This window comes from Saccostrea echinata, unplaced genomic scaffold, assembly GCF_033153115.1.
Source record: "Saccostrea echinata isolate AGI-Se365-2 ecotype Australia unplaced genomic scaffold, CSIRO_AGI_Sech_v1 ptg000007l, whole genome shotgun sequence".
In the NCBI taxonomy this organism is placed as follows: domain Eukaryota; kingdom Metazoa; phylum Mollusca; class Bivalvia; order Ostreida; family Ostreidae; genus Saccostrea; species Saccostrea echinata.
The window spans coordinates 1,045,635-1,117,723 of NW_026889756.1; the positions used below are offsets into that span (position 1 = coordinate 1,045,635).

General features: G+C 32.6%; 2 protein-coding genes and 2 pseudogenes across 2 annotated transcripts; 3 read left to right on the forward strand and 1 right to left on the reverse strand.

Moving 5' to 3' along the window:
* Window positions 1–19,438: 19,438 nt before the first annotated feature.
* On the reverse strand, window positions 19,439–27,337 carry LOC133180820 (short-chain collagen C4-like; annotated as a pseudogene).
* Window positions 27,338–34,741: 7,404 nt separating this feature from the next.
* LOC133180821 (U-actitoxin-Avd3k-like) lies at window positions 34,742–35,950 on the forward strand. Its single transcript, XM_061315279.1, has 2 exons — window positions 34,742–34,854; window positions 35,709–35,950. Exons 1-2 carry the CDS (start codon window positions 34,773–34,775, stop codon window positions 35,930–35,932), a joined length of 306 nt encoding a protein of 101 aa, XP_061171263.1. The 5' UTR covers window positions 34,742–34,772; the 3' UTR covers window positions 35,933–35,950.
* A 1,689-nt stretch (window positions 35,951–37,639) lies between these two features.
* On the forward strand, window positions 37,640–45,903 carry LOC133180822 (oncoprotein-induced transcript 3 protein-like). Its single transcript, XM_061315281.1, has 8 exons — window positions 37,640–37,814; window positions 38,592–38,652; window positions 38,945–38,974; window positions 40,316–40,507; window positions 40,709–40,873; window positions 41,068–41,265; window positions 43,559–43,655; window positions 44,044–45,903. Exons 1-8 carry the CDS (start codon window positions 37,809–37,811, stop codon window positions 44,174–44,176), a joined length of 882 nt encoding a protein of 293 aa, XP_061171265.1. The 5' UTR covers window positions 37,640–37,808; the 3' UTR covers window positions 44,177–45,903.
* Window positions 45,904–64,631: 18,728 nt separating this feature from the next.
* LOC133180591 (uncharacterized) lies at window positions 64,632–65,696 on the forward strand (annotated as a pseudogene).
* The last annotated feature ends 6,393 nt before the right edge of the window (window positions 65,697–72,089 follow it).

A 72,089-nucleotide genomic window follows, 5' to 3' on the forward strand; every position in this document is an offset into this window, starting at 1 on the left:
GTGAAATTATCGTTAAAATAATCTTCAAGAATTTATCGATAACTGCTATTGTCAGCGTACTTTAAGAGCGTCATTTTTTGTGCAAAAAGTGATAGTAGCAATTTAGTATGTAGCAAATTTTATGTAATCTTATTAATAATTGAAGCCTTATTTTGTTCAAAAGACTAACATAATTATGTAATATAAAGGTCGTAACTTGATTTACATCATTAAGAACCAAAAACAGTTTGGAAGCAAAATCTTTCGCATGGAAAGATAATATTAACTGCCGTTTAATATGTGTCTTTTCTTTGAAACCATTATAAACAAATACAATAATAGATATATAAATAAATGAAATTAGCTCCTTATCATATCAAGTGAAAAATGTTCAATCTGAGGTACATGTATATGATTTTATGATATTATTTTGGTTTGTGAACTTTGCCCAAATGCAATTCATCAAAAATGACTTTTGTCTATAAAATATATTTAGTGTAATGGATTAAAGTTAATTTTTTTTTTACAACGACTGCAAATGTTTAGGTATGTCAAATATTCAGGATTTTCTCTGGAATGAATTTTTGATAACATCTAACATTTTGTGATTTGAATTTGGCCAGTTTCCTTTCATTCCTTTTAAAGAATTGCATTTATCAAGGTATATGTTATAAATACAGATTTTTTTTTATTTGGTTATAAAGTGAACTAAAAAGATGACGCTATGTTAATGAGTAGAAAAACGACATTTAGATTTGTGCACTCTGTATTTTAATGAAAACAACAGAAATATCATTTTAATACAATTTAAAGTGAATTTTACACTTAGATTGAAGGGAAAAAATATAGGGCAACATAACCTGGGTTAATAAGTGAACCATTTGACCTAGAAAATATTAGTGTTATTTTTTATTGCGCATAGAACATTAAGGACAAATTATAGATATCATTCTTAATAATCAAAATTAATTGACCTTGAATTAATCAATGCAGACATTTATATAAATATTGGATAATATAAGATATTAAATCAATTGCAAAAATAGAGTATTGTTGTTTAGTTTTGAGAAGAAACTACAATTCTAATTAATGTTACAGAGACATATATACAAATCAAATCAAGACTCTACTTTTTTTTTTCAAGAAATAAAAAATGCATTTCTTTTCATTATAAAAAATGGCGAACATCATTTTTGCTTAAGTGAGACAATATGTTAAACAATTACTTATCCTGTGATATTGTCATTTATTACAAGTAATCAAATAATGAATAAGGTTTTTTGTCAAAACAAACATCGAACACATTGTGGAGTTTTTTTCTAAATATATATAAAATCATAGAGATTTATTTAGAACACACGATGCAGGTAAGTGGTGTATTATCGATATAAGGGTGGCACCGAAGTGACCCACATTTTGAAACTACAGGATAAATGAGCTTTCCATCCTTATTTTCGATTCCTCCTGGTAATAACTGTATGCTTTCATCAACGCAGATATACTCTGTTGCAGCGTTGTGGTTATGAAATCCTGCTCCGAGGTATCCCTTATACTGCATTGTCCATCCTTTATAACACGATGTTCTGGCAGGAATCATGATAGAAAAAGATCCTTTTTCCACTTGACATACACTGCATGGGACGTCTTGCTGATGAGCATTCCCTCCAAAAAGATTACTTTCATATTCAGTTCCATAAACAAAAGCCAAATCTTTGGTTGCTTTTCGATCTCCCCATTGTGGATCCTCTGGAAGACAGAGGAAATTCGATGCTGCACCTTTATGTGTATAATGTGAGCCTCCAGCATAACCTGTAATCACGTTTATCGATAGAAATTTAATTGATGATGAACACTAAGCCTGAGTTTTTGTAGCAGAAAAAAGCTAGACAGAAAGTGTAGCAATTTTTTTTTTCAAAACCTTTATAAACAAGAGTTGATCTGGTGAATACAGATCCTGTGAATGAAAAGATAAATAAAATTAGATAAAGGCATCCTTATGTATAAAATGTAAATACGAGGATCTTTTTTTCTTTTTTTATAATCTTTTAAGCATTCTTTTATCGTTTCATCATTATTTTGGTTAAATGGGTGGGATACTAACGAAAATGTTGAAGGCTTGGATGCTTCTATAACAAGACAACACTAAAATAGGAATACAAAGGAGGAGTTGAAATAATTTTTTTTAATTTAAAGTAATTTTTATAGTATTCATCACATCCCTAACAGTAAACTATGGAAAATCAATACCCAAAGTTATCACTATATATGTAGTAAATCAAAGTTTTCAAAGTTATCACTATACATGTAGTAAATCAAAGTTTTCAAAGTTATCACTATAGTAAATCAAAGTTTTCAAAAGTATCACTATAGTGTCATAGTGATCGCTATAGATAATCAATTTGCCAAAGTTATCATTATAGTAACTCTGAGTGTCATAGTTATCACAATATACATGTAGTTAATCAAAATGTCAAAGATATTACTGTAGAAAATCAAAGTTTTTAAAGTGATAACTATAGTAAATTAAAGCGTGAACTTCGTAATGGCGTACGGCGCCATAGAACACTGTTGAAGAAGTGTCATTTCTAATACATGATATTCACTAGAACAGATAGAAGATATGCAGGATTTGTTTAAAAAATGATTTATCAACATACTGAAGAAGTTGAATTTAAAATTCTCATATTTATAAATATTTACGAAGTCAAACTTCAGTTATACGTTGTATCTGGTTTTATCTAAGTCCCGAGTTGCCAACGGCTTCTTCGTCGGTGTCTTCTCCTATTATCGGCATATATTCTTTGTTATTCCCCTCTGCTAGATGATTGACCGTCCATAATCAAACGAATATCGTCGATGTCAAAATTTCCGCCGAACGTATTGTGTAGTTTATTTATTTAACGTCAAAATCTATTTGATATATTTTTCTTACGATAAGGTTTACGAGTTCTAATTGACCATTGACACCTATGACGTTTCAGTACCATCTGTCCCCTATCTAATTAGTGGAGTATTTTACCTCGAGAACTCTATATTACGGGCGTTTCATCGCCTAATTATAACTGTTTTCAAAATTATTTAATAATTAAACGATAATTATATGTTTCAAGAATATAATAGTGTTTCATTTTTATGAAATTTAGATACGTGATAAAATTCTTTTAGTGAAAAGGTATTCATTAGATAAATAAAAGTTTGCCTCTCGATAAAATTGATGTTTTTTTTTTTATATCATAAATATTGATTTAGTTAATGGAAGACTCACCTACATTATGGTTTTTTGATATAGTTAATGGGAGGCCCATTGACATAATTATGGTTCATTGATAAAGTTAATGGAAGGCCCACTGATAGTATGGTTAGTTGATATAGTTAATGAAAAACCAAATGATATTATGGTTTGTTGATATAGGTAATGGAAGGCCCACTGACATATGGTTTGTTGATACAGTTAATGAAATGCCCACTGAAATCATAGTTTGCTGATATAGTTAATTGAAGGCCAACAGATATATGGTTTGTTGATATAGTTAATAGAAGGCCCACTGATATCATAGTTTATTGATATATATAGTTAATGGAAGACCCACTGCCATATGGTTTGTTGATATGGTTAATTGAGGTTAATTGAGGGTGCACTGACATTATGGTTTGTTGATATAGCTAATGGAAGACCCACTGACATATGGTTTGTTGATATAGTTAATGGAAGGCCCACTGACATATGGTTTGTTGATATAGTTAAGGGGAAGAAGGACCTTGAGCTGAAAAAAAAACTTGTCATTCAATTTTTTTATATTGTGTATATTTCTAAATAAGTATGTCCCACATATCTTAAAGCAGAAATATCATTAGGTTTCTGACCTTATTTTCGAGATATTGATTGACAAACACTATGTCCTACAGTATCTAAGTGGAGTTTTAATTCTCCATGTTTCCGGGCTCATTACTCTGTCCACGATGGGATTCTTTAAGCATTTATAAAAAAATATGTAAGTGGACATGTATCTTTTAAAATATTTCAGAGTATGAATAGGGTTTAAAATTCGAAAAAGCAAGTTTCTTCTATCACTCTGCATCTGGATAGGGAAAATTACGAACTTTTTAAGACAACTTAAACAACAAAAAAACGTAATTTACAAAAAATTCTATCATTCAGTATTTTTAAATTTACCTTGAAATGCAAGTCCTTCGTATTATTGATTAACCGTAAAAATTTCGAATGGTGAAGCTGACCTCAATATTGCTCAGGACATCGTGAAAGAAGGCATAAGCATGACAAAACCGTGTCATGTTTACATTTCTAGAGTACGGGAAAAACCAACTATGACGTCACACGTAAGCTAAATAAGCGAAATAAGATATACCTACATAAGATTTCCGTCATCAGCAATGCAAAAATAATTTTTGTGTTCTCCGTTTCTCAAAATATTTCATCAATACTGATTATGACCTGTCCTTACATAATAATACCACCCCTGTATTCACCGAGTATGATCTTGCTGTACTAACAGATCGTGTATGACGTCACCGACTTGTTGGACGCGCAGTTTAGGGAAAGAGAGGAGAGGATCAAACAATTTCATAATTTGTTTATGTTTACAAGAAGGTTAAAACTTTTTATTTTTTTTTATATATAAAATGGTAATCAAAGTAAACAAATTGTCAAATATTAATACAAGAACTGATTGTTTACACGTTTTGCACTTATATAAACGGAGACTATGACGTAGTTAAACAGAGTCATGTGACCATGTGTCCTTCATCCCCTTAATGGAAGGCCCATTGACATTTATTTTGTTGATACAGTGAATGGAAGGGCCACTGACATTAGTGTTTATTGACATATTCAACAGAAGGCCCACTGACATTTTGGTTTGTTGATAAAGTTATTGGAAGGTCAACTGACTTAATGGTTTGTTGATATAGTTAATGAAAGGTCCACGGACATTAAAGTTTGTTGATACAGTAAGTGGAAGGCCCACTGACATTATGGATTATTGATACTGATTTTAGAAGGCCCACTGACATCGCAGCACTATTAAGGCATACAACGAAGAAATCAACGGAATATAAACGTGCATAAATACATACCTTTTTAAACTTAATTTATTTTTTAAAGGTACTATATTATCACATAATTTTAATATTTATTGAAACAACATTGTATACCCCGCTCTGTACAGAATTTGTTTTGGTCGCGTTATTTGACAGTCACATGATAAATGCATGTAATGTGTACTGTATGTAGGTCATTAACAAATTTCAATATAGCAAGGGCATACTCTAGTTTGAATTAAAAAATTCAGTAATAAATTGTATCTCTATAACGTAGTTTATGAAAAGTGCTGCTGCTTTATATAGAATTCGCATTTTATTAGTTTAAATTTTAAGTTATTTGGCTCTATTTGAAATATGTGTGACTTTACCAAGCATTTTATTTATTTATTTATTAAGTAATGCTCTCGCTTTCAGGAAAGCAGCAGTATTTTTCAAGTTAAGGAATGTTTCCCTTATGCATATTCAAAAAATGGTCAAGATCTATTAAGTGTATGCCCTTCCGAAAAGCGATTTACTGAGGCACATCGGCGTGAAAAATGCAAACCCTGTACACAAAAACACGGTAGAATTAATTCAATGCATTCTTTCGATAGTTTTTATAAAATGGCACTAAACAAAGGTTTTATTAATGGTCTACCTAAGATTTGCAAATAATATTCTGTTTAATAATAAAATTTGATTTTCACAGAACAAAAAATGATTCGCCTCACACTGCACATTGAAGGCCCACTGACATTATGGTTTCTTGATATAGTTAATCGAAGACCCACCGACATTATTGTCTATTAGTATGATTCATTATATAGCTAGTTAGTCAAAGTATCCAAATACAATTAAGCAGTGAAACTTGAAGTATAAAATCATAACGTTATTCTCAACATATAAATCACATATGCGTGATAACTGCTGTAAATCAATTTTTGAAGTTATCACTTAAGTAAGTCAATTTTTTCAAAGTTATCACTTAAGTAAATCAATTTTCAAAGTTATCACTATAGTATCATAGTGATCACTATAGTAAATCAAAGTTTCAAAGTTATCACTGTAGTTTCTACAGTGTCAAAGTCATTTCTATAATAAAGTATAATTCATTATAGGTTTAGGCTTGATTAAGGTTCGTTAACTTCATATTTCATAGTTTACTACTACAGTTTTTTTCGCATTAGGATGCTACACGTGAACTCGTCATGTTTAGTTGAGTTCATAATTTCAAAGGAACAAATGAAATATGCCTTCCACCTCTCAGAATTTTCCATGACACACGGATAACAATAAAATATGGAGATAACGATAAGTATTCAAGCTCAAAGTCCATTAAAACAATACATATCGGGAGCAGAGCAAACACGGACCTCCAAAAACATCAGAGATGGGACCATGAAGGAGTTAGCATTCCCTGCCTACCGGTCACACCCGCCGTGTGCTTCTTGTTATGAAAATTTATTGGGAAATGAAGTGGGTTGGTAAGTGATCAAATCTTCTGAGAAGGCATTCAGCCTTCACAGGATTTGATCACGTGACCGACCCACTTCATTTCCCAGTGAAGTTTTTAAACTTATTATTTTTTTAAACATAATTTTGAAAGGAGAGAGAAAATAAATGAAATAGGTGGAGATTACAGTAATCGATCTCGAAAAAAACTACGAAGAAAAAAAACTATGAACAGAGCATTAAAGACGGACCCTAGAAATTCCAGATATTGGATCAGGTGCTTAGGAGGAATAAGCATTCGCTATGACGACCGGCCACATTCGCTTTGAGCCATATGTTTTGAATCCTATCGATCATAAACGAATAAATTTCTGGAAGGTGATCTCCTGATACTTGAAGACTTCAACAGTTTAGAAAAGACGAAAAACACAGAACGGTGAATAATTTGTAAATAAAAACAAGCTCTTCAGTGTTGAAAATACATGTTTAATATCAAAATATGAATTATACATGTATGTATCATTTGCTTGAACGATGCAAATCTTTGACGAGTGGATATCAATAACCCATACTCTATCTGCATGTGCGAAGCTTAGTGCACACATAATAAACTGTACGTGCGTGTTTACTCTTTCTTACTGCAGTTGGTGAATCAGTGAACTCACATTGTCTGAAATATACCTGTACAATACCATAAACCTTCACAACCCCTTTCCTTTCCCTTAATAAAACCCCCACCTTAAAGGGAAATAAAAAAGAAACGGAAAAAAATGAAAGACTGGCCATTCTCCTTTAAAAAAAACTTTTTTTGAAAAGGAAAGGAGATATCAATTCCTATAGCAGATACACACAAAAGCCATGTCACTACATACAAAGGCACACTTGACTAAAAATAGAACTTCCTCTTAACTTAGATGATGGAGAAAACATACACATACCTGTATTTTGTAAGTTGTCAATCTGTAGTTTTCTTTCTTTTTTTTCATTTTCAATAACCTTGTTTATTTTCGGAATTTCCTCATGAATGAATTTGGTCGTTATCCCTTCTCGGTCTTGAATACGTTTCTTTTCTATATTGTCAATCTGCAATTGCCTTTCCTTTTTTTCTTTCTCAAGGATTTTTTCTAAGTCTTGAATGATGCTGTGTGTTTTCTTTTCCTGTTCACGAATCGTATAATTTACAATCAAATTGCATTCCTTTAAACGTCTTTTTACTTCCGTTAATTCCATCTGATTTGTTGTTAGATTCGATTCTAAATCTCTAGTTTTCTGCTTAAGGAATGATAGCTCTTCGCTTGATTCCGTTACCTCGCGGTAGAGATTATAAAGTTTTACTTCAAAAATGTAAGCAGCACCACCAAGAAAGGCTACAATCAGTCCTGTAAGACATTGTTTAATTGTTCCCTTCTTTGTCATATCCATCCAGCATACAAAAAGTACTTTTACAGCCCTGAATATTCTAATCTTGAAGTGTTTGTATACTGTTAAAATCAAGCACGTCGACGGCAAGGTCGGTAATTTAGCATTAAATAGAAATTTAAATGCAACGAGTTATTGTCTCATGAAAGGTAATACCTCTGTCAACAATTTTATAAGGTATGCAATGATTATTATGCATGCAATACGTATACGCAATATTTTTTTACAGCATCACTCACGCGTTCAGTTAATAGGGATTGCCTTGACTGATGAAATATGATAACATTCAGGAATTTAAAAAAAATGAAAAGGTATTGTAATACACCTCTGTATATGTAAAGCTTCATATGGGGCAGTGGTATAAAAAATATTAATATCTTCTTGTAGTAAGATATTTTAAACTGGTCAATATAGCCTAGTGGTATAGCATTTAATTAGTGATTGGGAGGCCCGGGTTCGAAGGCGCCGCGTCAAACCTAAGTCTTAAACAAAGGTATTGACTGTATCTTCGCCATGCGCCCGACATTAAAAGTGAAAGTCACGGGTAGGTTACTGACAATGGTTAATTAAAGTAATGGATGTGACAAATTATATAGACGATCTGCGACTGATTTTCCTCCTGTTCCAATTGATCATTCATATAAAGGAAAACATTAATACACTTTTTGGTCTGTGCTATGAAATATTAAGTTACAATGTACAATGATTATTGAGATCCCATATAAGTCATGTTCTCTAGGTAGCATGGGTCAGTAGGCGGTAACCATCGATTGCTAATTTCCTTCCGTCTATGTTATGGACCCACGTGCAATACACAAGTATCAGTAATAGAAATTGTTGTTGTCATGTTCCTGCTCGGGAATATGCATTTCTAGTGCTCGTCACTTGATGTTGATAGAAGTTTCACATAGTTAAAGGCCTTGTTACATTTTGTCCCTCTGTATATATTGTCGACAAAGTGCACATTCCCTCACTGCACATATTTTCGTCCATTTGTACATAATTATGCGCCAAGACGATCCATTTTTCCCCGCAGAATGGGTGACAAACTGAATACCATACTTATCGGTTAATAATGTTGTCGACGACAATATGTGCTGCAAAAATTTGTAAATTTTATTCTCCTAAGTAGTTCCAAATAATGTTATCGTTGAGAGAGAGAGACAGAGAGAGAGAGAGAGAGAGAGAGAGAGAGATCGTGGTATTTTATTGAGTATTTATTAGACAATTATCTCTCTTCACAACACGTTGTATTATAGATACTAGTATTTTGCATTTCATTCAAGTGTTTCTTTCACATAAGATTCTCATCTATCCTCCGTTCCTTTTTATCATTTTCGTTCATTGATCGTCTTCCTGACTGCAGATTTGTTGAAAATAAACAAGAACATGGCAACGGGTGACTAGGTGTTACGAAGGAGATTTAACAAACTACCATACATCTAATTGGAGTAGGCTGTGCTAATAAGTGCACTTCTTCATACCTTCTATTTATAGCCCATTACCAAGACATATAAATATGGGTTTTCAACTTCTTTCTACAGCTCCAAATATGGACAAGACACACCCCTACCAGGAAATAAGTACACTGACCCAGTAAATTAAGTCCTTTATGTTTACTTGTAATTTCAGCAGGGATTTATACATAAAAAGTATACAGATCCCTTACTTCAAAGACTCTAGATGTGGAATTTTTTTTATGTATATTACATAAATTAAGATCTATTTTAACTATACGTTTTTTGTTTTTTTTTTTTTTTTTTGTTTTCTTTAAAAATCTTTGCCAATAAGCGAGGACATTGCTTAAAGTCGATTGGAATGAAGAGCAAAAAGAATCACAGGTGAAACTCTGCCATTCGGTTAACTGAAAGGTGACTCAAAGATTACTGAAAGCTGATCATGACTGAATGGCAGAGCTCTGCCATTCAGTCACTTTTCTAGACCTTTCTGTGAACACTCAGATGACTGAATGACAGAGGTTCATCTGTGAATCAGGTTACTGAAATGAGTCCTATTACCTTTTTTATATTTTAAAACGACAAGCATTTTTATGCAAGCATGTAATTGCATGACAACTAGAGATATACATAGTAATTCCTACTTTCAAAGTTCAGACTATAGTGCAGTGCGCTTCATGATATATGACTTCACTGCAATTTTTTGAAATTGGCATATCAGTGAAATTCACAAAACTAAGGGAAAATCCATAATTAACCTAAATGTGGAGGGACATGTATATGCAGTCGACGATTACAATGTTATCTATATGTAGACAATAAGTACAGGACTACAATAATTTTCTTTTGAGCTTTTGTTATGAATCATTCATTTTGATTGATATTAATAGAAAATCAATTTGAAGTATTCCTTTTGATTGGTACTAAAGAAAATAGATTTGAAATTACAGCACGATCCAGATAAAAGGGGAAACAAATAAAACGTGCTTGGAGCCCGCCCTTGTTTTTCTTCACAATAATAATTACGATAGCTTTTTCTTTGATTCCACATTTTATGATTGATCTTTCTTTTAGGCTATAAAAAGGACACCCATGTTTTGTCATCCATCACGCAGATTCTAGAAATTTTCTATTTTGTTACAATAGTTGTTTTTTAATAGACCGTTAGCATATTTAATGCGTGTTTTCTCTTAGGCAATTTGAAGAAAATGAGGCACCTATCTGACAGAATTATATTCATTTCCTTTGTCAGAATTCTATAAAATGTTCTGATGATGAAATAATTACTGTTTTAGCAATGTCTTTAGATGTAAATCTGACATTTTCACATATCATGTTGCACATAGCATCGATGAGTTTTGGTGTCCCTACAAATTTCAATCGACCAGTTTGACTTTTATATTTTAACTCTCCTTTTTTACTTTTGAATTTCTGAATCAACCTGAAAACTATACAGCGTTAAAGATTGTTCTTTCCATATATAGAAATCATATCTTTAATATGAGCTTTTCGGCGATTTATGAAAAGGAGCACAGATTTCATAGACACTCTCAGTTTTATCTTCTAAGCAGAGATCAATTTAAACAGTTTTCAGTCCTGTGTAGTGACCATGCTTATTTTAAAAGTGAATTTCTTTGCAAGGACAATGGGGAAAACCATGGTTTTCAAATGTGAAAAAATAAAATTGAACAAATCTACATTTACTATGACATACTGTTTGTTGCATTATTTATTAAACGACCCTCATATAGCTAATGTTAACAATTTCAGGATGCATCTTTGAAAGTAATGCTTGACGCCTGGCTAGCAAATGATTTTAATTACATAATATCCGAGAGATTAGGGTCACCCTCGCACCCATCCGAAAGATTAGGGTTAGCATCGCACCCATCCGAAAGATTAGGGTTAGCATCGCACCAAACCGAGAGGAAAAGGTTAGCCTCGCAACAAGTTGAGGAATTATTGCTAGTGGTACAATATACCGGTATTTTTTGCCATTTTTAGTGAACTATATTACTTTGGCGTTTAAATACTCAAAATTCATTAATTTATTCTAAACCGTTTACCTTGGCGTGGCGCGGCATCGCAATTTGGCGCAGAAGTACTATGACGTCATAAACAATAATTATTTTTCTGCGCCATCGGACTTCGGCGTGTGAGTCATCGGGGTTTGGCGCAGACCATCGGACTTCGGCATGACCATCTGGCTTTGGAGTCCCATCGCACTTTGGAGTCCTACATATTTATGGATCATAATAAGAACAACAACCTAGAAATACTTACAGTAAACCGTCAATGCCTTGGTAACATTCATAAAAGATGTGCTAAAAAAAATAAAAGCAAAGAATTATAATGTTTACCTTTACAAGATACCCATTTTGTGGGAAAAGATGAAAACTTTATAAGAACACATGTACAGTGGGGATATAAAGCTTTTTTTTTAGTTCATTCCAATCTAATTCAAGGGGAGTTGCCATCCTTTTTAATAACCGTGAATTAAAAATGAATATGAATATAAGGATACTGATGGTAATTTTCTAATTTTAGATGTTTTTATTGAGGATATCTCTCTTTACTAATAAATATCTATGGTCCAAACTCTAACACACCTAATTTCTACTTAAGTTTAGTTCATGAAATAGAGATTTACTCTTCTCAAAAAATTGTTATAGGTGGTGATTTTAATTTAGTTTTGATAAGGATTTAGATTCAATGAATTACAAAAATTTAAACAATCCAAAATCAAGACTTAAAGTAAAGAAGCTTATGGATGCTTTAAACCTTAAAAAAAATGCACTCAAACAAGCTAGACTTGACTTTTTTCTGATATTAGAGTTGCTAACTATGATGCCTTGTGTAAAGTTTGAAAGTAGTTATTGTTCTGATCATTCACCAGTTCTACTTCATTGTAAATTAAATGAATTCAAAAAAGGAAAGGGTTTTTGGAAATTCAATAATTCCCTGCTACATGAAAAAGAATATGTTGAACAAATAACATCAATTCTCTGTAAGGACCAAAAATGCTTGGCCACGCACTATCATGGAATTTTATTTTATCACTATAATATTAGAGAGTGCCCTATATAAAGACTATTGGTGGGTAAATTTTAGACAGTACCTCCTTGGTTTCCATAGCAACGACTTTGAAATATTTTGTTATGGCAAAACTGACATGATTGTCATCACCATGTAAAATAATTCTATGCTTCCTTAATGTAGGAAAGTTATGAACATAACATGGGTTTCATTTTATAACTAAGTAATCAAAGTTTCTGTGCATCTAAATTTTATTCAATTTAACCCAAGGTTTTAAATATGATACAGATCAATTTACATGAATTTGTCATAAAAATGATTACAAAAGTGCCTATTTCTTGATATGAATATAAATTTTTGCAGGCAATTGAAACTTAGAAAATAGATCTTTTTAGTAAGATCGAGTTTATATCTAAAAGATGCAAAAAGATGTGAGGTGGGGAAATCAGTTAAAAGCCATATTCCAATCCCCTCAAATTGCAACTTTTCCTAAAAATTAACCTAGAGTTATTTCCCTTTGCTGACTCTTTTGCACTGAAGACAAAAAATCAAACTGGTGTTATTTCCCTTTGTTGACTCTCCTGTATTGAAGTCTAAAGAAGTTTATAACAAGATGTGGCAAAAACAGATGCAAGAAAAATAAACATGAAACAATAACAGGAAAATGATGTGTTTTTCAACTTTTTAAAATGGAATTCAGGTGTGAATGACAAAGTAAGTCATCAATCAATTAATGAAAATGAAGGAGACACTGCTTTCTCAGCATTCAACTTGATAATGATGTACGGATCTTTATTAATAATAGTCTTTTTTTAAAGTCAAATTCACTTTGCAAAATATTGAAACAAAATTTATGAAGTCTGACTTGCATTCCCATCATGTGGGATTCCATGTACTCTAAAACCCATGAGAAAAATGCAAGATGCAATTGGAGGAAAACAACAAGCAGAAGATACGGCAGTCAGTGGGAATGGTTAGACAACCCTAGGCACAGGTATAAATTTTAATGTTTTCAAATTTTCATTTTGTATAAAAACTACATGTAAGAAGCTTTTTCAAATAAATTGACATAGGCCTAATGTTTAAATTAAATATTCTTTTTTATTTAATAGACTTAATTAGTTGTTAATTGGTCTATATTCAAAGGTCACCATGTTATCAGGACATTCCAGATATATATACATGTATCTAATTGATATATTTGCATTATAGGAATTTGTGCTTGCTTCAGAAAACAACTTACTTTGGCAAATCATAACTACGAAGTTTATCAAAAGGAGGAGAATGTTATAGAAGATGTAAGTTTGTATGTAATGAAAAATATACACATGGCAATATAATTTTTTTTTTTTTTTTGGTAAAATATTGTACAGTTGGCCTAAAAAGTAGTAGGGGTGGTGGGTAAAAATTAGAGATGGTCGACTTAACGGAAACACATAAAAAAATTAGCCTAGAAAAAAGTCATATAATTCAGGTTCACTGTAAAAGAACAAACAACAATTCCCTACCAGGCAGCATTGATATAGCAGTACTTGATGTACATGTAATACTATGTTTGTTAGTACTTGATGAACCTGTAAATATACTGTAGATAATCCATTTATTTGAGATACCCCACCTGCCCACGACATAAATTTGTATTGAACCCTTTTATCAATTGATATTGATTTGTGTATGATCAAGAACTAACGAAAATGGGTTGACTAAAACGGGGGGGGGGGGGGGGGTAGAATTCTTATCATTTATACCGGTCCCTTAGCTAATAGATTTCTATTAAAATGTTTATAAATCCCCAGCGATTTTATATGATATTGGATAATGATCCCCTTTTATATTAATATTAAAAAGAAATTCTAGATACCTACTCCCACCAGGAAAAATGCTCCCGTATACTCGGTGAAATTCGTAAGTTTCTCAATTAAAATATCTAAAGCCATGCATGCTTTTGTTCACACTTTATTTATAGAGTCCTTATACAAGCAAAATTAAGATGTATTATAAAAATTTTTAGTGTGTGTACGTTTGTGTGAGGGGGTGGGGGTGTAGAGGTGGTTGCGGACATCCTCCCCAACATCCCCTTGAAATTTTCCATTGAGCACAGGTGCAAGAGACATTTATAAATATTTACCGTTGGTTCAGCCGAGATATTTGGATATAAAATCGCTTTTTATAATTTTTAACTACTCTTTATAGATTATAAGTTTGACTAAAATTTTAGCTATATTGTCACTTGCCAAAAAATCGAAGCATATGGAATGAGTAAGATATATATATATGTTACTGTTGACTTATTTTAAGTACATGTATGATATATCCCCCGAATATACTAATAGTCGCTCCATTATTTCCCTGTAAAATCCACCTGTGACGTCACTCTTTTGTTTGAGCGCTCCATTATTTTTCAGGATTTTTTTTTATATAAAATGTTTTTCTATGAAACATTCACAAAGTAATACCGTACAATTGAAAAATCCAAAATATAACATAAAACTAACCTTTTATAAAAATTCATACTCTCTGATACTAAAAGTTCTCTTTTAGTATCAGAGAGTATGATTTTTTTTTTTTATAAAAGATTAGTTTTAGATTATATTTTGAATTTTTAAATTGTAATACTTTGTGAATGTGTCATAGAAAAATATTTTATATAAAAAAGTCGGGGAGAACCCTTGGGATACGGAACGCAGGGGAGGGGGGAGGGGGTCCTGTCACCAAGCACCTGTGATATGAAGCCTGCTTTTTTAAGTACACATGCAGGGATTTTGAGGCAATTTATTTCAAGGTGTAAATATTAACTACTGGCTTAGAATTATATACATTTAAAAAAAAATAGATATGTTTATATACTTGTATTTGTTATCGCATGAAAAATGTAGATATTAAAAAATTGATTTTTAATTAAAGAATACATGTATGTTTTTTATTCCAGGGGAAAAGATGAAGATGATTATTTCAAGTATCACTTTTCAAACCCTTGCATTTAAAATTCTTCTTGACTGGTCAGACACAACACCACATAATGGTCAACCTCTGATGTAAAGAGAAATCATGGAAACATCAAGCCTAGCTGTTTCTACTGTCTACAAAATTGTTATATAACAGTTATTTTCTACATTTTGTTTATCTCTAAATACACATTTTGGATAATGTTTAGATGTAGATTCTTGCTTGATTAATAATTTGAAAAAAATGTTTTTCAAAGTAGCGATAAAATTATACATATATACATGAATATGTGTATGTTTACTGATTGTAAGACTTTAATATATTGATGGTTTTATTTTTAATGGGGTGTTAATTTATGTAATTTATGGTCAGTGTAAATAATTCTAAATTTCTTTAACAAAATAAAATTAATATATAAAGATATGCATCTGGGAACAAGCAAAATTTAGATGGAGGAAATTAACATTAGCTTATCAAATTTCAAACCTGCTAAATTAATATCTACCTACATGTACATGTACCTAGATATGAAAAAGTAATAATTTATTATTTTTTGGTTGAAAAAGTATCATTAGAGTTTTTATCCATTATCTTTTTCCATATTTTATCTAGTATTTGAAAATGTTGTTTACTGAAATAAGTTCCAATGAAAAGTTGAATTGCTAATTTTCTTTACAGTTTGAGTTATCTGCCCTTTGTAAAGGATCCTAGAGAAACAATAATAATTCAATTAATTTTGTTTATCTTATTTATTATCTTTAATAATATTTATTAATCATTCGGTTTGTCTTTTTTATTAGTGAGAAAAATGTTTGGAAAAGAAATTTTATAAAACAACCAGTGTCTAGTAACATTTTGAACAAAATATTATTTGGCAAAATGCCAATTTTCGAAGTTAAAAATACCTAAAACGAAATAAGTCCCCACTCTACTTTTCATAAAAGTTAACTAATATTATTATGGTGTTTTTAAAATTTCAGGTGATTTTTTTTTAATCGCCTGCATTTCTTGAGAGACTTCTTGAAATATAGGGAAAAAATGACCATTTTCAAAATGTAAGAATTTGGTTATCTTTGAGCCATCAATAGAAGAAATTGCAGTGACTTGTAGAATTTTTTTTTAATTGTGTTATATAATGCTTCCTCTGTTCTATTCATATAATATATGAATTATCCCAAAATAATAAAGATGATTAAACCACATGAAATCAAGTATATAGCATTTTTATGCTTGAATTGAGAGTAATTGGGGCAAAAATCTATATTAGCCCGTTACCATGGCAACCAAGGTAGTAACCTTAATTTTGAATGTTGATTATGTCATAATGTATGGGCATTAATCACCTGAAAAAGTTTCATGAAAATCGCTCATGGTGTGTGCCACAGCCCTACAGTAAAATTTTGGTCCTTACAGAGAATTGATGATAAAATGTAAGATTGAGGAGGTCAAAATCCCATATTTCTGCCCAGTATACAATATGGATAAAAATCAGTTACCTTGAGAAGGATGCTATTCAATTTACCATTAGTGATCAACTCTTTCTTGATATCTTATAAATGGAAATAAGAGATAAGTCAATTTCATTTTCAACGTATATAAAAAAAATATTGAAAGAGAGCAACAATTGGAAAAAGAAATATTAGAATTAGAACAGAATTTAACAGATCAGTCAATTAATGAACTCGAAGAAAAACAAAGGGAAGTAGAAGAAATAAAGAATATAAGATTCAAAGGTCAATGCATATGGTCAAAGGTCACATGGATTGAGGAAGGAGAAAAACCCACTCAATATTTTGTAATTTTAGAATCAAGAAGCTATCTGAGTAAACAAATACCTAAGATAGAAATAGGACAATTGATCAATTGTTTCTTCCCAAATTGACATTTTAAACGAAACAAAAGCTTTTTACGAAAACTCATACAAGAAAAAGGAAATGTAGAGCCAAAAAAGGAACACTTCAAGTATACCGGTCCCTATAAATATGGCGCTAAAATACGTGCCGCCGAAGGCGGTGTACAATATAATACGATTGCGTGAGCGATCGACAAAATCGATAAAAAGGGCACAAATCGCAAAATTGAGTCAAAAATCGTGTTCCTTGTGAAAAATTGGGTTTAAAAAACTGGTTTTAAACACAGTTTTTTAAATGAGAATTAAAAGGTTTCGTAAAATAACGTACTTGTTTAGTAGATAAAACTCCATTTTGCGTTGTTTAGGAATGTGGTCACATGATCAGTTTTTGACGTAATCTCATAAATATTCATGACGTGCGTCACTTGTGTTTTGACGTAATGAAGACTGATGAAGAAGTAGCTGATAGGACTCAAAGTGAAATGCTACTAAAATTGCGAGATTTTTGTGAGAAATGCAGGGATTTAACAACTGATAACTAATTACTAGTAATTGGTTGATTGAATTGTCCATCACCATTGATTTGAAAGAAAAAAATATTCTGTGGACATAAGAGGTTAGGAAATCGAGCTTAAGTAAACGGTAAGTCGCTTTACCAATTACTTGCCAAAACTTAGCGCACAATATTGGGCATGTTTCAACATTAGACCGAGCCTAATTCATCCAAGTTTCGCAAAACTTTCCTGTTCTTCCGGTTCTTTGTAAGCAAAAATTGCATGAATAAGCCCAAAGTGATATAGATGCGGGCAAATTTTGAAGTTTTTTATTTCTTAAAATAAAAGAAAAAAGCCCAAGACAGGATAGATTTACGTGTGAATGTTTCAAATTTTCTGGAAAGATATTGGCTCCTTTATTACAAGAGCAATAAATAATTCAAATGATTTACTTCGATTCTCAGATTCAAATGAATTGGGAATCATTACATGTATTCCAAAAGCAGAAAAGGAAAAACAATTTCTAAAAAAAAAATGGGTGATCCATTAGTCTTTTGAATGTGGTTAATAAAATAGCATCAGGATGCATTGCTGAACGAATGAAAACTAAATTGGGCAAATTGATAAACAGAGACCAAACTGGATTTATTAAAGGTAGATTTATCGGGGAGAATATTAGACTGAGATATGATAATTATAATGCATTATACAGAATATAATCAAATACTTGGCTTATTGATGTTAATTGACTTTGAAAAAGCATTCGATACAATTTCATGGAATTTTATTTATCAAACTCTTGACTCTTTTAAATTTTGGACCTTCTTTTAAAAATTGGATTAGAACCTTCTATAATGGTATTAAATAATCTATTACACAAAATGGATTTTCTTCAGACTATCTTTTCCGCCGAAGAGGCTGTAGACAAGGCGATCCAATCTCACCATATCTGTTTTTGCTATGTGCTGAAATTCTTGGAATCTTAATTCGAAATCATCAAGATATTCAAGGTATAACAATTGAGGGTGAAGGGTACAAACTTTCGCAATATGCTGATGATACCTCTTTTATCTCGGATGGAATTCACTGAGAATTAGATTATTTTGCTAATATGTTTTGCTTTTCACGTATATTATGCAACATTCATTCCTCATTTAAAAAATGAAAAGAAAATTGGGGGTAGCTTTTCTTGCAGTGAAAAGGGGGCATAGCAAAACACAATCTAAAATATAATCAAAATTAAAATATGATCTAAAATCTAATAAGTTATTTCATATGTCGCAGTGGGTTTACATAACATCAATAAATGAATTTTATACTATATAAGTTCTCAAAATTAAATACTTCTTACATTATGAAAGAATGTTCTCTCCATCCTTAATTTTGTTTAACACACAACGTTGTTTTACGTGGAAAAGAGGGGGAGGGGGTAAAAAAGGCGACAAAATTTAGAAATTTAGTACATGTGATATCATATATTACATTGGAAAGTAAAATTTGGAGGGATGTATTTAAATGATTCATATATTTTTTTTAAATCAATCTATTGCATACATGCATATTTAAGTCATCAACAAAACTGGTGAATAAACATTTTCAAGGAGATAGATTCCATGTGTTTTCATTTGGTTGCAGTTGTTGTTAAACTCAAAAATTAAAACAAGATAAGATAAGACTGATAAATCTCTACTTAGAAATTGACAATATCTCAAAATAAATTAAATTAAATGTGGATTGAATGAAAATAAATGTAACAAAGTTGCTTATTAATCATAACATTTATTTATTAAAACACAAGAATTAATAGAAATGCCAGAATTAGTGAGTTTTCAACATGGACAGTCCATACCTATCAGTATGCAAAAAAAGCGACATATTTTAGCGCTATTTGACGTCATTTTAATTGTGTCGTTATTGTATTCAATTGTGACAGCAATCAAGGATACTGTGCCGCGTTTGAAATAACGCTGCGTGAAAACGTATGCGCAGATCAAGTAGATTGGGCCTCTTTAACTCCTCGGAATCTCATTAAGATAAGTGTATTGAGGAAGAGGGAATTCGAACGGGCATTGAGAAATAATACGTCGTAAAACTAAACGGTGTCAGCACCGGATGATCATATAATGTCTTTTTTATTCAATGATAATTTGGCAAATTAACAACGCATCAAACTAAAATTTTCAACACTTTTTTTAACTTTTGTTGTTTTATGTTCTTTATAAATTTTGTAATCATCAATCACTAAGTATTAATTATATCGCATCAGTCCAAGAAGAGAACCGCTCGTACGTAGTAGTAATAAGCCGCAAATCCTACCCTCATTTTCTATCTTCGAGTCCTCTGCGTCTATTACAGAAAGGTTTGATTGATTGATTGATTGATTGATTATGTGTTGTTTTCACTCATATAGAGACATCATCAAATACCGGTAAAGGGCTTCAAATTTAGACCTTTACTCGGCACTCAGGGCCATTGAGAAGTTGGGGTTCTTTATCATGCCAACACCTACAATGACAAGGAACCTCGGATTTTAAGGTCTCATTAGAAGGACCCACAAGTTTCACTTCAAAGTGCTGAGCGCTTGGCGAAGGAACAGTTGCTACCTTATTTTTTTATCGACTTAGGTCAGTCACGGCCGTGATTCGAACACACGACCTTCTGATCACGGAGTGGGCGCTCTACCTGACTACTAGCGTCTGTGACGGCTTCATGAGTTTGATATGAATCACTTTCTTTTAACTATAAGCGTTATGTTCTTTTTTGTTTTTGAATTATCCACCTCTTATATCTGCAGAGAAGTTTCATCTCCAAAAAGTTTCTTTCCGTTGCAGTAATTAAAGATTTAGGGCAATCACAATTAAAAACATATAAAGAAAACAGGAAACATTACAAATGTAAACAAAAATATATAAATCATGGCGGTATCCACAAGATAAACACTATGGCATTGTAATAAGTAAGTTGTAAGTTGTCAAGTTATTTTGAACACACAACACACGTAAGTGGTTTGTTCTCTATGTAGGGACTGCACCTTAATGCACCGCATCGTGCGACTACTGGGTAAATTAGCTTTCCATTCTTATCTTCAAACCCACCTGGGACTGACTGTATATTTTCATCTACACATATATATTCTGTAGCAGCAGCGTGGTCATGGAATCCAGCTCCTAAGTATCCCTTATACTGCAAAGTCCATCCGTCATAACAAGACATTCTCCCAGGAATCATGATAGAGTTGGTGCCAGTTTTAGCCTGGCAAACACTGCAAGGAACGTCTTGTTGATGTGCATTTTCTCCGAAGAGGTTGCTCTCGTATTCAGTTCCAAAAGCAAAAGCCAGATGCACAGTTGCTGCTCAATTTCCCCACTGTGGATCCTCTGGGAGGCAGATATAGTTTGAAGCTGCACCTTTATGTGAATAATGAGAGCCAGCAGCGTAACCTGTTGACAAAAAAATCAAATATTAAAAGTGTAATTAATTAGATTGTAAAGTTATACATTACACTACCATTACGTCTAAAATCTGGGCATCAAATTAACATCACTCTATTTTCTTAAAGTAATGCATTACATCCTCATTACTTTAGTAAATTACATGTAGTTTTGTAAAGTAATGAATTACAATCACCATTACTTTTTGGTTTGATGTATGCAGATATTTTATTCAGAGACGATTTCAAAATTTCAATGTCCTACAAAAAGCTTAAGGTGTTATGTCCCTCTGATAAGAGAGATAACTTCCGAAGCACATAAATTCAAAAATATCCGAACATTCGTTTTATCAGGTGTTATTTTTTTAAGCCATTAACTTGATTCACCATAATATTCCCACTTGACAATCACACCCTTAAGCAGAAAGTTTTAACATTGCCCTGCATTTTTTGTACCTATAATATATTTGATAATTATTGATAGTATTCTTAAAAAATGCATCCAGTTTATGTTCCTGTTACAAATTGAAATATTTCTATTTTCTTTATACGAACTGAAAGAGTTAATTATATAGTATAATTACGGTGAATAATGTAAAGTACTTTTATTATTTTTTTCTATTTTTTATTTGATGTTTTTTTTTTTACAAATAGAATAAAATAAAGAAAGATAACTCTTGCTGATGACTACATGTTTTTACAAGCATAGACTAACAACCTGATATTCTGACTTAAAAAATAGTTTTCTGATATAATTTTAATATGTTTGGCACTAAATTTTATTTTTATATTTACCTCATATTTTTGATTTTCTATTGTGATAATAAATTAGTGCTATTTCTAATTTTTTTGGTCAAAATTTTTTCATAACATGGTTAGACATATAAATTAGTTTTGGAAAGAGATAGCCCCGCTTCATACCCCAAACTTTTCTATTTTAATTCGATACTTCTGTCGTTGATAAAAAAACAGTTTTGGGATTTATTTTATTGTAATTTAGAACTTTAGGGACTTAAGGCCTTATTTAACATTTTTCATCAAAACAAATTACCTATTCAATTATCTCAATTAGCAATAACAAAAAAATATCTTGTACAATACGCATTTTTTTTGCTATTAGCAGTGTCAACCTACAGAGACTTTTGGGTTCCTTACCTCCGACCCCTGCCCATTTTTTTGTTTCTTTCCCAGCAAAAATCTTTTGATTTTGTCCATTTTGAAACATATTCAATACACTGACAAGTATAAGGAGTTCGGAAGTCTAACTGTACTTAAAAATAGCTCTTATGTCATCTATTCCTTTTCGTTATAAGAAGTTGCCATGGTCAGCTCCAGCTTGACCAGCTCAGTTAATGGGTCATAAACACTACCAGGAGATAGAGACGAGCACTTTTTTTTTAGCACTTCTCAAAAACAATACATTGTTAGGGTATTATATAATCCTAGAGGGATTTTGTGTTTTCTTTACACGGTATACATCAGGGGCGGATTCAGGGGGGTTTGGGGGGGGGGGTTCGGGAAAACCCCCCGCCCAATCGAAAAAAAATTTTTGCAAGTGTCATTTTAACAATATCTTTCATAAATGAGACTCTATCCACATGATCCAAGCCCATTGTTTTACACGAAGAAATCCCTTTCCGCTTGACCGCACACAATACACAGGTACATGTAATCAACAGTACAGAGTTCATGATAGTCCGTGCAGCTGTGATGACACAAGGTCATACACTAACAACCAAATTACGGTATTGTTTTGGCATTGCTAAAGTAATATTCTTTCAAGAATTTTCTTTCTTCGATAATTGAATATTACTTTATTGAACTACGTGAATAAACTGTGATAATTATTATTATTTAGATAAAAAAAAATTAATTAATACAATCAGGGACGTATATACTATAGTATAAACGTCCCTGATACAATATTTTCATGATTACTGGGAAAGTAGACCCCTCGAGTAATAATGGTTTACCAGTTGTTTACGTTGTGACCTGTACCAAAAAGCACATTGAAAGTGTACCGTTGTAGATGGAAGTTACAATCCAATTTTAAAAAGCAAAAATGCAATTGTTTTTTTTTTTTTTAAATTACAGTTCAATGATGTTTGATAAAACCCAACTATTGGTTACAACTTTGTTATAATGAATTGTGATAAAACTGATATGTATAAAGTAGAGATCCTATCCAAACGAGAATGGGCCACTTTTTTATTGATTGTTTTTCAAGACCTTTTTTTCAAACACGGGGCTATTAAGTGGATTAAAAAAATAGAATTAAAAAGTGCATTTATGTTAGAAATTATAATCCCCCCCCCCTTCAATGAATAAACAATAATTCCAACATTTTCCCAAAATAATTTATATTTATTCCTCAATATGAAATATCATTATTTGTTTATATTGCAAATTATATGAACAGTATAATCAAGTAGTTGAAAAGAGTAATTATTATGGTTTCTACACAGAATCCAAATTTTCTAAGTGTTGGGAAAATGCACATCATGCAGTTGTATTTTGGTAGTCAGAGCTTCACATGCGACACATTAGACATGCATTTTAAAATGAAGAATTGGATATTATATATCAAATGGTAATTTTATTTTATCAGATTTTACTTTTATTTTTTTTTTTTTAAAGTCTCATTTTTTCATGTTTACATGGAAGTTAAAAATAAATCCCCAAAATTTCAATTTTCTGTTCAAATTCTTGAAAATTTGGGTAGGTCAATCTTGAAAAACAAGTGGCAAAAAACTAAGTAATTCAATCTAAAATGCTGGAAAATGCACCATTTAGAGTCATTTTTCAAGAAAATTTCTCGGGGGAGGCCCCCCGAACCCCCACCTATGGGAGGGGGACACCCCCTCCCATGCCCTCCCCCTTCGGCCCTACGGGCCTCAAAACCCCCCCACATGAACTTCTGGATCCGCCACTGTACATGTACCTTTACTTAGTGTACCTTTCATATGAATTAGATTTTAAAATATTTAACATTAACTCTTCCGAGTATTAAAGCCATTCGGTGATATAAGAAAAACAACACAAGGTTTATATTCACAACAACTATTGAAAAAAAAATACTGTTTTTCAAAATTTCAGTAAGTTGAAAAAAATAAAATCTTACCCAATGATTTTGTTTCATATACAAAATAGAAGTTATAGCAAGAATATTCATGCAAATATTTTTAATATGGTATATTCATGATAATTTATTTGTTGTTAAGTGCAAGAAGGTCAGCATTCATCTTTTAGACTACAAGGATTAATTTATCTATCCGACAATGTTAAGGCTTCCCGAAGATTTAAAATAATTTTGAAAATAATTTTGCATTGCGAGGTCAGTTTTGATTCAAATCTGTAAGTTATGTACTTAATCACAGCCAATTTATGTAGAGGGTTTCCTTAGCACTTTTGTTACTTTATCACATGACTTCGTTGGTCAAGTGGCGATCATTTATTTATTTAAACCGCTACAACACAGCCGATAAACTCTATCATTATTTAGTTTCTGTTAAATAAATAAACTCATCGTATCTTTGTGAATTCGAATGACTTGAGATAGGCTGTATTATTCTGTCAGTAGGAGTAAAAATTCAATTCATTTAGTCAGGTTATTCTATATCGTAATCTGCATTAAAGCGAAACCATCACATATTTTCCGCAAGAAAGATACATTTTGAAAACAAAATACTCTTAAAGATTTTTTTAACTATCTAAATACATCCTCATAAATCACCAGACTCGTTGATAAATACTACATAAATTTTACTTCTATCAATGGGTATAAAAGACTATATTTCAAAAGTATACGTTTGGTAAACATTTTGTACACGCTGAATTCAATTAAGGGTGCCATTCATTCTGAGAATATTTCATAAGCAATACTAGTCCCCTACCAGCAAGTATAATCTGGTTCCCCCTTAAATATTAAAAGGGTTAAGGTGGACTCACATATTCATTATCTGCAAGCTTTTTATAAAAAGTGCGGAACACTAAGTTGGGCAGATAGACAGACTGACAGAGGGAAAGACAGCTGGAGAGACAGAGATGGACAGATGTGGACGAGAGGTAGAGTCTCCTGCGGTTTCATCAGTAGGAGACAATTAACTGAAGTATTTTAAAATATTCGGATATATAAGATTTATTAATACAATTAAGATACGTGAGTTTTGCAATAACACACTAGTATTTAACATGCAGTTTGAAGTAAAGTGTAAATATTATTCCACTCTACATGTCATAACAGCTCAAAATTGACTTGACGTTATATTCCATTATGACTTACGTCAAATATCGGTAGTTCAGAGAAGTGAAGGCAAAGACTGGACTTTGATATTCTTTGGGAATCCTTATCTTACCAGGATAACCAAAACTATTTATACTAAACCTGAGTATTTAATTGCATAAACTTATCTTTCCTTTTTTAATACTTTTTTTTGAATTACATATAGCAGTAGCTTAGTTCAACATTTCAAACTATTTTTCAAGTGTAAAAAGGCTTATTTTATCAAACATGAAGTAGACTGCAATGTTTTCTTCTTCTTTTTTTTTTTTTTTTAAATTTCAAAGTGTATGATGACAAGCAATGCACACTCTAAACAGATATATGTAAGAAAATTCGCCGTGAATTGTCACTATGTTAAATTAAATCTCAACTTCAAATAGTTCTCACAAAATAAAGCGTGAGAGATGGAGAGACGAAAGAATGAACAGAAAGGCAGATGCGCGACAAAATGATCATTAAGACTCGCCCTGCACTGCAGGCGATGCAAAAATAATATTCTTTCCTTTTGATATCTATCCCCTCATGAGTATGATCTTCGTATGAACAATTTCTAAAACGAGGTAGGCAACTGACAAATAAGTTGATGATTCAAAGATATCAACAATCTTGGTTTACGTCAACATTTTGAAAATTCCGTGGACACTACATTTTTTTTTTTAATTTAGTCTGTCGTTAGATCGAATATTGACTAATGTGTTTAATACAATTTGTAAGGCCAATATTTTCATACTGAATTGACTACGTATTTATCTATTTACTCAATCATGCCAAAGGGCACACGACGGGACATTCTTACCCCTCCATGGCAACTGATCTCAGCAGTTTTCAAAGGTCCATGTTTGCTCTGCTTACAGCCTATTTTGTATCTTGAACTTTTGAGCATGACTACGGTTCGATATCTTCACAATTTCATTATCTCATGGAGAATTAACACAATGTACCTTTATAAACTAGCAACGACGTCTCAGGACAATCTGTTCTTCCCCATCTTGTGTACACTGGTCCTGAAAATGTGAATAAATGTACAGAAAAAAAATAAAACAGATAGAAAGGATGCTAAATGCTGAACATGTACTTTAAATTCTGCTGTAAAAGTAACGTAAAAAACCACAGGGAATATATTTCATAGAGACTATAGTAGGATTTAATTATGTTCAAATAGAAGAATTTTTTTTTCTTTTTAAATGGATATTTGTTTTTTTCTTTTGTTTATTTTTCTACTAAAACACTTATTGAATAAGTTTGATATGCTTAAATATATCAATTAAACACAGTAAATATTTCTTGTAAGCAAAACAAAGAAATCTCGATCCCACTTTCTCTATTTTTTATACGAAGAATCGAATGGAAGCATATACCATGGGACAAGAGGCTTACCTGAGTCCCTCTGAAAAACACATAAATCTAATCCCAGATATTGTGGCCCACCCTAGCCTCAAAGGGTCATAGCATAATCTTACTTGAATAAACACATTCTAATGTAAAACGTTGATTCTCTATTGTGACACCTGCCTATTTCGGGGATAGTGGTTTTAGTAAACTAAAATGTACCTGGGGATGCCTGCATCTTATCACATTTGAAAAAAAAAGATTAATTGAAATTACAATACCCCGGTACAAAAAATATGATCATTTCATGAAACCTCTCTCGAAGGATCAAGTTTACTTTTGACTTTTGTTCACACTATATAACATTGTGTATTTAGAGAAATACCTTTTACCTGCTAATGGCTTCCTATCGAGACTTTCTACTTTCGTTTCCAGCTCTTTATTTCTCTGCTTTATGAGCGTTAACTCTTCATCGCGTTTCTTAACTTCCTTATAAAGTTCATTCATTTTAACTTCGAAAATGTACGCTGCTCCAAAGACAAAAGCAATAACTAGCCCGGCAACACATTGTTTGATTGCCACACTAATTTTCAAATCCATTGTGAGGATGTGTACTCAATGTGTTTACTCTAGTGGATACATATAGTGTACAGGGACAATTAACTAGTGCTTGACTCTTATGGAACGCCATTACTGCCTTGTAGCATATCTGTACAGATACACTATGACAGCTAGAATTGATTCAGTTTTCAAATGAAAGTTAAGTAAATTATCTTTATATGAGCATTTTATGTTTGTTTGTTTGTTTCTTGTTTAACGTCCCTCTCGAGAATTTTTCACTCATATTGTGACGCCACCACTTGCCCACAAAGAGCTGCAATTTTTGACCTATATACGGCACTCAGGGACATTGAGCAGGGAGGGATCTTTTTCATGCCATCACTTACGGCTACATGAAACCTTGGTTTATACTGTCTCATCCGAAGGATCGGTCTTCACGTCCCACAGTGGGATTCGAACCCGCAACGTGAGGGTCAACTCCTTACTCCGCGTATCTAGAGCAGAGGCTCTAACCACTGCGCCACGCGGGCGACAAATGAACAATTTAAAGAATGTTTCATGTGTTTATAAGCTAGTTTTCATACTTAACACTAATTCTTAATGGAATAATAACAATAATAATAAAAACTCCGTGCTCGGTAAACATAATGAAGCAGATTTCTCAAAAGAAATATATTAGTTTCTGCAATCGCTCGTATTTGTTGCATGTCAGAGATGTGCAAAATTTAAGAACAACATAAAAATGTCAGTACTTTTCTCAGTTTATCAGTATTGGACTTTTGCGAGAAGCACTGACTTATACACTCGACGGTTTTTTTTTTCTCATTCAAGAATGATAGGAGGCAGAATAACACAACATACCTTATTCGTGAGGGATATTATCTCCTTTCAATCTCATTATCTGAAGGGATCAAATAAGGAAGAAAAAAATCATTCCGAAAGGAAAACATGGCAGGAGTTGGTCAAGGTGGGAAGGGAGTGGGTCTAGACAATGAGTATATGCTTTGAAATACCACATAATTATAGTTTAATTAATTGTTAAACTAATTATTTATATCGCAAAAGAGCCTCCGTATATTGTCCTAGTGTAAAAGTAAGTCGCCGATTGTAAAAGTCAGCGCTTCTCGCAAAAGTCCATTAGTAGTTCAACGGTAATCATTTTTTCAAAACACTTTAAAGTGATAACATTAATTTTGCAATCATGTTTTCCCCTGCCTTTCAGTATTGGATTATTGATACCAAGACAATGTTTCTTTGCTAGCTTTCTTATCAATCAGGATACCATTTTAGGTAAAAGGTAATTTTTTTTTCCATATTTCTCATAACTTTCTGTGATGAAACCTGATATGACATTTTCGCAACCGCATTCCTTGTAAAACATGTTTTAAAGTACCATCCTAAATGAAAATTATGGATAATAAGAGATAGTATTTGTCAAACTATTATTACTCGGTCCCCGGGCTATTGGCTTCAAAATATATGTTTATCCTTACCTTATAAATAACGAAATGTGACAATGCTTGAACATTGTGATTTCAGGTTGTCCGATCCTCATGTTCTGAAAATCAGTTAGGTTATTGAAAATGCTTCCAAAATTGTCTCTAAATTCACAAAGTAATATGTATTTACCCATTGTATTTCTTCAGAATTTGTCATTGTAGTTTTATGTACGGAGAATTTTTAAATCTAAAATATGTTTTCAGGAAATGCGTCTAAAAGCACCAGCTATGCATTTTTTTAATTGAAAATTGATTAACAAAATTAATATATTTAAGGGAAAAAAGGTACCCAGGTATTTGGAGAAAATTGCATGTTTGTTAAATCTTATATAGTATTTTTGTTCTTCAGTTTACTTCAGTCGTTATAAAATACATGTACACAGTGTGAAAAGCTTGTGCTATCATTGCAAGTCATCACAGATTATTTCTAATTTCATAATATGCTAATAACCATTGGTATTTAAGGCTTGTTTAAAGAAAATTGATTTCTCTGAAATGAATTTATTTTTGTGTTTTATAGGGTACAAAGTTCATTTCTTCACAAGAACGTTTCTATGACTTCAAAGAACTGTGACTCATACAGAGATGTATGGAATGAATATTGTTTCACGAAAAAATTCAAATTCAAGCTTCTTGTTGATACTGTTTTGATTAAATAATAGTTTTTTGAGTTATCGTTCCTGGCTGAGGAGCGGATAGCAGTGAATGTTTTTGCATTAAATTTTAATGTTCATTCAATAAATATCACATTGTAAGTAGAAGTATTTATTTTGAATCGCTGTTTAACTTGTAAAACTCGCATTATAAGATAAGATATTCTTTATTTCCCCCAAATTAATGGAGAGTTTGTATGATCAAATCATTAACTAATGTAACAACACAATACAGTTGAGAAAACATATTTATATATGTACAATTTTCTAATAGACCATTACAGGTTTCGACAATCTATGGCAAAAGGCTTTTGTTTTTTATATACTGTTGAGGCAACGATTATCATACGCTTTCATTTTGTAAACGATATTTTTTTTTAAAATCTGTGCCTTAAACACAACCCATTAATGATCAAAACTGTAAATCAGGACCTTGATCTTCAAACAAAACATACTCATTTACATCAAGTGTATCTAAAATGTCCTAAAACATAGTTTCTCTGTCGTCTAATAATGTAAAGCACTTAAACTCAAGTGCATATTATAGTTATATGTTAACTTATTACAAAATTTACAAAATTTAGAAACAGTTTTCATCGATGAAAACTGAATCAAAAAATTGATTAACAATCTTTTTGAGGGATCCTCTCTAGCTATCTGCCTCAATATATTTGGGTTTATGCATTTTACTGAAAAAAGACATATCAGGATCTCCAGACAAAGCAACACGTCATTGTTTTTCCTCTGCTGACCATATTATTTTGATGATCATTTTTGAAAATTCCTTTTGCTGTATATAATGCCACAATTGTTTTCAAACACATCCAAGAGATGGTATTTGCTAGCAGTTTGTAACATGTGTTTGGTTGCAAAAATTTTTTCATATACATGAACATCAGAAATAAACTTATAAATCTGATAATGTACAGAGGTTTGTTCTGACCTATGGAGTCTACCTAAGAAAAGTAGGCGACATTTATCAATGTAACCCTGTATAGTCACCAATATTTAAGATGTATATGTTACTCATTAACATTTTATTTCTTACTTTTTTTTGTTTTTTTTTAATATTTCATAAATTATTGGATTTGTTGAGTGTCACGGATTGGAGCTGATGTACACGTGTTAGGACGGGAAATAAAGCAATAATGCCGCGGGAGAAATCTGGTATCTTGTATCTCCTCTGGAAAACAAAAGACGAACAAAATTCCAGCGCCCCCACCCCCCCCACCCCCCACCCCCCACCCCCCCCCACCCCCCAAAAAAAGTGAGGAAACCCATACTATGTAGGATGTTGTCCTTCCAAAGGAGCCTGAAGATGCCATGGAGAGTATCCTAAAAAAATACTATAGTAAATAATAGCTAACCATAGTAAATCAAAGTTTCAGATTATCACTATAGTAAATCAAAGTGTCAAAGTTATCACTATAGGTTAACTATAGTTTTCATAGTTTCAACGTTATCACTATAGTTAAATATAGTAAACTAAAGTTAACTATAGTTACAATAGTATTTTTGTAAGGGTAACTAAACTGCAACCAGTATCAGTACCTGTTTGTGCGATGATGAACACATCAGGTACCGACTAAGAGGAAGCGCCTCAAATATTGCTAAGTAAGCCCATTCAAACATCTAGCATTATTTTTGGAAAATACTTATGCAATGTTTGGGAATAAAATTTCAGTCCAAATCTCTACGTTTCCGACTTTTAAGTTAGTTGGAGAAAATTCGATATTATTTTGGAAGAGAAAATATATTTTTGTAGCAACTCCAGCAATAATCCTTTATAAATGTCGGAACTTAATCAAATACAGGAAATGAAGACCAAAAATAACCATATGCAAAAAAAAAAAAAAAAAAAAAATAAATAAATAAATAAATAAATAAAAAAAAATAACTAAATGATCTTGTATTTGTTTAAATTGTTAATAAATGATTAAATATCAATGTAATAACCCAAGACATACTTAGAAACACAAATACAATACAAAATTACAACCAACTTTTAAGTGCACCGACTTGTCGGCGGGTATAAAAGGGAGACTATATTGGCAAATGGACAGACGCCTTTATAATCAATATCAGCATTTATTTATTTGTCCATACTCCGTCTGTACAAGGGCTTTCTTAAACATTTGCAATGTGTCAGATTGGGGGCATCTAGAGAAGAGGGTCTTGGTTGAAGAAACTATAGACAATTCCTAATAGTTTTGAAAGGCAAGCAATTTAGGATTCATTTGAGTCTGCTATGCACGCAAACGCAACACTCAGAGATGTAAAAAAAATAAATATGTACTTGAAATCGCTCCTACAAAATGAAGCCCTTCATCATCATTAAGCAACAAAAACTACAACAAAGCTGTTACAACATTGCAAGGAAAGTATGGTCAAACCCATAAAATTATTCAAACATACATGCAAGCTTTTGTTAGAATGATTAATTGATTGAATGCTGTTTTAAGTCCCGTTCAAGAATTTTTCACTTATATAGAGACGTCACCATATAACGGTCAAGGGCTTCAAATTTAGACCTTACTCGACACTCAAGGCAACTGAGCAGTAGGGCTTCTTTATCGTGCCAACGCCTACCGTGACGCAGGGCCTCGGTTTTAAAGACCTGCAACTTTCACTTCAAAGTGCCGAGAGCTTGGCGAACGAACATTTACTACCTTTTTTTTTTTATCAACTTAGGTCAGTCGCTGTCGTGATTCGTACACACGACCTTCATTTCACGGAGCGAGCGCTGCAAGCTTTGTTTGATATTCCAGCTCAAACAACACTTTACTTAGTCTCCGTGGCTACTATGATAAGACGTAAACTTATGTACAGGTCTGAAATAAGTTGGCCAGGCAGAACACAATATGGTTCATTAATCATCCCTGTCATCTTGAACAAGTACGACAAAACCTAGCGAGAGAGAACACATCAACCAACTGGGCACAAAATTACTCAATGCGCTATTAAATGAATTTAACATAAAAGAAGTTGGAAGATAACCAGAGATGGTGGATGGCTTTTTTAATACAGCTATATTCTTGACAAATGCTAGGCCATCTGCTAATTCGAAACCAAAGAAGAATTCAATTTCTCACAAGAATTAAAAGGTTTTCTCAAGAAACTGGACACTCAGTTGTAATCTGCACAAAAAGTAAAAAAGCGCTGCAGCAAGAATGGCCTATACAAAACGAAACAAATTATGTTTCAATTGTCTTGGGAACCATAAATTAATGGAATGGAAATCTACAAGAAATTGTAAGGAGTGCCACAAGCGTCATCACACTAGCTAATGCGATAAGAATGACATATCCAACAGGCATGAAAATATAAACAACTCCTAGGAGTCTCAAAATAATTAAGGACCCTGAGGTAAGCAATTTGCATTCTTTTTTAACACAGAGAGCACTAAATATTATGCTGAAAACTACAATCGGAAAAGTAAGTTCAGGAAAACAGAGTGCAGAGGCCAATATTTTGTTAGACGAGGGCGCACAGATTTCATTTATCACAGAAACTCTTGCCAACAGATTGAATTTAAGCACAGATGGAAACCAAATCATAGATCTTTCTGGATTTGGAGAACAAAATCGACAAAGGAGACAGAAAACTGAAAAACTGAAATTAGCAATGATTTACCTTAAAACAGAAGATGGAGAAAGCTTAGTTTTAAATGTTCGAATCATTCCAAAAATAGCAGCACCAATGCAGATACATATCAAATCAGTCGTTAATCTGATATATTTACGTGGACTTGCCACATCGAATCGTACACAATCTCAGACAATAAAGAATCATTTGAAGTAGGTTTGCCTACTTAGCGGAGTAGACTATTATTGAAACATTGTTGGGGATAGGATCATTAGAGGAAATGGACCCACAGCAAAAGAATCTCGACTCGGATACCTACACTCTATTCTAACATATCAGGTGCAGATTCAGGCAGGGAGGGGGGGGGGGGGAGGGGGCTCCCGGCGCCCGCGCCCAATATATCCAAAGAAAATATTTCAAATATAGTTTCACTATCATACGTCGATGTATCAAAGGTAAAATTACACTCATTTTGAGTCAAAATAAAGTGGTCTGTTTGCTGAATTTCAAAAGCTTACGGGGTCGCTTTCGGATGACCAAATGGGATAGTGTCTTGGACCCATTAGGGACGCTTGTGGTCCCCAGACGGCTTCCCACCTAATAGTGTCTACCCTAACTCAAAACCCTGGATCCGCACCTGAATGTTATAGTTTTATGCCAGTTAACAAGAAAAACTGAAATACCAAGAAAAATATAGATATACTTATGTGACCAGTCGACAGGGGATGCTTACTGAATACTACTCTATTGTATACATATTGCTACGCCATTATTTTCACTAATTAGTCTACGGATTTTTCCCCCCTTTGTCCGATCATGACAAGGGTGTGACAGGTCGACCGGTATTTCTTACTCCTCCATGGCACCTAATCCCACCTGTGATGTTTTCAGAGGTCTATATTTTCACTGCTCCCAATATTATTTTAATGGACTTTTTAGCTTGACTACTGTTCGTTATCTTCACATTTCATGTATGTAGAACAAAAAACACAGATAATCAAAACACACTGAAAGATTACTCACACTAATTACTTCACATTCATAAATATTATTTAATCTGAGATTGAAACAACCTTAAGATATTCATACAATAAACGTCGTATTATTGGAGATAATATTTTGAACTTTTTGTTACTCTTTTTCTGCGTAGGCATGTGAACAAAATTTGAATAATTATGTTTAAAGATATCTGTATGTCACTTGCAGAAATTTCGCTATATGAAAAACTTATGAAATATATTTTCTCTTCATCGGTGTGAAATAGGACATCTTTATTTGCTTCTTCAGAAAAAGTAAAAGATTGGAAATTAAAATATTAAATACACGGGAAAATGAAATTTTGCAAGTAATTTAATGTTTACAAACTCTGAGCTTAAATGACCTGTCAATGTGATTTTGAGATATGCCAACTCGAATAACTGTCCACACAGAAAATGATTTAAAGAATATAAAATGTGGCATTGATTTAATGATGTTACCATAACATTATTATTATTTGCAAAATATGTATTTTAAAGAAATGCATTGAAACAAATATGATTATATTAACTGTGTAACATTTATAGAGTTCTTTATCGAGGATGAACATCTGCTGGGAGTAATGATCTAAAATTTGCAATGATGTTAAAACATCGCCGAAGGTTAGGAATGATTAACGTCCATAAAGAGGACTATTTAAAAACAGGTGGTGTCTCTGGTATTGTATGGACAGGAAAGCAAACTGCAGTTTTTAAGACTGAATTCTGAAAACAGCCCAATATGCAGTGGTTTCTATGTTGTCTGCTGACTCTAAATATATCATTGGTGACATGTTATCTGGGTATAACTTATAATTTAAAAGGTATGTCATTATGTCATGTTTTTAAGATATTTTTAATAATTATTGTTTTTTTTTTTCTTTTTGGTTATTATTTTGGGTTTTTGGGATTTTGGGATTTTTTGATTGTTTTTGTACCTGTTTGTTTTTCTTTTCTTTTTTTTTCTGTTCGTTAACTTTGTTATTTTATTTTTAATTTTGTTTTGCATTGTTTTTGGCTTTTTTTGGTTGAATATATTTCGTTATAGAAATTTCATTTTATATTGTTTGAACGTTTCCCAAAAGATTGCGTTTGGCAGTCATGGACGTCGCACTGAGAATTTATACGCGTAGCTTATTCTGTTCTTTAAAAATAAATGCTATAGCTAGTCTGTTTACGCTGATTTAAAAGCTTTATAAATGCAGTGTTTTCAACATTTTTCTTGAAGTCTCGAGAGGTAGATCTTTGATAAATGAAAAGATTTTGAAATGCAACTTTAGTTTTCATAATTTCACAACAAAACTGTAAAATTTCTTGGCTAATACTGAAAAAAAGCTGTTTTTTTTAAGGCTGACTTTATTATTTAAAATATATTAATAGATATTTGTTGATAAATAAAACTAAGATGATTGGTAAACATTCTAAAGTTATATTTTTTAAATTTTTTGGAAATTTTAGGTTTTACTTGAGGGCAAGAGCTTTGATTGAAAAGCGAAATATATATTAAAAATGAATAACCAAAATGTGAAATATTTTTAGAACATAGTCCCTTCCTTGCGCCAAAAAAGTCGGTGGCCACACTGTCTGAGGAAAGATTACTTAATAATTTCTTATTTTATACATTAGATATCTGGGAGTTTACAGTATTTTATTTGAGCAATGCTGTTTTTTTTCACAGATTGCATGGATATTCCCCCTGTCAGGTTTTGTGGTAAAGTCGCCAGGATTAGACCTCCCATTGTCCTTTACTTCTACCACAGCAGTAATGGTCAATGTGAACCGTTTCTATGGTCCGACTGTCCAAACGCCCACTCCAAGAACTTATTCCAAAGCAAGAGCGAGTGTGAGACTGTCTGCAAAGATCCATTGACCGTCATAGATATCAATCAGGAAATGCAATAAATCGTTCTTTTTCCTTCTTCAAGAGAAATAAAAATCTATATTATCAAAAAAAAAAAAAAATCTTAGTTTGTATGTGTTTGATATGCTTCAGCTAAAGTGGGCTTTTGGTCCGTCACTAAAACAACCGAAGTAAGAGCAGAAATGCCCAAAAGAAACTTTGCATATTAAACATGATTTTTGAGAGTATAGATTCTAAACTCTCTGTGATTAGACGATCAAATTTGACTGCTTCCAACGCATCTGGTAAATCAATTGTGCGCATATTGAATTAAATTAAGTTAAATCTTTGCTTCTATTAACTGAAAACATCCTGTGAATTTTATTTTGGTATGTTTTGCAATTTTTAAAAATTAAAATACCCTCTCTTTATGACACACTTATTTTAAGGTGCAAATATTTTAATGTTACATGATATATCAACATTAAGGTTGTTTCTGTGAACATGGAGTTTTCGCTCACTTTTCGATTAAAATTACAGCTGAAGGACACCGCACTCGTTGTATTATGAATTGTTCTGTCGGATCAGTAATATTTTACACTTTTGAACGTTGAGATAGTGTACATAGATGTTAATACAATACTCTTTGCTCTTCTTCTTAAAGGTAATTCTTATCCTCCTTTGATCCTGTATTGCACCTAGTGATTTTTTTCTATTTAATCTTTCTTTAATTTTGCCTTTCACTTAACCTTTAATCGTCCATAAAAAAATAAATGTCTTCGGAAATTATAAAAATCAATAATTTAATTTTTTGTAGGACAGAAAATAAGAGATACATGTGTTTGTTTCGTTTCTAGAGTAACTGTCCTTTCTAACATATTTCGTGTATTAAATCTGCAACAAAGTCATCATGTTTTTATCTAAAAGATATAAAATATACCAGAGAGGCAGAAAGGACACCAGGTAAACAATGTGGTAAATTAAAACAGTAAAGGCTTTGCGTTCTCTCTCTCTCTCTCTCTATGTATATATATATGGGGGATTTGGGGGTGTATTGATTTGTTGAAACGACTTTTATAAATACCATCAATCAAGTTTAATTGTACCCTTTTTCAAATTATTTTCTTCAAATGAAAATCTACTTCTTTGATGCTTGAAGATCAAATGAAAAATTTACTGTGACATCATAGTTCTATGGAATAAAGGTAAAATTCAGTCAATTTTGTGTCAAAATAAAGCTCTGAGAGTTGATTCTCAGGAAATTCTCAGGAATTTACAGGTTTTTTTCTCTCTCTCTGCCCCTCTCCGGATACTGATCTTGACGTTGTGGCGATCTCTAGCAGTTCCAAAACCCCTTGTCATATGGCGCCCCAACCAAACGCTAAGTCCTGGATCCACCCTTATTACTATGTTGTAAGTATTATCTGCATATTGATTTTTTTTTTTATAAAACCGTCTGTTTTATGGTACACTACAGATTCATAACTGGAATTCCCCGTAACGGGAATTTCCCGTATAACTGAAGTCCTTTATTCTATGCTGGATTTTAAATGCATTGATCTGAATTGATATTTTACTTCCTTATTTCAAAATGATTGAAACTGCACATGTACCATGGATACAATTGTTGTCTGCATATTGATTCTAAAAAAAAACGCCATAAAAAACATCGATTTATTGAATAGCTTTTACGATCATTGATTCATTACGGCAGTTTTGCGTAGAATGAACGTTCTTTATTCATAACTGGGTTTTAAATGCACAGACTTGAAACCTTATATATTTATATTTTTTTTTTCAAATTCAGGTCCCTTGTGAAGTGCAACATGATCTGTTGTTTATTTATAACGTATAGCGTTATACATACAATCTGATCCGGAAGAATAAGAAGTTAAAGAAGGGGAACCTATATATTTATGATGTAAGGGATAATACAAAATGGAGGTAAGCGAAGGCTCAATATTCTGCAGCTTCTTTCATTGTGTATCTCTTTGTTTCGCTTTGTCAACTTCCTGGTTTATATAGCTGTGTAAGTGTGTGTTTATATGTGTATGTACATCACCTCGTAAATGCAGAAACTGAGTTTTAATGATTATTCTTTGCATCTTTACAATATGTACATCATGATTCGAACAAAGGGATTTGTTTATCAGGCATACAAATTGATTATTACATGGACAAAATTAATAAAATGGCGTCAACCTGTTTATACGGATATGATTTAAATTCTTTAATTTTGCCATGCCACATACAGCTTTATTAGATGAATAGAAAAAGGAAATTTAAATTTTTATTTCTTCTTTATTACTAAAAAGAAATAAAATAATGCAAAAATCATATAGTTCTATATGACCTACTTGGATTGAATCAATGTTTCAGCTCTTTGGGTTTTCCTGCGTAGAATTTACATTTTAATTGCCTTTTGCATTGACGAGACTGTGTTTTAAACAGCAATCGATATTATGATATAGTACTATTTTCCGTAAAACTATACATAATTGGCAAACATTCAACGAGGTATTGTATAAAACTGCAAACATATATGCGTAAATTAACTTTCAAAAATAAAACCATTTATAAATGTTGATATATTTTGTGTCCTTTACTATTATTATCTTTAAAAACCGTTTATTTCATTTATTTATTCCTCTTTGAATTTACAGATACTCGTTGAAACCTGATAAGTTAGCAGTAACATTTTTATTTTCTTTCCTGATACAGATCAAGTTTTCCGTCCTTTCGATATTTTCCGTCTTCATTTTAAATTCAGAGATTCTTGTAGGTAAGAATATTTAATATTGTTATTTCCTCAGCAAAGAAAAAAAATACACAATAAAATTCAGTGCTTTTGATCTTATTATCTTGTTTTGGTTTCATTTACTTCATTAAATTTTAATTTATTCATAGATAAAGCAATTGCTTTTCTGAAATAAGAAAAAAAAAACATAATAAGCCTTTGTTATTGTAGAAGTAACAGAATGGTCCAACAATTTTCTTAATTCCTGTATCTTATTCATTTTCTTATTGTCTATGTTATAGATTATTTTTTCTCCTTTAATTATCTTTTTGTATAGAATCAACATATTACTGCAGTGGTGTCACTGGTGAGTGTACATGTATTTATTTCCCCCTATATTTACCTGTCTTATTTTAATACATTTTTTAAAAAAAAGGAATCTGGCAAGTAGTAGTTATATGTCATATGAACATAATGCTGCGGAAAATAATCTTTAATATGTTTACGACATACAATTTTTTAAAAGAAAGATAAAGAAAATAAGCGAAGAATCTTTGTGTGTTGGGGTTGGGGGGGGGGTTGGGGGGGGGGTAATTTGAACATTACAACACTTGGTAATGTAAGTAAACGATGGAATTATTTTTTATACCCCTCGATTGAAAAGCTGGGGGGATATAGTGATGAGGGTGTCCGTCCGTCCGTCCGTCTGTTACACCTTGGGGTACCCATCTCTTATCCACAACTCCTCTTTTACCACTGAATGAAATTTAATGAGACTTTCAAAGAATCTTTGTTACAAAGTGCCATTGTGCACCTCTTAATTTACTTTTTGATCGGACACATATTTAGGGTTTCCCATAGCAAAACATGGGCACTGCCATTCTTTCTATAATATTGAAGGCTTCCAATCTCTTATCCGCAACTCCTTCAATACGACTGAATAAAAATTAATGATACTTTCACAGATTCTTTATTACATTTTGCCATGGTGACCTTCTATTTTACTTTTTGATCTGACACTTTTTTCTTGTCTCCCAGAGCAAAACATAGCCATTTTATGGGAGGCGGGTTATCATTTTGTGAGCTCAGTGCTCACAGGACCTCTAGTTAAAGCATGGAATGCGATGTGCATCATCGTGATTATCAATTATTTGTATTATTCATAAATCTAATAGAAAGAGTTTAAGTAGCTAAAAACATGTAGATCTACTAACAATCAACAAAATACTCACGAAGTCTCGGTGCGTTTAAGAGCTTGAATACACGGTTTCAGTTTTAAAGAGGATTATCAATGGCTGTACATTTGTTTAGGTCTCATAATCTTATTTTCATTACAGAATGGAATGTCTTTTTAAGAATTACTCGATAATAAAAAAATTACAAGCATGATTCAGAAAGTAAAATGTGTAGGTGAGGAATGAGAAGTGATTCAAGAAGAAGAGTGAAACCAACAGCAAAAAAAAAAAAAAAAAAAAAAAAAAAAAAAAAAAAAAAACTTTTAAATTATTAAAAAAAAAAGATATAAAACAAAATATAAAAAGCGTTTAATTCTTTTCAATCTTTTATTTTATTGCATTTGAAAAACAATTTAATTTGAGGTACGATTTCAAAATCGTCTAATCAATCAATATTGATTATTTTAAGTAATAAAGAATAAAAAAAGCTTGTAGGTCAAAAATTGCAAAGATGCTTAATTTTCTTTTTAAAGATCCATGTACTGTAGCTGGAGTTCTTTTTGAGCCGTATGCTCGAACACAAAATTGTCCATATGACGGGACACAACCACATGCACCGTGTGACAGATACAAGACACCAGGGTGGTACAAATCAGACGAACCTATACTGGACCAGTGTCCCACCCTCAGCAGCTGTGGTGCGATTTATCCAGTCTGGTTTAATGGTATACTACTATATTTTACTTCAAAGTACCTTTTTTACTTATTAGATATATCATTGCTTTTTGTTTACTATAATATTTTGTTCCTTAGCTTGTTTATCTGAATCAATGCAAATCAAACTTAACAAGTCTTTTTTTCTGTCTCATAAAGCCTGTAAAAGTGAATACGTATTTGTCAAAGCAGAAATTGACTTTAACTTTCAGGAACCTTACCACAAGTAGCTGATGGTGTTGTTTCCGGGAAACTATGTAAGACCGGCTTCTCTAGTTGCTGTGTTAAAGAATATGATGTTCAGATAAAGAACTGCGGCACCTATTATGTGTACTGTTTACCGGCACTGGACGCCTGTCCTGAAAGATTCTGCTTCGGTAGAGCAAATATTTATTTTTTATTACAAAATGTCACGTGTTGAATTTTCAGAAATATTACCTACACAATAATAATTATATATTAAGTTCATTTTTAATTCTTCCGTTCATTTACACTTGGAATTCGATGATTTAGAAAGTTGTACCATTCCCAGTGTAGGCAATGCATTCAATTCCTTGATTCTATTATTCAGGAACGAATGGAACATGTGAATATCCGACGACAACTTCAACAACAACATCAACAACAACACAGACGACGACATCAACTTCAACGACAACAGAGACGACGACATCAACATCAACGACATTGCCATCAACAACAATTCTTACATCACAGACAACAGATAAAAACATTGATAAGGAAAATGTTCCAAGCAAAGAATGTAAAGGTATTCTATGAGAACAAAAATGAATGTATAATGACATTTCACTGAAATTTGGGATATTAATTTCGGTCTGTCTGTCCGTCCGTCTAGCTGTATTTCTGTCTGTCTGCAACACTTGTTTTTGCGCGATATCTCAAGAAGCCTTTGAGCTTTCGCAGTGAAATTTTACCTAACTATTCCCAATGGCTTAAAGAAGAAGCCTATTGATTTTGGGGTCAAAAGATCAGAGGTCAAAGTCATAAATTCATAAATTATGTCTGATTTAACACTTTCATGTCTGCATGATACAAGTATCTCGAGAAATCTTAAAGCTTTTGCAATGAAATCTGACAAAACAACATCCTGGTGCCTAAGGAAGACCATATTGATATTGATAATATTGATGTAAAAAATGGTCAAAGGTCAATGTTGTAAATTCATACATTCTGTCTGTGTGTAGCACCTTTGTTTCCGGGCGATATCTCAAGAAACTTCTGAGCTTTTGCAATGAAATTTTATACCATGATAACTCCCTATGGATCCGCACGTCCCCCTCAAAGTGTCCCGCCCTCCCCCATTTTTAATTTGTTCATTTTTTTTTTTCTCAAAAGAAATTTGTTGGCATCGATCACGCTCAAAGTTTTAGAGTTACTCCAAGTTTGTATTAAAGTCGCATGACAAGTCATACATTGTATTTAGCACATGTGGAGTGTTTGTTTGTTTGTTTGTTTGTATGTTGTATAACGTCCCTCTCGAGAATTTTTCACTCATATGGAGACGCCACCACTTGCCGGTGGAGAGCTGCAAATTTTGTCCTATACTCGGCACTTACGGCCATTGAGCAGTAAGGGATCTTTTTCGTGCCAGTACCTACTGCGACAGGGGACCTCGGTTTATACGGTCTCATCCGAAGGACCGGTCTCCACGTCCCACAGTGGGATTCGAACACGCGACGTAAGGATCAACTCCTTACTCCGCGACTCTAGCTAGAGCAGACGCTCTAACCACTGCGCCACGCGGGCGACCATGTGGAGAGTTATTATCGACTGCAGCAGCGGCCGACCTATTTGTGGTTGTGTTAGAAAGTGCACATGGGGAAATGAGACGTTATTTATTTATTAGTTCAGTAAAATAATACTTAAATGATAACACGTATAAAATCATGAGTATTTAATATTTTAAAAACTTTACACTAGGTCTTAATTGCTGTTCTAATGTTTCAATTTCATTATCATTTCTCATCAGATGATTATTAATTTATGATTATATAAAAAGAGTTTACAATAGGTACTCCCCAACCTGGGAGTGTGTAAGATAAGAAAGCAAATTGTTATGATTTTCCGGCTAATAATTAAGTGGTAAAAGTGCATGATGAATAAAAATTAAAAATATTAAGTTATTCAACTAGTAAAAGTTGTTTTGAATATGCTACAGCTGCGAATGACACAAGGATATTTTTTTCTACATTTTGCACCGCACCTTTCAGAGTTGTGAAAGTACTTTTTGAAATGCTAAACTTTGTTTGAGGCCGATTTGATGTTTTGCATCAATTTTACTTGTTATATACATGTATAATGCTGGTTTTCGGCGGACTTAATATTCTAATTACATCTATTAGAACTGTTTAGTAAAGACTAAATTATACACCAAGAGTTTAGTAAATTTTTGACAATATCGTTTTAAATGGTATTCAAGAAATTCTTAAGTCACTGTCATTTATAATATGCTTTCTTGCATTGTAATTTACATACTATGAATCTGAATGCTTAGTAACAAGAGGTCCAGTTCAAGAGCTTTGAGGGTCATAGAGTATCCTGACTGTCTTAATCTAAAGCAAATCTGTCAGACCCAGGAACTGCAACTTAAAAGGGGCTTGGACACAGTTGCAGTTCGTTTACAAATTTTTATGTATCTAAAAAATAACTAGATTTTATTAAATTGAACAAATATGAAAATTTTTCATAGCATTATTACAACAAACACACGTGTTTATTAACATGATCACAAGCTCTGATATTGTTTACGTTTAGGTTCTACTGCGTATGTTTGCACTTGAAATTCATCCTGCACCATTACAAAATTTATATTGTATGCATATATATATATATATATATATATATATATATATATATATATAGAGAGAGAGAGAGAGAGAGAGAGAGAGAGAGAGAGAGAGAGAGAGAGGTGTACTTGATTAAGCGGGACTGCGTTTCACCAAAGATGCAAAATAGAATACACAGCCGAATGTAATGCATTACAGTACTAATGTTATTGATCAGGAGTATTCATTTCTGTTTAATGTAGTTTTTTTTTGCAGATTTGAAGAGAAGAAACACGGTTTTGACAGCTATAGTAGTTGTTCTCTGCCTTGTTCTTTTTTCTTTAGTTGGCCACTCTACATATAAATTCATTCGGTGAGTAAGGAAGAGATGGGAAAACAAGTTTTGTTCAAAATTCTAGATTTACAAGCTTAATGTATATATTGTTTGAGATTTAAAATAACTACTTTGATAATATAAATATACTGTTGCTTAATTTGAATTCATTGCATATGCTTTGTTGCTTTAGCTAGCCGTTGTTGTGAATTCTTTTTTATATATATATATTAAAACTTGCTCACTTATTATGACTGACATGGCCCCTGGGGACTATGAAACAAAAACTTAATTTTTCTATAGACAACAATTTAAAAAAAAAAATAAAAATCTTTACCAAATTTTTATATTTGCATATTGATATGACTCTCATCGGGCAAATAGTCCTGAAAAATAAGATCCTTGCATCTTATTTTATTTTTATTAGGAAAAAAATGAGAGAAAGAGGAATTAGTCAGAGCAGAGTTGAACTTGTGCCAGAGGAGTGGAAACATGAAGCAAACCAGGACTCAGTAGAAGGAAGCAATGGAGTGCCTCCTCACCTGCATTTCCGAGTCTGATAGAAACACAAAAAAATCATTATTTTACTCATTGTGACATGTTTTATTTATTAGATTGTAAATCACAGGAATCCTGCTTTTTATACATGCATGGTTGTACATTGATACGTGTAGCACAGAAAAGTGTAACGTTTCATATGTTTACAACATGAACCATTGAATAAGTGCAACCTTTCTACTTTTTGCTTTTAATAACACGTAGAGAAGGAGACATAGATATTAACAATAATTCCAACCACAAGATATACATGAGAAGAAGAAAGCACTTGCAGAGCCCTTCAACTCGACATTTAGATATATCGACGACGTAATAACAATTAACAATAGTTACTTCCATTCATATGTTGACTCGATATATCCCAGTGAACTTGAAATAAAAGATACCACAGAGTCTGACACATCTGTTTCATATTTGGATATTTTACTAGAAAGAAGACGTTAATGGTAACCTAACAACAAAATTTTATGATAAACGTGATGTCTTTAACTTTTCTATCGTCAACTTCCCTTACTTATGTAGTAATATAATTATTACCTGCATATGGCGTTTATGTCTCCCAGTTGATTCGATACGCCAGAGCATGCTCTACGTGCGAAGTATTTTTAAAACGAGGCAAGTTATTGACAAACAAGTTGAAGACACAAGAATATCAGCAGTCTCGTTTAAAGTCATCATTTTGCAAGTTCTATGGTCGATACAATGACCTTGTCAGCAAATAAAATCTTTCATTATGTCAAATGCTGACTAACTTTTTTTCATACTAATTGTTAGGCCAATATTTGCACACTGAATTGTCGACAGATGTTTCCGTTATTTCCCGATGATGACAAGGAGTACACGGCGCTTGTGACCGATCGGCAGGGATGCTCACTCCTCCATGGCACCTGATCCCACCTCTGATGTCTTAGAGGTCCGTGTTTGTTCTGCTCGTATTTTGTAATGTTTAATGGACTTTTGAGCTGGAATACTGTTTGTTATCTCGACAAATTTCGTTTCATGCACGGATATATGGGTGAATTTGTGGAGCTTTTAAAATAAAATGTACATAGTAAAGTAATTAAACAAGAGACCCAAAGGCCTTAACGGTCACCTGAGTATAATACAACACTGCACAGGAACCATAGAAGTATGGAAAAAGCCGGTTTCATTCACCTTAATACATGCACACATAATACAATATATTAATCCTCTTTCTGAACATCTAAATTAGATCGGCATCTGTCTTCATAACACACATAACAGAAAATGATAAATGTTGCAATTATTCAGCTTTTACAATGAAATATATCCGTTTGATAGTATGTAGGTTTGTATTTCAGAAAAGTGTTTTAATGATTATGTAATAATTTGAATAAAGTAGTTAATTCTAAGTTGGAGAACACATCCACACTTTCAATTCTTAGTTTGAGTTTGATTATGACTTCAGTGTTATACATGCACGAAAGGTTGCATTTTTTTCAAACAGGAGAGTAATGAATGTAAATTGTTAAACATAGTTTTTAATGAACAGAAACTAAAACAATATTTCTGAATTGGACAAGTATTATGTTTTATGTGCAATTATTCTAAGTTGGAAGGAAGATTAGTTGTGTATTCCCAGAGTTTTAGGTACTCCACCATAGATTTCTGGCTCTCTTACATGGCATCTTTATGAATGTATTTATCTTTCCTCCTCTCTTTTTTCTATAATCAATCGTTCATAATTATATATGTATAATATTTCAAATTTCAGCATTTTATTATATTAAGTATTTCATTTTTATGAATAAATTCATTTTATAATTGTTTTAGAAAAAGCCTCAATAATATTTCCAGCCTCCCTTATAGGTAAGGGTAAAACATGTATAACAGTTACTTAAGATTTTTTGTTTTTGTATTCTTTTTACAAATGTAGTCATCTATTTCCGTAAAGGTGTAAATTGTATCAGTCGTCGGAGAGAATGTGACACTTTCCCCAGCATAACCATGCAGATAATTTGAGAAAACACTCATCCAGATGTCTTTTATCATATAACATTGGTATATATTAACGAGTATTAAGAAGGAATTTAGATATTTCAAAATGTTTTCATTTGTGAGATTTATAGCAGTGTTTTTGACTTGCAAATCTAATACTTTAAAATTCCAAAAGGTTTTTTTCTCATCTAACACGGGCTGAAAAACAAAATAGACAGACACATTTTAAGGCGGTGCCACCCATTTTGAATGAAAAAAAGTGATACTATGCATGCAATTTCCCTTTTAGGGATCTTGCGTAATAAATTATCCCTGTCTGTATTTGACATGTAACTGTTATCCTAGTGTTCCAAAAAAAAAAAAATTCACTGGTTTCTGATATTAAAGAGACACCGTGACGCACAAACGAGAAAATTGTCAAACATAGATTTTTTGCATAATTTTGCTCAATTCCTGAAAGTTTTGGGTTTCAGAAATGTACAGGTTTCGGAAACTAAAAAGATCTTCTTTTATAGAGAGAAAAAAAATGTATGACCCAAGATGAAAATATTGCTTCATTTCTTCATCCTTATTTTACGCGTGCGCAGAAAAGTTGTAGTAGTTACCGTGATCTCAAGTTCTGTTTTAGCTAATTTGCATTCCATACGTTTGCTATTTGTAGAAACTATTTGATGTAAAATCTTAAACTGGAAGCATTGAAGCTTCGTGTCCTCTTTATTATGTAAAGCTATATCGTTATGTTGCTGTATATAACTGTTGTTTATATTCAAAACATCAAGGATCCTGACGCAATTATAGGACACTTATAGTCATGTTTTAAATAACAAAACTAAAATTGAGAGTTCTTTATTACCTATCGGATGTTTTGTACATTAAACGAAGAAAGGGATCAGCAATTAACTATTAGTATTTATTATTAATTTAGTTCCAGCTAACTGATACCTATTAGTATTTATTATTAATTTAGTTCCAGCTAACTGATGCCTATTAGTATTTATTATTAATTTAGTTCCAGCTAACTGATACCTATTAGTATTTATTATTAATTTAGTTCCAGCTAACTGATACCTATTAGTATTTATTATTAATTTAGTTCCAGCTAACTGATACCTATTAGTATTTATTATTAATTTAGTTCCAGCTAACTGATACCTATTAGTATTTATTATTAATTTAGTTCCAGCTAACTGATACTTATTCATGATCTTCAGTTGATATATGCATTATTGCATATGAGGTTTTTTTTTTTCTGCAATCAAAACCTTCAAGGCTGACATGTTCTGTAGTAGTGACCAACTTAATCAAAGTGCTGAAAGTACTGCTACAAGTTGATGGTATTGATTAATATAATGTTTAAATGAGTTGAGGTCTCTAATCCATATTTGGATTATGTGATATTATGTGCAATGATGAAAACTATCACTTTAAAATCTTTTCTTTTTGATTTCTTTGAGAAATAAAATTATATCATTTTATTTCAGCCTTTTCTATCATGTATTTTGTAACACGTATATATTTTTTTCTTTAAATATCTACTTAAATGTATAAAAATTCATCACAAATAGAACCTTTAAACATAGAAGAAAAAAAAAAAATACTAGAAAATGACAATGTAGCTTGCATTTAAAGTTATTTGATTAATTACAAAATATTAAATAATTCCATCATTGAAATGGTCACAGAGCACAGAATATGTTCATTAAAACTACCGGTAACAGTTTTTGGACACTCGATATCTTTTGACAGAAATATTATATATCAAGTGACTAGGAATTTCAAATAGGGAAAAATGGCACAACTATTGTTAAATCATATTACATAACTAAAACAACTTCTAAATAGACAAAAAAAAAAACCAAATGTGTTTGTGAAACACTGATGCCCCCGTATGGCAGCTTATGGCGAAGGTTAAAGTTTTTCAAATGCAAGTCAAAATCCAGGCCAAAAGATAAAAAAATGTTAAATTTGAAAGCCCTAGCTGCAACTGTTCAAAAGTTATGGCGAAGATTAAAGTTTTTTAAAAGTAAGTAAAACATCAAGGTCAAAGTCAAAGTTGTTGGTATCCAAAGGAAAGTCTTGTCACAAGGATTACATATGTAAAGTATGAAAGCCCAAGCACCAACCATTCAAAAGTTATGGCCAAGGTTAAAGTTTTTCAAAAGTAGGTCAAACTCCTAGGTCAAGGTCAAAAGGTCAAAGTGGTTGGTATCCAAAGGAAAGTCTTGTCACAAGGATTACATATGTAAAGTATGAAAGCCCAAGCACCAACCATTCAAAAGTTATGGCCAAAGTTAATGTTTTTCAAAAGTAGGTCAAACTCCTAGGTCAAGGTCAAAGGGTCAACGAGGTGATACCCAGAGGAAGGTCTTGTCACAAGGAATACACATGTGAAGTTTGAAACCCGAAGCACCAACTGTTGAAAAGTTATTGCCAAGGTTAAAGTTTTTTAAAAGTAGGTCAAACTCCAAGGGCAAGGTCAAAAGGTCAAAGTTGTTGGTATCCAAAGGAAGGTCTTGTCACAAAGAATACACATGTTAAGTTTGAAACCCCAAGCATCGACTGTTCAGAAGTTATGGCCAAGGTTAAAGTCTCATAAAATTTTGCAAAAGTGGGTCAAACTCCAAAGTCAAGGTCAAAAGGTCAAATATGATAGTATCCAAAGAAAGGTCTTGTCACAAGGAATACACATGTGAAATATGAAAGTCATAGCTCCAACCAATCAAAAGTTATGGGCAAGGTTAAAGTTGACAACAGACAGACAGACAAACAGATAAACAGACAAACAGATAAACAGACAAACAGACAGACAGGACAAAAACAATATACCCCCGGGATCTTTCGATCCGGGGGCATAAAAAGCTTTTTACACACATATCTCAAACTAAGAGGCCCAACCTACAAAAGTATTACAAGTAGGGAATTATTTTTTACAAATAGCGCAAATTGAATTATATCATTAACATGCTCATTGAATATTTTCACTGCTTTATTACATGTAAATTGAGAAATAATTTGACATTTGACAATGAACATCAACATGTTCCAATTCTCGTTATAAAGCCATCTTAAAATTCATATCTTTTACTTTCATTTATATATATACTACATAATTCAATTTTGTTGATTTAGTTACTATTAAAATTCAACTTCTTGTCTCTCAGAATTTACATGCACATATGATATTTCAATTCTCTTGATTTAGCCACTCTTAAAATTCAACCCCTGTCCTTTATGATCATTGATATGCACAATAAATATTTTGATTCACTTGACATGCTTGATTTAGCTACTCTTGAAATTCAACTTCTTGACTTTTAACTGAAATGAGCATTTTATATGTCATTTTGTTTGGTTTAGTCACTCTTGAAACATAACTACTTGACTTTAATTGATATGCACATTTTATATTCCATTTCTCTTACAATTCAACTTCTTGACTTTCATTGATACATATATACACGTTTAAAAATTCAATGCTTTCGGCTTTTTGACTGAAGACTTTAAATTCATCACAATGGCATTACATGTATATACTAACTGTTAACATGACCTATCTACTTTTGAATTAATTCGATTTCTTAATCTCTTCACATTTGTAAATATGCATTTCACATTAAATCTATATATAACACACCACTCTTTTTTTTCTTTATTTATTAATTGCATTCAGTACTATTAATTCACTTTAACACATGATAAGCATCTGATAGCAAGACACAGCTGGAAATAGTAAAGGAAAACACTTAAGTGACCTTTACTGTATTTAAAGCTTGCTTTGAAACAGATCTAGATTGTGGAAGACAGAAATTCTCAACAGTGTTATATATATATATATATATATATATATATATATATATATATATATATATATATATATATATATATATATATATATATATATATATATATATATATATATATATATATATATATATATATATAAATTTTAATTTATCTTGGCTTCTGTCGCAAGCATTTTTAGGTTAATCTGAAAAGAAAATGGAGCACAAAGTTGTCCGGTGCTGAAAAAATCTAACCCTTTAAGCCTACTTAAAAGTCAGTTATGTTTTCGATGCATTAAGGTCATAAAATTTTAAAAACTACAAAACATTATCCTTAGACATCAGAATCACTGATACGTTCATGTAATATCAACCAATACATTTAATGTCACTAAATAAACATGCGATTTCCACATGCCAATACATTATGGCGTTTTTAGCCATGGTTTAAATTATTGTCTACCGCAAAATAATTCAGCAGCAATCGAAATCTTTTATTGCTTGCACAAGAAATAAGAACTTTAATTTCAAAATTGTTTTTCTCAACTGGTACAGCTCTTTTTTTCCGTTTGATATTAGTAATTGATTTACTTCGACCTTCTTTACTGCAAACTTCTCGTTTTTTTGTTTTTGTTTTTTTTTTAACCAACATAAGCAGTGTTCGCTGTGTTGAACGATTCATCACTAACGCGGGAAAACTGCTCTGTTCATTAGCATGACAGCGCAAGAATAAGTTTATTTATATACTACCAGCACGTCAATCTTGTGAAAATAACCTGGTTTGTACAATGTTCAATTTTGTGAATTTTCTGTAAAAATTTGTTTTCAAAATACTTCTTATTAATATATAAAATATTTATTGATTTATTAATCAAAACTTTGTTTGCATGACATGTCACTTTTGTTGACCGCATATTGTTGACCACTATATTCTCTCGCGGACTGACAGAAATTCCCGTAAAATTGATAATAAATATTTAAGTTTATAAACGCTTCAAAGCATATCAGGAAACATATTCTTGTTCTGTTGATCATGATAATTGTAAAAAACTAATGTTATACAAGCACCCGTACGCAAAATACTCAAACGAAAATGTGATTAGTTTCGATACATTGGGGAATCTCTTAGAAGTCACATAACATGAGTGATTTCAGCCATATTTCGGCAGTGAAAAGATATGTTCAGGTCTGAAAGATTTTTGGGTTTCTCTGGTGGCCCCAGTGAGCCTTCTCTTTTTCGAAAACCAGAAAAAAAAAACAATCTTTTACATGCCAAGGGGATTGATATCCTTGACAGGGGCACCATTGAATACACTGTTACAGTATACAATCATTGCTGCTTTTTGAGGTCAATACGATGATTTAGACACCTGAGGAGTACAATATTCACCGAGCCCGAAAAAACAGCAATAATTGTTTTATTATATGATTCAATGATTAAATGACACACACTCATTAAACAATCCATGCCATCTTTGACTAGCCCCATCCCCCCACCCCCTCCAAGAAAGGAAAAGAATTCTCCCAACTCAAAATTTTATTTAGTGGGATGTAAAGGTCCATAAACGAGGGGAGGGGGGCTTTCATTGAAATTTTTTATCCTTAAAATTTTAATTAAAGCTTTACATTCTCAAAATGTGGGGAGAGAGGCAGGCCTTCTGCAACCCCCATCCCCACCCCACCCCTCACCCAAGAATTCATGTGGGTTAATGTTATGTTCACATGAGTGGAAGTCAGGTGCAAGTAAAATAACTTTCCAAAACTATTTGCATCAATTTGGAATTTCCCTATCTATTTTTGGTCCAATGTAGAATAAATAATTCCTTATATTGACTTGGAAGGTCACGTGAAGGTCTATAAGGTAGTATTTTTCTAACATTGTTGGATCTTAGCCAATCAGAGAGATGGAAATTATTCAATCATATAATAATTTGATTTAATAATCAGTGTAAATGTATTTGAGCAGTGATAATTATGAATGATTTCTTATTACATCTATAACTAAATGCGTGTGTCATACTTTGCAACTATTATTGTTTACATACAACTTTTACACCACATGCTACAGTGAACAAAAACTAAATTGTTGTCTCTCATGGAAGCGCAAACATCTCTGTCTTCAATGTGCATGTTTCATAATTTTGTTTGTCGGATGCTCTGTTAGTGTTGATTTTCAATAATTTCTTATAGATTGCAGACAGAAAAACTAATTGTTTATGACCAGTGTATTTATAATTTTTCTGTGCTTTAATTTTAACAATATGAAAATTTAAAAAAAAAAACATACAAGTGACCAAGTACTGCGACAACGCGTGATTGGCGACTTCACTGCATGTAGAAATTCAAGCTATGTAGATAATTATAGTGATTACACAAATGCTGTTGAAAAATAAATGCTTACATGCTTGAAAAGTACCGAAAATAATTGAGGAAACATAAACATAAACCTGTAATTTGCAACTTCCCTGTATGTAGGTAAGTTATGTAGCTAAATCTGGTGAATGATGGTGAAAATTTCGAACTTGATTGCACACACTTGGACACTTAGAAAAGTAAAATACTGTTATATTATGCTATATTATCACCTCATTCAATTTAATTTATGTGACTGGAATACGAGAAGATCACACAATGGGTGAATAAATTAAATATATAATAAATAAAAATCAAGGCAACATACTTCTTTGATCCCAGTGCGAAGTATGTCACTTCCATTATGCACTCAAGGAAAAACTAACCCACCCACCCACTATTATATCCCCTCCGACTCCGTTGCGAGGGGTAATGAATATATAAACTCAGTGATTGATTTAAAAAGAATTGTGTTTGATTTCTGAAAACGGATTAATTTTTATTTATTTTTTTTTTTTAATTTTTTTTTTGATTTAATTATAATCACTGCATCAAAAAGGAACATTAATTCACTATGCATTTTTGTCCAAGGGGGGGGGGGGTTAGATTATCAAGATCTTACAAGGCACTTAAAAACTACAACTTAAGTGTCTGTGCTAAAGGATATATTTAGAAAATCCCGGGGTACTAGCTGTACGCATTAAATACTAATAAAACCATTTTTTCAAAGATTTAAAATCTCAATCGCTATTCTCAGGTGTCATTTTAGCCATATAATAGCAGAACTGGTCTTCAGTTTCTTTATTTGGTGTTTGCTGTTGTTAATGATCATGATCACAGTTGTAAGATTCCAGTATATAATTAAGGTGTGCATCGACACAACATAAAAAGCATTTTTAAAAAGAAAAAGTTATTACACACTTGTTAACTAACAAAATTGAAAGTTTGTCTTTTCATTCCCCTCCCCATCCCCACAAACACACCCCCAGAAATATCTAACCCTGCATTTATCAATGCATGCGAATTATATGAATTATACATGTAATATTGTAACTCATTTATTTTTCAATCTTTAATTTAATTCATCTACCACAATCTGGTAATATAAAGACAAGAGCGGTTTTCAATCGAAAGAAAAAAAAATGAATTCTGCTTTATTTGAAAATAAACAAGAGGCCCAGGGGCCACATCGCTCACCTGAGCACTGTGGCTAGGAAAAAAGCAAAAATCAAATTAGTATTGCAATGCATAAATGCATAAGTGGTCCCAACCTACCCCTAAAAGGGAGTGGGGTTTGACATGAACAAAATTGAATCTACACTAACTAAGTATGCTTACATATTTTTTTTGACTAGCTGTAACTTTTTTCCTAGAAGTTTAAACTTTCATTGTGGATCATAACTACCCCTGAGGGTCATGATTTTATCAAACTTGAATCTACACTATCTGAGGATGCTTCCATATAAATATGACCATCATGGCTTTGCTGTTCTTGAGAAGAAGATTTTTTTAAGATTTCTTCTATATATTCCTATGTAAAACTTTGATCGCCCACTGTGACCCCACCCTACCCCCAGGGGTCATGATTTTAAACAAACTTGAATCTACACTACCTGAGGATGCTTCCATATAAATATGACGAATCATGGCTTTGTTGTTCTTGAGAAGGTTTTTAAAGATTTTCTCTATGTATTCCTATGTAAAACTTTGATCGTCCACTGTGGCCCCACCCTACCCCTGGGGGTCATGAATTGAGCAAACTTAAATCAACACTACCTGAGGTTACTTCCATATAAATATGACCAATCAAGAGTTTGCTGCTCTTGAGAAGAAGATTTTTAAAGATTTTCCCTATGTTTTCCTATGTTAAACTTTGATCGCCCACTGTGGCCCCACCCTACCCATGGGGATCATTATTTGAACAAAATTGAATTAATCTACACTATCTGAGGATGCTTCCATGTAAATATGACCAATCAAGGCTTTGCTGTTCTTGAGAAGAAGGATTTTAAAGATGCTCCCTATGTATTCCTAGGTAAAACTTTGATCGCCTACTGTGGCCCCACCCTACCCCCGGGAGTCATGATTTGAACAAAATTAAATCTTCACTACCTGAGGATGCTTCCATATAAATATGACCAATCAAAACTTTGCTGTTCTTGAGAAGAAGATTTTTAAAGATTTTCCCTATGTATTCCTAGGTAAAACTTTGATCGCCTACTGTGGCCCCACCCTACTACTGGGGGTCATGATTTTAACAAACTTGAATCTACACTACCTGAGGATGCTTCCAAATAAGTTTCATATTTTCTAACACAGTGGTTCTTGAGAAGAAAATTTTTGAAAGATGCCATAATTTTTTCATGAAATCGCAATTATCTCCCCTTGGAAGAAGGCGTGTCCCTTCATTAGAACAAACTTGAATCCCCTTCACCCTAGGATACTCTGTGCCAAGTTTGGTTGAAATTTGCCCAGTAGTTCTGGAGAAGAAGATGAAAATGTGAAAAGTTTACAACAACAACGACAACGACGCCAACGACAACGACGACGACAGACAACGGACAAATTTTGATCAGAAAAGCTCACTTGAGCCTTTGGCTTACCTTCTCTCTTTAAATATACATGTATGTAAAGGGGTAATGAATGATATTTGAATTCTTATCTGGATTTTAATTTTCAAGCCATTAGAGATTAAAATAAATAAATTTATTAATGATCATAAATTATAATTACCATTAAAAGGCGGTGCATGGAAGAATCAAGGCAAAAACACAGTCCTATCCACAGATAAATGTGATGTAAACAAGGCATAAGTAAACTTGCTTTCATTCATACAGTAACACCCCCTCCCTGTCCTTTCCAGCATACTTCTGTGTGATAATGAGATAAGTTGTAGCTATACTGAATAAATGTAGCTGTTTGGCAATAAAAATATCATCAATTTTGTCATTTTGTGTGTGTTAACTTATTCCAGGGTCCAATCTATAATATGATGAAATTCTTGTATATAAAAAAAATTAAATGTGCTAATATATATAATGTGAAAGAACACGCAACTTGTGAAAATCAGTATTAATGCTAATGACATCAGGAACTTACAAATTTTATAAAAACAATTGACAATTTGTGAAAATACTTGTCTTTTATAGACAAACTTGTTGGGTACACCTTAATTAGAACTAACACAATCGAAATAAATCATGTCATTACTTTATCAGAAAAAGAAATACATGTATATCCATTGTATAACTAGGAAAATAGCCTACCTTTTTTTAACAGTAAGAAAATTTGGCTTTAAAAGTTGTTGTTACACAGTAACACTCAGGGATCCAATGCCTTTCTGTTTATGTTGGTAGCCATTACTATCATCTGATAGATAATCTCATCACATGTCACAGTTGCTTGGAACTCTTCTGGATTCTTCATTTTTAGTGATAAAACCAAAGGCATTCCGCATGAATTCGATTTCAGCTGACAGGAAAGTCCCACAGTTGGACTAAATTTGACAGACAAAACTTAGACAAACTTTTATTGGGTATGTGTCATTAAATACCCAATTAATGCCTCTGGAACACAATGCAAGCAATTGGATTATTGGGTATGCCAAACAAGTCAAAAGTACCCAATAAATGTTCCAGTTACAAAAATCATACCCAATTAAAGTCTTCCCGTGAACACAGACGGACAGACGGACGTACGGACAGACGGCCGGCCGGACAGACAGACCTAAATTAATATTCCCCACTTTCAGTGAAAGCGGGGGACAATTACCTGGTGCAAGCTACGTCAAACTGTCAAATGCACATTGACTTCTATTTCCTGTCTTAACTGCATAGTGTAACAGAATGCTCCCAAGTCTACTCTTTCTTTCGTTCTCGATGTCATTTAACATGCCTGAATGAAGTGGTTGAAATGCATGATGTACAATACATCTGATTCTTTGCTCCAATTTCCTGCCGACTCGACTGACCGTGTAACTTGCCCATATTCATTTTGAAAATATTCTAGCTCTCTTTTCATCAGTCGTACATCACACTAAACATCCTGAGGATGTCCGCTAAATTCTTCTGAGATTCCTGAGCTTTAAATTGTTATACGATCTTCCACTGAAAATGTCCTTTGTTCCTGACATCAAGTTTGACAGACGGTATTCATTAACGATTGAATGCTTAGTGTCACTTGTTTAAATTTCGCCGGTTTCAAACGTTTTAGTGATTCGTAAGAGTTATCTCCCTATGATCGCAAAACTTATCCTAATCTGTCCATATAACAAACTGGCTTAAGTAATTAATAAAGATAGAATTGAAGTTTTGAGAGATTTTATCAAAAGATTGAGCTGTATGACTGAAGCTTTCTATGGATGGTTGTGCGATTGCATAGCTTAAATTTAGAATTCTACAGAGATAGGCAAACATCCTAAAATTTATGAGTAGGTTGAAATGCCCATAATATTTAATAACCTTTTGACCGTCACCTGATCAAGAAAGTTATGTGCTATGGTAATATACAAAGAAATTAACTTCAAAAATGATCTCAAAATGTGATATGTTTACCTTTTATTCAAGTAATGCAGACAACTTTAACACAACTGTGTATATATTCTTACTTTGAGTTGATGATTATTGTATATTATGAATATTAAATGTTTTATCGATTACCATGTCGATACTTATTAAAGATTGTCTTTATTGCTTAGTGCTTAGACTGTCATATGTTCTTCCCAATGATACAAACATACATATGCCAAGTATTATGTATTTGTTTTGCACATAGGCACTCCACAGCTAATCTGTTGCAAAAAATACATCAGTTTTTACTACAGAATAAACATATTTTTTTTTACAGTTACGCTTGGGAGTTCCTGTGATTTTGCATAGCATCATAAATTGCCGAAATGCAAAATATTAAGTTTTATTATTATATGATGATTTATTCATCATAGTCATGTTTCAAAAACTTTCATTACGCATGTACAATCAATATCATCATTCCTTCTAAATACTGAGCAGTTTCAATCCATGAGTATTAACATGGAATAACGCCACAGAAATAATGTCGGTTTGTCTTTATGTACAGTGTTTAATCCTTACATTTCCCATCTTCATTAATTCCCTTAAACAATCGACCGATTATAAACATGTTTATAACAATGACAATCAGATTACAACTACAAATATTCTTTCGGAAATAACAAACATTCCAAGTTTGTCGAGTTGTAGTGCTATGTGCAGGAAGCGGGCCGACTCTCCCTCGTTCTTCTACAATTCTGTCATAAAGAAATGTGTGTGTACAGGACAGATACAACAGAGTGATCTTCAACCCTTTGTTGGATACGTGCATTTTTCTACATCAGGTAGGTTTTTAACTGTTTTCTGTTTTCTCAATAAAATATCCTGTTTCTTGGCTAAATTATTTCTGTGGGTGATACATTTTCAGTGTTTTAACAACCAATACTTGTGACAGAAGTAAAAGGATATCTTTAAAAAAACTACCTTTTGGCGTTATTTGTACATACTTTTTTATATTAGCTTTGAGCATGTATCTTGACATCGTGAAATAATTTGCATCTGACTCAAAGATAGAAAAAAGTATATGTGCATTTTGTAAATCTGGATACATTGCAAAGTGGATTCCAAATGAAAAGAGGTATTTCGTTTTTAACTAAGTGAAATGTTCCTCTTATCCTATTATTTATCATGATGGCAACGACATACTTTTGATTGTGTGAGTGTTTTGTTTCAAAGAAATATTTGAGTGCGATAAGAGGCAGAGGGACGAATATTATTTCACCATAAAAGTCAACAGTTCTTTGTTGAAGTGAAAAATGTGAAGATCGATCACAAAAATTGCAAACAATACAAATCGGTGGCAGACCCCCGTAAGTTCCAAAAGTGGGATCAGATGGCTAGGAGTAGTAAGCATCCCCTATATGGACCGGTCATTCCCGCCGAGAGCCGTATGTACTGGTCAGACAGACGGAATATTTCGTAGTCAAATTTATTATAAAAAACAAAGGCCTAATAATTTGTATGAGATATATCAATCAAATGAGGACCCAGTGATAGGATATATTTGCTAATGAATTTTAATGACGTTGTTGAAATCTCCGAAGATTGATTGATTGATTGTTGTTTTATGTTGTTTTACGTCCCATTCGAGAATTTTTCACTCATATAGAGACGTCACCGTATACCGGTGAAGGGCTTCAAATTTTGACCTTTGCTCGGCACTCAGGGCCATTGAGCAGTGAGGGATCTTTATCGTGCCAACGCCTGTCGTGACACGGGGCCTCGGTTTTTAAGGTCTCATCCGAAGGACCCGCAACCTTTACTTCAAAGTACCGAGCGCATGGCGAAGGAACAGTTGCTCCCCATTTTTTATCGACTTAGGTCTGTCGCGACCGAGATTCGAACTCACGACCTCCCGATCACGGAGCGAGCGCTCTACCGACTGAGCTACCGTGAACGGTCAAATCTCTGAAGACAAGTAAATCATTCATTTAAATCAAAAGATGCCCATTAGACGTTGCATATTTCTCAACATTGTCGTATCACTGGTTTATATCACGACTAACCCCTGATAGAGTACATTGTTCCAGCTATATAAAACACGTGCTTTGGGTTCACAATTTATTCAACTACGACAATACTGATGACTTAATACACAGCATGACGTTCAAGACAATAAACATGATAGATGATAGAGTTATCTTTCTTTGCATACATGGAATAAAACCAATACACTACAAACATCAACTGCTTCAAACAAGTTTTGAGGGGTTTTATTATCATGCTTATGTTGTTTGAAATAGCGTGATGTGTTTAAAAAAGCGTTTCATGAGTACAGAAAAAAAACAAACTTTAACACATGGAAATACATTAGGTACCATTGTTTTTGCTTGATTTTTAAAAGATTATGTCAATAATTTTGTGTAAATCTAATACTTTGACAACAAAATATATATACATGTCCGATGATTTCAGGGAAAATAGAGTTAACAATAAATATTTGATCTGTATTGACCTGGCAGTTATTTGAGATGTTTCTATTGAGTTGTCTTTATCACTAAAGGAAATCCCTTGATTGTTGAGCTGTCTGCTGTTTTACATCGAAGACTATTGTAATTAACGACTCATCTCATCCCTCTGTACCAACTCACAAGAGAAAGTTAAATTATTGCTTTATTTGAGTAAAGGCATGCTTTATGCCTTTTAGGAAAAGAAACTACTTTTTTTAAACAGAAGAAATAAAGGGAATTTTTTTCTACTTCATAACGTATAAACCTGAAATTGTGTTATTGAATAATTGAATTGTTCGCTATTCCTACACTGGAAGTTAAAAGATCAAAAGAACATTCTATAAAAGCTATCAATCTTTGATAATTACAGGGATTCTAAATTATGAAATGTACATTTGAATTAAAAGTTAAATAATTACAATTAAATTCTAACAACAACTTTGAGCCATCTGCATTGTTTAAAAAAATGAAAGAGATTACTTCTGAAATTCATGTTTTTGATAAAAACTATTAATATCGTTAACGAAATTAAAAATGTTTCTTGTATTGAGAGAACATTTTAGGTAAAATCTTAAGCAAATAAAATCACCATTTAGAAAGAAATTAGTAATACACTTATTGGTGATTTAGAACCAGCTGATTATCACTGTGTGGGTTGTTATATTGTAGTGGTCTGTTTCAAAACAAAATAATGAGCGACTATGGAAATATTTTTACTCCGTCCCCCCACTCCCACCTCCTATCCCAAAAATGAAATTATAAGGGACAATTCTGACATAGACCGAGAGATAATTTGATCTTCAGTATAACATTTTCACTGATTCAGCAGCAAAAGCCTCCAGCAGTGATGCCCTGTGCTACCATACCTAATGCAGACAGACGTATGTGCATTACACTAATCAGTAAGAAATAGTTAGTCCCTTCACCAATATATCAATCAACTTGTCATTCAAGGAACACCTACTTTTATTCTGAGGAAGTCATGAAAGTGTGATTTTTTTTATATTTGTTTCGTTTTTTTTCCCAGTCAATATCCTTTGAGCAGCATGCGTTGCACAAACCTGCCATTTAAATACACAATGTAAAAGATCATTGATTGAGTACCATTCAAATGCACAAACTAATAATTATAATAGTATAATGTATTTGGGCACCAAAATATGCAGGAAAATAGATTTTTTTTCAATGTTTTGTTTGGTACTTTTTGACGCTATCTCATGTTATCATATATGCAATTGCAAAACATGAAAAATGTTCTGAGTAACTTCAACATTTGTTACAGGGCTCTCTCCCTGGAAAGTGTTCGGGAAATCCCAGTACCTACATATCAAAAAACAAATTAACTGGCTAGACGCTCAGGTAACAATGATTATAATGTCTGGTATTTTTTTTATCTATATTAGCTCATCTGAGCCGAAGGCTCAAGTCAGGTTTTTTGGTTTATAAGTGTCCTTCTGTCTGTCTGTCTGTCTTATGTCGTCTGTTTTGTGTTGTCTGCAAACTTTTCACATTTTCGACTTCTTCTAAAGAACCATTGGGCCATTTTCTACCAAGTTTGCCACAAAATCATCCTTGGCAATTCAAATTTGATCATATGAAGGGACAAATTCTCTCTCAAGGGGAGATAATTAAGATTTAGTGTATATTTATTGACATCTTTTAAAAATCTTTTTCTCAGGAACTACTGGGCAAATTTGAAACTTGTGTGAAAACTTCATTACAAAGTGTAGATTCAAGTTGTTCAAATCATGACCCCTAGGTGTAGAGTGGGGCCACAACAGGGGATCAAAATTTTTTAGTGGAATATATAGAAAATATCTTTAAAATTCTTCTTCTCAAGAACAGAAATCCATGATTATTATTTCAAACAGAAGCATCCTCAGGTAGTGTAGATTCTAGTTTGTTCAAGTCTTGACCCTGGAGGGAGGGTTGGGCCACAACAAGGTATAAAAGTTTTACATAGGAATATATAAGAAATATCTTTAAAAATCTTCTTTTTAGGAACAGGAAAGCCATGATTAGTTATATTAATATAGAAGTATCTTCGGGTAGCATAGAATCAAAGAGCCAGTTACGTTAGTAGTGAAAATCGGCCCTTCTTTGAAAATTTAAAATAATTACAAAGAAATGACCTGAGGATTTACACTTTATAAATATGTTAACAATTTTTATCTATCTTTTATAGTTTAGTTGCAATAGCTCTCTAAAAATGGAATGTATTTTATTGCTTTTAACTGCTTTGAGCACTATGACGTCATTATTATCGTCAATTTAGAACATTTAAATAACAAATTTTATGTATCACTGTATGTTATAAGTAAAATATATTTTATTTTAAAATGTTTACATTGCATTGTTTATTTACTTCAAAGAAAATATTTTTTTTAAAGAATAAATGACCTCCATAGTGTCGAAATATCTGAATATCATAACTGCAGTCATAACTGCTTGCATAATGTGCAGTCTGTTTTTTTTTCTCCAAAAATGAATTTATTTTTTTAGGTATGTGTGAAAAAAAAGTAGATAGAGAATGCAAAAAGATCCTTGAAATGAAGCTTTTATAAACAAAAAAGAACAGTAAACGAGGAAATATAACTTAATTTAGCACTAATTTTGACCTATTTGCACTTAGGTTCAAATCATAATATTATGATACCGAAAATCGCCCTTTTCCAGATTAATCAATACAATTTAAAACAATAATTATATCAAATTGTTCATGCAAAAGAGAACAATGGTTAGCAAAATAACAAGGAATTATATCACCAAGATTTAATGATAACTCAGGTACGAAGTATCGGGGGGGGGGGGGGGGAGGGGGAGGGGGGTTGTCCCCCTTTTTACAAACATTACTTTTTCTATCGAAAATGTCCATTGAAGGGATAGTTGCTCCCCTCCCCCACTTTTTTGTTGCAGGGTAACGTGGTAACGTATGAAAAAAAAAAAAATGATTGTGGAAGAAGTGTTGGACCTCCTTCCCACGAAATAGGATTTTCAAGTTTGATTCTAACCCCCCCCCCCTTCCCCATTTCAAAACCGATACTACATGTACGTGCCTGCAACTTAAAAAATATCTACTAAAGGTCATTGACCTTATAATCCTGAATTACTGAGTTACTCCAAGGTTTTGTTAAAAGTAAAAAAAAAAAAAACATTCTAGGTCTCTATTTCGCTGAGAAAGGGAGGAACGGGAGGGTGAAAGTAAGCTACTGGTATAACAAATAACAAAAAAAAAAAAAAAAGATCAAAGTTGACACTAAGGTTCCTTGTGAACTGTACGTCAAAGTTAACTCTTTTATTTGTCAAAACTCATATATACAGTATAGACTGGATCTAACTTACATATCTTTAAGTCAGAGTCAGGCTCTAGGTGACATGCCTTCATCATTTCCATCAGTATTTTCTTTTAGTTTACGATGACCTTGGAAATTGATCTTTGAATTTGGACTACTGACAAAGGTGTCAACTACATGTAACAAAGAATAAATTAAAATCATCTTCCTAACTTACCAACAGGGAACTTGCAAAGGCATGCAAAACAGCTGATGTGAATTATAGTAGTGATAAAATTTAAGTTCATTTGTCTAATGGGGAATTCAGACAAAACTTTGTGAAATATTGGATGAATTGCTTTGTCAAATGAGGAAGAAATATTTCGATTATTCCCAGTAATTTTAACAATCATTAATTATGTCTCTGACGCCGTTTTTACCAAATCAACACAGTAATTTATGATTGGACGCTGTTCCGTTTTCATGGTCATTACTTGTGATTTTACTGAACATATCCACCATCCCTCCGATAATCGATATTAAAGATATTAAAAAATGAAGACAGTCAACTCATCTAGTACACGACATATTTAATTTTTAAGCTTTCACTTGGTTTATAAAGATAGGTATATTCTTTCAACCCTTCAGAATAAAGGTTGTAACATTTCATCCCTGGGCCATACGCACTGTCTGCGACCTTAAAAATGGCGATTTTTTTTACAGGAAAAGTAATTACGTTGGGTTAAAGTTGGATGAAAAGTACAGCGATAAGGTTACTAGTGTTTCGAAACGCGGGGATATTCAAAATAACCGTAAGCGTAAGGTTAAAAAAACATGACTTTTAATAACGCATGAACCAGTGTCATGTTGAATTCATTCCTCTCGTGGCTTCAGATTTAGAACCCGAATGTTGATCATTTGAGGACAAACAACAACAAGAAATTGAAATCTGAAAATAATTCTCATGCGTCTCTGTAAGTAGATTATGTTATAGTTAAAGTACATTTTATCGAGTGTATCATGGATAATCAAGGGGGCGGTGACGAGTTTGACGAGTCTCCGCCCCCTTGATTATCTATGATTCACGAGATAAAATGTAATTTAACTGACTTGTATCAACGAACCAATCAGAAAGCTCGGATATATTATTGCCAAATTTATCCACAAAATAGCGTGGGAATGTATCATTTATTTCCATAACACAGCCCGCCAAAATATCGGGGTTTTCCGTAACACAGCCCGCGAAAGTAACACAACCCGCCAAAATATCGGGGTTTTTCGTAACACAACCCGCGAAAGTATCGGCAGCATTCGATAAATTCCGTTATATTTTCTCGCCTATGCAGCCGGTATTTTATTGGTTCTATAGATTCTCGGTACATTCCGTAGTAATTTCCCGCTAATACCTCGTCATATTCTGTGAACATTTCTGCGCACTTTGTCATTTACGTAGAAGGAGTTGAGTAGGATGGGCGTATTAGACGATTTTTCGACTATTAACCTTAGCGATTTAGGCGATTTAGACTTTTTAAACATATGCGGAGTTACCGACGAGGATATTGAACTCTCGCAGGTATGTGATGAAATTTAAGAAGAAATGCCATATCCGAGAGTCTGTGTTAAATGCTGAATTTGAATGGTGCCGAAAATATGGACAGTGAAATTGTTTCCGAGTTTGGTTCTTTCAACCTAGATACCGTGGACCCAGTAGCTGATATTTCCGATCCGAAGCCTCGACCAGTGAAATCAGAACTCGGTGAAAATGGTGAACGGTTTGGGAACCGGTGACGGATGATGAAATTTCAAAATTGATTGCGTCAATCGAGAATGCCAACACCAAGAAAAATACTACGTGGGCATTCAAGGTCTTCGAAGAATGGCGGGAGAAACGCAATGGTAAATCCGTTGATGAAATCCTGCTATTACATTTGATGATGGCAGAACAGTTGAATTTCTACTTGGGGCGGTTTATAGTGGAAACTGGGAGAAAAGATGGCGTTGAATACCTTCCCCGATTTCTCTACCTCATATCGTGTGGAATATGGCGACACCTCAGAAATAAAAAACATTTTGGACAGTAATGACCCAAGGTTAAGTGAATTCCGGAAAATTCTTGACAGCAAAATGAAAGACCTTCTGAAGCGCGGGTTTGGGACGGCGATTAAGCAAGCTGAGCCCATTATGCCACAGGATGAGGAAAACGTGTTGGAGAAAGGTGTATTTGGGGGTGACAGTTCCGAAAGTCTTCAACATACCATGTTCTGCTATAACTGTAAACTCTTTGGTTTAAGGGGACATGACGAGCATCACGAGCTCGAGTGTAACCATTTTGTTCTTGGGGAGGACAGCTCTGGAAAATATGTGGAATTCATTGGACGTGCAAGTAAGACTTACAAGGGTTGATTGGCCCAAATGCAGCTGACAAACAAGCAGATTAGACACTACAGTTCACCTGGTGAGTTATAACTTTGATATATAATCAAATTTTGATTTCATAATTATTTATACATGATTAATGATGTCACGACTCGGGAATATTCGTACATAACATAAATCAAAGGCGCCCCATTTTAACCGGGACGCTACATTCCTGGTTATTTTAGGTTAGTTGTCCATGTTAATTAATGGCTCGATAATTAAAACGCTTTTATAATTACTAAATTTAGGTGAACGTTGCATTGTCGACTTTTATAAAACTTATCTGGCTGGCCTAGGTAACGAGGGACCATTTTATCGATGCCCGTTGCAGGGACATCCGCCAAAATACGGGAACCAGGTTGTAGGTGTAAACAAGCTGAAGACAATGATGAGGACGATCTGTACAAAAGCAGGACTTTCTGGACAATACACCAACCATTCTGGAAAACGCACGTGTGCCACTCAATTGTACATGGCAGGGGTGGACGAGCAAGAAATAATGAGGAGGACAGGTCATCGATCTGAGAAGGCAGTACGTAAATATAAAAAAAAAAAACCTTGCGACGAGATTTCCAGAAAGGTCTCGGAAGTACTCGATCCCAGAGTGCCGCAGACGGGTGAGAAAAGAAAGCGCGAGCAGACGAAAGACATGGAAACTGAAAATGAAGGTCATCATAAGAAAATGCCTCGTTTGTTTGCTTCTGAAAATTTGTCGACATAACTAATGGACATTATTTTCATAATTGTAATATGTCTTTCAATTTTAAAGAATGAAAACTAACTATTAATGAAGTAAAATGCAAGAAAACACTTGCGGGCAAAAAAAGTTCAGTTTGTTGCAAGCAGTAATGAAAATGTTCTTGAAATTGTTTCCATTTATTTAAAAGGAGCTGGGGCTTCTTGTGATTTCGTAAGAAAATATTGTACAGTTTTGTACTGTTTCTGTACAATAACTTCCTGATATTGGAAGTTATTGTACACTTGGAAGCTCAACCCCCTTGATGTATCAAGATTTAATGAACTACTACCAGCAAAGGGAAAAGCACAGGTTCGTGATAAAAAAAAAATATATTACGGTAAATATTTCCTATATCCAAAAGACAAAATCTTCCTGATACGTACTTCACCTGAATTGGTGAAGGGGGTTTTCAGAGGCAAGGGTCCGGGGGGGGGGGTATCTTGAGAATCCCAATAGTTCTACTTCCCGATTTCCGAGATTTTAAGTATGATATATCCTTAGTCCCCCCCCCCCCCACACATACATCTTACTATTAGACCTCATTATAATTATTCTATACAACGCGTTTTCTGATTGGTTCTAAGTTGTCACGTAACAGGGCCATACAACTTCGTATTTCGCTGTCGTCGTCATGCTTTTCATCATATTAACCTCCTAGGAGACCACGTGCATTTTCTCCAAATACTTATAAATCGTTCGTTGACGAAAATTCCAGAGAGCAGCAGACATCACAAAATTTACAGTAGTAGTGTTGAATGCAATGACAAAACTGGCGGTCTTCTTCAATAAGGATGCTTTAAAAAATAGTAATAAAAACAAAGAAATCTAAGTGTGAAGTGTCCAAGGGACTTCGCTAAAGTGTTCCAGTAACTTTACTTTATGAAAGTTTGTGTTTATTTTTAAAGGCCTTGCTTGTTTCGGTATAATAAGAATTTATTGTTAAGGAAACATGAAGATTTATTCAACCAAGAAAATTCATATAATTATTCTTGGCTGAATAAATCTTCATATTTTCCTCGAGCAATAATTGTATAGTATTAAATTGTATACATGTATTTCTCATAAGAAGATATTTTTATTATTATTAAATACTATTTTATTTAGTAAGAATCAATGAATTTCCAAATATTTTGGAGAGTTTTTTTTAGTCACAAAAGGGAGGGTGTAAAATAACTGAATAAGAATATATATATATATATATATATATATATATATATATATATATATATATATATATATATATATATATATATATATATATATATATATATATATATATATATATATATATATATATAACATTTAACAGTTAATAACATCATATCATGCCAAAGTAGAAACGTCATATGCATTATAACATGTTCTGCTTGCGTGAATTATATATAGGAGAGACGGGAAGTACCTTACGGGAAAGGATCCGAGTCCATAAACAACAAATCAACGTGCCAGAAAACCGTAAACTTAAAGTCAGTGAACACCTAGACATATGCGGAAATAAAACTTTCACTGTCTTTCTATTTTATAAATTGTACAACTCTAATGCAATTGAAAGACGAGATAAAGAAAAACATTTTTTAAGGACTTTCAAATCTAAATTAGATAGTTTAATGTAAAAGAATAGTATTTTTTACATGTAGGGTATTTTACTGAGTCACAATCATTTCTTTTATTGTTATTGTATTATTTTGCCAAAAGTACGGGAAAAATATTACGTCAATCAGGGACTTGTTAACGTTGATGCATTATTCATATACCTTCATGTTTCTTACAGGAAAAAAACATGTACATGTGTCATTAAAATTTATCAAATATTTCCTGCATATAGAAAAATAATTAGCGGACTAAATAATAAAACAGCAATAAATTATGATGATAAGAAAAATAATTGTAGGTTAATTCAAGAAATCTGTCGGTATATTTGACGAATATTTTTCATTTATTACATCAAAGCTATCTAAAGTGTGCCGCCTTTATATTCCCTTTTGGATACTATGATTGTTTTACATAATTTTAACTTTATCAGTTATATAATTACAAAGAAAGTTATTCAATAAAAAAAAAATTCTTTCACACCTTTATATTTGCATACTCTCTGTTTTTTTTTCCACTTCGAACTTGCACTCATCAGCTGCGTTCATAGGACTATAGTCGCAACTAGATTTTCTATGACAGCAATTTGTTTATCACACTTATACAGTACAGGCTAATCCATTAGTTAAATACGTTCCAAACTATATAAATTAAATGTTTTGCAAAAGGAATAAATCTTAGTTTTTAATAATATTTTCCGAAAAAAGAAAAGAAATTCAAAATGATTAAAATTGCTAATTTATATCTTTAAAAGATAAATTTTGGTCAATATATTTCATTGTATAATAAAATGTTTCACAAATTAAAAAGAACTACTATATCTTTAATTTTTCTGTTCATATTTATGCATATTTTGGCAAAGAACGGTAACACTTCATGCTAGGGTATTTCACGTTCAGAGGATACGGAGTTTATGTAATAAAACATCTATTTTAAAAACGCTTTCAGCTCTTAAAATGAATTTTAAGAAGTTCAACTTAAAAATATAGTAAAAAGAATTCTTAAGTTAAAATCAATATAAAAGCATTCTCTTTTTTTTCATCATACTGTTAAATTGGTAATTTTTCTAAGAGGGTTTCAATATACTTTGAACGATGATGTTGCAACTGCATGAAACCAAAAATGTCTGAAGACGACGCGATAAATTGTGGTTGAGAAGCAAATAACATATATATTATTTTTGATTTATTGGAGAAAAGGTTGAATAATTAATTAGGTCTACTCATTTTGTTGTCATGTTATTTTTTTTCTTTTTTTCCCCATTACTGAAGACAAGCAGCCGTACTGTTATGTAAGCCAGGATTTCCTCTGTATTCTTGACAACATCACAGAATGCAAATATAAGTAATAAATAGCGATTATTCTGTAAACATGGCATTATGAATAGCAATAGCTCTGTTGGCATATTTTCCATGATACGTTAGCGCGCATCATGGAATATGCCAGCAGAGCAATTGTTATTTATAACGCCATGTTCATTGAATAACATTATTTATTTCTTAAATGTTTATATTTTCTACAATCCAGAATGCCGCTTGATTTGTTCTACCACAATTATTTGCAAAGTGAATTTTTCCCTGCAATGACTTTCTCAAGAACCATTGATTAAAGTTTCTCGCCAAATTTGAAAATATTCTCCGGTTGCTGGGTGAAGTTAAGGAAGTCAGGAATTGGATAATCGAGTTCCATATGAAATATATGGAGATAACGAACAGTATTCAAGCTCAGAAGTCCATTATACAATACAAAATAGGAGCAGAGCAAACACGAACCTCCAAACATCAGAGGTGGGATCAGGTGCCATGGAGGAGTGAGCCGACCGGTCACACCCGCCGTGTGCTCCTTGTCATTATCGGGAAATAACGGAAAAATCCGTCGACAATTCAGCGTGTAAATAATGGCCTAACAATTAGTATGAAAAACGTCAGTCAGCATTTGACTCAATGATAAATTGTATTTGCTGACAAGGTCATTGTATCGACCATAGAACTTACGAAAAGATGACTTTAAACGAGACAGCTGATATTCTTGTTTCATCAACTTATTTGTCAATAAATTACCTCGTTTTAGAAATTGTACATACGTAGAGCATGCTCTTGCGTATCGAATCAACTGAGAGATATATACCCCGTATGCAGGTGATGAAGGTATATTGCTGCATAATTAAGGGAAGTTGACGATTGAAAAGTTAAAGTCATCACGTTTATCATAAAGCTTGGTTGTTAGATTACCATTAAGGAGGTTGGATCCTGCCATCAAAAGTAATGAGAGTTTTTTATCAAGTATATTTTTAGAATTTATACACATAGCTTTATTAAAAATCAAAACAAAAAATGGGGATAAGTGCGCTTCTTTTTGCGCTACAGAGCATTTAGTTTGACCTTTTTGCACTGAAAATACATCTTACACATAAATCAATTTTTAAAGTTTTTCCTCCAATATTTTTTATTCAAATAAATTATGTAAACAAAAACAATCTTATCTAAGCTTAAATAGACACATTAGAATTTGTGACAACGAAGAAATTTTCAAATTACTCCGCATGTTCAATTATTTGACCTTCTTGCACTCAAACATTTTCATTTTTCTGGCATTAAAAATTTAACAAGCCAAAAAATCATTTGAAATTAATTACATTTTACTGAATTTAAGAAGAATGGTTAAAAATATCGTATATATTCAGAAAAGAAAATTAAAAGTGGGGGTCTGTGATGTTAATTTTTAGATATTACTAAAAAAGTGCTAATTTTAAGCTTGAATTAGGGCTATTTTTTCCTTCATTTTCACAATATATTTGCTATATTTTTCAAATATGATAATAGAATTCATGACAGTTTATTTAATAGATAATATAGGACCAGTATAAAACAGTCCACTGCACAAAATAACTATGTGTGCAGACTGCATGTAAAAATAGGAATCCAAACCTAACATACTTTAAACACTTCGAAAGAGAAAAAATGATCATTTTCTTCTAAAAAACCTTCCGCCACAAAATATAGTTCCTCACTTAATGCTTTTAGTATGGAATTTAATCATGGAGTTTTAACTGAATATAGTTAAATTGGCATTGTAGAATCCAATTTTATTGTAAGAATTAAAACATTATGGAGAATTTTTGAAATATACGTTAAGATAAAAATCTGCTCAAAAGCTCAGGAGCGAACCTCGTTTACGTCTTTTTCAAGTAAAATATCCAAATATGAAACAGATGTGTCAGACTCTGTGGTATCTTTTATCTCAAGTTCACCAGGATATATCGTATCGACATAAGAATGAAAATAGCCATTGTTAATTGACAATACGTCGTCGATATATCTAAATGTCGAGTTGAACGCCACAGCAAGTATTTTCTTCTTTTCACGTACAAGATTTTGGACAAATTCTGCTTCATATGAATACAAAAAAAGGTCTGCTAATAACGGGGCGCAATTGGCGCCATAGAAATTCCAACATGTCTGGCCCATCGCCTGGCGTAGTCCTCTACAGAATCCATAATATTTATGAAATTCTTACGCCAATTGATTGTTGGAAGACCTGGTCTCCAAAAACCAAATAGATATTGTCAATCAGAAACTCAAGCATCTTTTTAATGTCAACTTCAGAGTACTTGTGTGTACAATCAGAATGTTTTTTAACAAAATAATTTTGCAAATGACCAATGACAAGGTAAGTATATTTACGAGTTCCATTTTTATTGAAAAAGCAGCTGTCAATGATATCAAAAAGCCTGGACTTTAATTTATCGTGGGGAATGGTTGTGTATAAAGTTGAAAAGTCGTAAGTTTTTAAGCTGTTGATTTTGGTAAAATCTTGTGATTTCAAATTTTCCAAAAGTTCTTTGGAATTTTTAAGTATCCACATCTGATTTACACCACTTCTCGAATATATTGTTGCACAGTACTCTGGAAGTTTCTCCTTCACCACTGTTAATATCTTAGTGAGGAGTTAAGAAAGAGGCTTGGTTGAACATTTACTGGAACCCGCTATGTATCTTTGTTTGTAAGGATTTTTATGAAGTTTCGGAATCCAATATAAATATGGTAATTCGAATTCATTTTGGTTGTTTGGAATATTAAAAATATTCAAAACTGACATATGATTTTTAAGAATTTCTTCCTTAGAAAGGGAACTATGAGTATAAGTTGGATTACCACTTGTAGAATTAAATCCAAGTTCCTCTAAAATACACTTAATATAATGAGCCTTACAAACAAAGACAATGTTGTTACCTGCTTTGTCAGCAGGGACCAGTACGTACTGATCATGTAATCTATATAATTCTTTTTTCACTTCTGGATTATTGAATACAGAAGGATAGATGGTTTTCATATTGCCTTTCAATCTTTTAATGCGCGATTTTGACATACATCTGATACATTTAATCCATTCTGACAAAATGTCAAGGTCTTCTTTTTCATGTCTGGCCCATCGCCTGGCGTAGTCCTCTACAGAATACATAATATTTATGAAATTCTTACGCCAGTTGAAGGATCTGGGTTCCCTAAATTTAGGACCTTTTAAAATAAATGATCTAAGGTCCTCATTATTAACTATATTTACGTCACCAGTAATAACATGTCCAGCAGAACTATAGTTATAGGGCGAAGAAGAACATGAACACGATTGAGGATTATGTTTCAGATATTCGATATCCAGGCCCTGTAAAGTTTTCTTGTAATTAAAAAGTTTGGAAGCAATAGTCGATGTATATTTGTAGGAAATACAAGGTGTAGTCTTTAACTTGAAATATGGTGGAATACAAGACTGGACCCTTTTGTGATT

Coding starts and splice junctions, on each gene's coding strand:
- LOC133180822 (XM_061315281.1), top strand. Junction 40,508..40,708: donor TTATCCAGTCTGGTTTAATG/GTATACTACTAT, acceptor TTTAACTTTCAG/GAACCTTACCACAAGTAGCT. Junction 40,874..41,067: donor TCCTGAAAGATTCTGCTTCG/GTAGAGCAAATA, acceptor TCTATTATTCAG/GAACGAATGGAACATGTGAA.
- LOC133180821 (XM_061315279.1), top strand. CDS start 34,773: ATGCAGTGGTTTCTATGTTGTCTGCTGACTCTAAATATATCATTGGTG. Junction 34,855..35,708: donor TATAACTTATAATTTAAAAG/GTATGTCATTAT, acceptor TTTTTTTCACAG/ATTGCATGGATATTCCCCCT.